Source organism: Parasteatoda tepidariorum, chromosome 2, assembly GCF_982258835.1.
Source record: "Parasteatoda tepidariorum strain Cologne lab strain chromosome 2, Ptep-v5.0, whole genome shotgun sequence".
Classification (NCBI taxonomy): Eukaryota; Metazoa; Arthropoda; class Arachnida; order Araneae; family Theridiidae; genus Parasteatoda; species Parasteatoda tepidariorum.
In genome coordinates, this window is record NC_141756.1 from 121,598,767 (window position 1) to 121,670,855 (window position 72,089).

Below are 72,089 nucleotides of genomic sequence, written 5' to 3' on the forward strand. Positions count from 1 at the left end.
AAATATTATAGGTCAATATTAAGGTCTGATATCGCGCCTTGCGTTAGTTAACCATTGAAAGATGTCTTTGAATTTTTAAAGCATTTTAGAAGTCTTATTTCTTCATTTTAAGCTTCTCAGAACACTTTATTTCACATAGGCATACATAGTAAACTTTAGGGTCACGCTGTGTGCCCCCTAATTGACCTATAATTATTTCCTGTAGAAGTGTACACTATTACCCTGCAATATAATACTAGGTGAATTAGGGGGTACACTATGTATATTTTAAATAGTGCATTAAAACAAGGAAATTCGAAGACACTTTTCAATGCTAACAAACGGCACGATATCTGACCTTAAAAATGACTTAATTCACTATTGCTCAAAACGAGGAAATTCGCCTTCTAAAACCCTTTAAAGATAGGAAGCGCGAAGTCACTTTTAAATGTTAACGTAAAGATCGATTTCAGATCTTAATATTGACCCATAATATTTTAATTGGACCAAGTATTATATTGCAGGGTAATAGAGTACCCTACCACAGGAAATAATTATAGGTGAATTAGGGGGTACACTATGTATATTTTAAATAGTGCATTAAAACAAGGAAATTCGAAGACACTTTTCAATGTTAACTAACGCCACGGTATCGGATCTTAATATTGGCCTGTAATATTTTAGTTGGTCCAGGTATTATATTACAGGGTAATAGTGTACACTTCTACAGGAAATAATTATAGGTCAATTAGGGGGCACACAGCGTGACCCTAAAGTTTACTATGTATGCATATGTGAAATAAAGTGTTCTGAGAAGCTTAAAATGAAGAAATAAGACTTCTAAAATGCTTTAAAAATTCAAAGACATCTTTCAATGGTTAACTAACGCAAGGCGCGATATCAGACCTTAATATTGACCTATAATATTTTAGTTGGACCAGGTATTATATTACAGGGTAATAGTGTACCCTACCACGGGAAATAATTATATGTCAATTTGAGGGAACACAATATGTTCCTGTATTTTACTATGTGTTCGTATCTAAAATAAGTGTTCGGAAGAGCTTAAAATGAGGAAATTCGCCTTCTAAAACCCTTTAAAGATAGGAAGCGCGAAATCTCTCTTCACTGTTAGCCCGATTTTGGACCTTAATATTGACCTATAATATTTTAATTGGACCAGGTATTATATTGCAGGGTAATAGTGTACCCAACCACAGGAAATAATTATAGGTGAATTAGGGGGTACACTATGTATATTTTAAATAGTGCATTAGAACAAGGAAATTCGAAGACACTTTTCAATGTTAACTAACGCCGCGGTATCGGATCTTAATATTGGCCTATAATATTTTAGTTGGTCCAGGTATTATATTACAGGGTAATAGTGTACTTTCTACAGGAAATAATTATAGGTCAATTAGGGGGCACACAGCGTGACCCTAAAGTTTACTATCTATGCCTATGTGAAATAAAGTGTTCTGAGAAGCTTAAAATGAAGAAATAAGACTTCTAAAATGCTTTAAAAATTCAAAGACAGCTTTCAATGGTTAACTAACGCAAGGCGCGATATCAGACCTTAATATTGACCGATAATGTTTTAGTTGGACCAGGTATTATATTACAGGGTAATAGTGTACCCTACCACGGGAAATAATTATATGTCAATTAGAGGGAACACAATGAGTTCCTGTATTTTACTATGTGTGTGTATCTAAAATAAGTGTTCGGAAGAGCTTAAAATGAGGAAATTCGCCTTCTAAAACCCTTTAAAGATAGGAAGCGCGAAGTCCCTCTTCACTGTTAGCCCGATTTCGGACCTTAATATTGACCTATAATAATTTAATTGGACCAGGAATTATATTGCAGGGTAATAGTGTACCCTACCACAGGAAATAATTATAGGTGAATTAGGGGGTACACTATGTATATTTTAAATAGTGCATTAAAACAAGGTAATTCGAAGACACTTTTCAATGCTAACAAACGGCACGATATCCGACCTTAAAAATGACTTAATTCACTATTGCTCAAAACGAGGAAATTCGCCTTCTAAAACCCTTTAAAGATAGGAAGCGCGAAGTCACTTTTCAATGTTAACGTAAAGATCGATTTCAGATCTTAATATTGATCCATAATATTTAAATTGGACCACATATTATATTACAGGGTGATAGTGTACCCTGCCACAGGAAATAATTAAAGGTAAATTAGGGGGTACACTATGTATATTTTAAACAGTGCATTAAAACAAGGAAATTCGAAGACACTTTTCAATGTTAACTAACGCCACGGTATCGGATCTTAATATTGGCCTATAATATTTTAGTTGGTCCAGGTATTATATTACAGGGTAATAGTGTACACTTCTACAGGAAATAATTATAGGTCAATTAGGGGGCACACAGCGTGACCCTAAAGTTTACTATGTATGCCTATGTGAAATAAAGTGTTCTGAGAAGCTTAAAATGAAGAAATAAGACTTCTTAATTGCTTTAAAAATTCAAAGACATCTTTCAATGGTTAACTAACGCAAGGCGCGATATCAGACCTTAATATTGAACTATAATATTTTAGTTGGACCAGGTATTATATTACAGGGTAATAGTGTACCCTACCACGGGAAATAATTATATGTCAATTAGAGGGAACACATTGAGTTCCTGTATTTTACTATGTGTGCGTATCTAAAATAAGTGATCGGAAGAGCTTAAGATGAGGAAATTCGCCTTCTAAAACCCTTTAAAGATAGGAAGCGCGAAGTCCCTCTTCACTGTTAGCCCGATTTCGGACCTTAATATTGACCTATAATATTTTAATTGGACCAGGTATTATATTGCATGGTAATAGTGTACCCTACCGCAGGAAATAATTTTTGGTGAATTAGGGGGTACACTATGTATATTTTAAATAGTGCATTAAAACAAGGAAATTCGAAGACACTTTTCAATGCTAACAAACGGCAAGATATCTGTCCTTAAAAATGACTTAATTCACTATTGCTCAAAACGAGGAAATTCGCCTTCTAAAACCCTTTAAAGATAGGAAGCGCGAAGTCACTTTTCAATGTTAACGTAAAGATCGATTTCAGATCTTAATATTGACCCATAATATTTAAATTGGCCCACATATTATATTACAGGGTGATAGTGTACCCTACCACAGGAAATAATTATAGGTGAATTAGGGGGTACACTATGTATGTTTTCAATAGTGCATTAAAACAAGGAAATTCGAAGACACTTTTCAATGCTAACAAACGCCACGGTATCTGATCTTAATATTGGCCTATAATATTTCAGTTGGACCAGGTATTATATTACAGGGTAATAGTGTACCCTACCACGGGAAATAATGATATGTCAATTAGAGGGAACACAATGAGTTCCCGTATTTTACTATGTGTGCGTATCTTAAATAAGTGTTCGGAAGAGCTTAAAATGAGGAAATTCGCCTTCTAAAACCCTTTAAAGATAGGAAGCGCGAAGTCCCTCTTCACCGTTAGCCCGATTTCGGACCTTAATATTGACATATAATATTTTAATTGGACCAGGTATTATATTGCAGGGTAATAGTGTACCCTACCACAGGAAATAATTATAAGTGAATTAGGGGGTACACTATGTATATTTTAAATAGTGCATTAAAACAAGGAAATTCGAAGACACTTTTCAATGCTAACAAACGCCACGGTATCTGATCTTAATATTCGCCTATAATATTTCAGTTGGACCAGGTATTATATTACAGGGTAATAGTGTACCCTACCACGGAAAATAATGATATGTCAATTAGAGGGAACACAATGAGTTCCCGTATTTTACTATGTGTGCGTATCTTAAATAAGTGTTCGGAAGAGCTTAAAATGAGGAAATTCGCCTTCTAAAACCCTTTAAAGATAGGAAGCGCGAAGTCCCTCTTCACTGTTAGCCCGATTTCGGACCTTAATATTGACCTATAATATTTCAATTGGACCAGGTATTATATTGCAGGGTAATAGTGTACCCTACCGCAGGAAATAATTATAGGTGAATTAGGGGGTACACTATGTATGTTTTCAATAGTGCATTAAAACAAGGAAATTCGAAGACACTTTTCAATGCTAACAAACGGCAAGATATCTGTCCTTAAAAATGACTTAATTCACTATTGCTCAAAACGAGGAAATTCGCCTTCTAAAACCCTTTAAAGATAGGAAGCGCGAAGTCACTTTTCAATGTTAACGTAAAGATCGATTTCAGATCTTAATATTGACCCATAATATTTAAATTGGCCCACATATTATATTACAGGGTGATAGTGTACACTACCACAGGAAATAATTATAGGTGAATTAGGGGGTACACTATGTAAGTTTTCAATAGTGCATTAAAACAAGGAAATTCGAAGACACTTTTCAATGCTAACAAACGTCACGGTATCTGATCTTAATATTGGCCTATAATATTTTAGTTGGTCCAGGTATTATATTACAGGGTAATAGTGTACAATTCTACAGGAAATAATTATAGGTCAATTAGGGAGCACACAGCGTGACCCTAAAGTTTACTATGTATGCCTATGTGAAATAAATTGTTCTGAGAAGCTTAAAATGAAGAAATAAGACTTCTAAAATGCTTTAAAAATTCAAAGACATCTTTCAATGGTTAACTAACGCAAGGCGCGATATCAGACCTTAATATTGACCTATAATATTTTAGTTGGACCAGGTATTATATTACAGGGTAATAGTGTACCCTACCACGGGAAATAATTATATGTCAATTTGAGGGAACACAATGAGTTCCTGTATTTTACTATGTGTTCGTATCTAAAATAAGTGTTCGGAAGAGCTTAAAATGAGGAAATTCGCCTTCTAAAACCCTTTAAAGATAGGAAGCGCAAGTCCCTCTTCACTGTTAGCCCGATTTCGGTCCTTAATATTGACCTATAATATTTTAATTGGACCAGGTATTATATTGCAGGGTAATAGTGTACACTTCAACAGGAAATAATTATATGTCAATTAGGGGGCACACAGCGTGACCCTAAAGTTTACTATGTATGCCTATGTGAAATAAAGTGTTATGAGAAGCTTAAAATGAAGAAATAAGACTTCTAAAATGCTTTAAAAATTCAAAGACAGCTTTCAATGGTTAACTAACGCAAGGCGCGATATCAGACCTTAATATTGACCTATAATATTTTAGTTGGACCAGGTATTATATTACAGGGTAATAGTGTACCCTACCACGGGAAATAATTATATGTCAATTAGAGGGAACACAATGAGTTCCAGTATTTTACTATGTGTGCGTATCTAAAATAAGTGTTCGGAAGAGCTTAAAATGAGGAAATTCGCCTTCTAAAACCCTTTAAAGATAGGAAGCGCGAAGTCCCTCTTCACTGTTAGCCCGATTTTGGACCTTAATATTGACCTATAATATTTTAATTGGACCAGGTATTATATTGCAGGGTAATAGTGTACCCAACCACAGGAAATAATTATAGGTGAATTAGGGGGTACACTATGTATATTTTAAATAGTGCATTAAAACAAGGAAATTCGAAGACACTTTTCAATGTTAACTAACGCCGCGGTATCGGATCTTAATATTGGCCTATAATATTTTAGTTTGTCCAGGTATTATATTACAGGGTAATAGTGTACTTTCTACAGGAAATAATTATAGGTCAATTAGGGGGCACACAGCGTGACCCTAAAGTTTACTATCTATGCCTATGTGAAATAAAGTGTTCTGAGAAGCTTAAAATGAAGAAATAAGACTTCTAAAATGCTTTAAAAATTCAAAGACAGCTTTCAATGGTTAACTAACGCAAGGCGCGATATCAGACATTAATATTGACCTATAATATTTTAGTTGGACCAGGTATTATATTACAGGGTAATAGTGTACCCTACCACGGGAAATAATTATATGTCAATTAGAGGGAACACAATGAGTTCCTGTATTTTACTATGTGTGTGTATCTAAAATAAGTGTCCGGAAGAGCTTAAAATGAGGAAATTCGCCTTCTAAAACCCTTTAAAGATAGGAAGCGCGAAATCTCTCTTCACTGTTAGCCCGATTTTGGACCTTAATATTGACCTATAATATTTTAATTGGACCAGGTATTATATTGCAGGGTAATAGTGTACCCAACCACAGGAAATAATTATAGGTGAATTAGGGGGTACACTATGTATATTTTAAATAGTGCATTAGAACAAGGAAATTCGAAGACACTTTTCAATGTTAACTAACGCCGCGGTATCGGATCTTAATATTGGCCTATAATATTTTAGTTGGTCCAGGTATTATATTACAGGGTAATAGTGTACTTTCTACAGGAAATAATTATAGGTCAATTAGGGGGCACACAGCGTGACCCTAAAGTTTACTATCTATGCCTATGTGAAATAAAGTGTTCTGAGAAGCTTAAAATGAAGAAATAAGACTTCTAAAATGCTTTAAAAATTCAAAGACAGCTTTCAATGGTTAACTAACGCAAGGCGCGATATCAGACCTTAATATTGACCGATAATGTTTTAGTTGGACCAGGTATTATATTACAGGGTAATAGTGTACCCTACCACGGGAAATAATTATATGTCAATTAGAGGGAACACAATGAGTTCCTGTATTTTACTATGTGTGTGTATCTAAAATAAGTGTTCGGAAGAGCTTAAAATGAGGAAATTCGCCTTCTAAAACCCTTTAAAGATAGGAAGCGCGAAGTCCCTCTTCACTGTTAGCCCGATTTCGGACCTTAATATTGACCTATAATAATTTAATTGGACCAGGAATTATATTGCAGGGTAATAGTGTACCCTACCACAGGAAATAATTATAGGTGAATTAGGGGGTACACTATGTATATTTTAAATAGTGCATTAAAACAAGGTAATTCGAAGACACTTTTCAATGCTAACAAACGGCACGATATCCGACCTTAAAAATGACTTAATTCACTATTGCTCAAAACGAGGAAATTCGCCTTCTAAAACCCTTTAAAGATAGGAAGCGCGAAGTCACTTTTCAATGTTAACGTAAAGATCGATTTCAGATCTTAATATTGATCCATAATATTTAAATTGGACCACATATTATATTACAGGGTGATAGTGTACCCTGCCACAGGAAATAATTAAAGGTAAATTAGGGGGTACACTATGTATATTTTAAACAGTGCATTAAAACAAGGAAATTCGAAGACACTTTTCAATGTTAACTAACGCCACGGTATCGGATCTTAATATTGGCCTATAATATTTTAGTTGGTCCAGGTATTATATTACAGGGTAATAGTGTACACTTCTACAGGAAATAATTATAGGTCAATTAGGGGGCACACAGCGTGACCCTAAAGTTTACTATGTATGCCTATGTGAAATAAAGTGTTCTGAGAAGCTTAAAATGAAGAAATAAGACTTCTTAATTGCTTTAAAAATTCAAAGACATCTTTCAATGGTTAACTAACGCAAGGCGCGATATCAGACCTTAATATTGAACTATAATATTTTAGTTGGACCAGGTATTATATTACAGGGTAATAGTGTACCCTACCACGGGAAATAATTATATGTCAATTAGAGGGAACACATTGAGTTCCTGTATTTTACTATGTGTGCGTATCTAAAATAAGTGATCGGAAGAGCTTAAGATGAGGAAATTCGCCTTCTAAAACCCTTTAAAGATAGGAAGCGCGAAGTCCCTCTTCACTGTTAGCCCGATTTCGGACCTTAATATTGACCTATAATATTTTAATTGGACCAGGTATTATATTGCATGGTAATAGTGTACCCTACCGCAGGAAATAATTTTTGGTGAATTAGGGGGTACACTATGTATATTTTAAATAGTGCATTAAAACAAGGAAATTCGAAGACACTTTTCAATGCTAACAAACGGCAAGATATCTGTCCTTAAAAATGACTTAATTCACTATTGCTCAAAACGAGGAAATTCGCCTTCTAAAACCCTTTAAAGATAGGAAGCGCGAAGTCACTTTTCAATGTTAACGTAAAGATCGATTTCAGATCTTAATATTGACCCATAATATTTAAATTGGCCCACATATTATATTACAGGGTGATAGTGTACCCTACCACAGGAAATAATTATAGGTGAATTAGGGGGTACACTATGTATGTTTTCAATAGTGCATTAAAACAAGGAAATTCGAAGACACTTTTCAATGCTAACAAACGCCACGGTATCTGATCTTAATATTGGCCTATAATATTTCAGTTGGACCAGGTATTATATTACAGGGTAATAGTGTACCCTACCACGGGAAATAATGATATGTCAATTAGAGGGAACACAATGAGTTCCCGTATTTTACTATGTGTGCGTATCTTAAATAAGTGTTCGGAAGAGCTTAAAATGAGGAAATTCGCCTTCTAAAACCCTTTAAAGATAGGAAGCGCGAAGTCCCTCTTCACCGTTAGCCCGATTTCGGACCTTAATATTGACATATAATATTTTAATTGGACCAGGTATTATATTGCAGGGTAATAGTGTACCCTACCACAGGAAATAATTATAAGTGAATTAGGGGGTACACTATGTATATTTTAAATAGTGCATTAAAACAAGGAAATTCGAAGACACTTTTCAATGCTAACAAACGCCACGGTATCTGATCTTAATATTCGCCTATAATATTTCAGTTGGACCAGGTATTATATTACAGGGTAATAGTGTACCCTACCACGGAAAATAATGATATGTCAATTAGAGGGAACACAATGAGTTCCCGTATTTTACTATGTGTGCGTATCTTAAATAAGTGTTCGGAAGAGCTTAAAATGAGGAAATTCGCCTTCTAAAACCCTTTAAAGATAGGAAGCGCGAAGTCCCTCTTCACTGTTAGCCCGATTTCGGACCTTAATATTGACCTATAATATTTCAATTGGACCAGGTATTATATTGCAGGGTAATAGTGTACCCTACCGCAGGAAATAATTATAGGTGAATTAGGGGGTACACTATGTATGTTTTCAATAGTGCATTAAAACAAGGAAATTCGAAGACACTTTTCAATGCTAACAAACGGCAAGATATCTGTCCTTAAAAATGACTTAATTCACTATTGCTCAAAACGAGGAAATTCGCCTTCTAAAACCCTTTAAAGATAGGAAGCGCGAAGTCACTTTTCAATGTTAACGTAAAGATCGATTTCAGATCTTAATATTGACCCATAATATTTAAATTGGCCCACATATTATATTACAGGGTGATAGTGTACACTACCACAGGAAATAATTATAGGTGAATTAGGGGGTACACTATGTAAGTTTTCAATAGTGCATTAAAACAAGGAAATTCGAAGACACTTTTCAATGCTAACAAACGTCACGGTATCTGATCTTAATATTGGCCTATAATATTTTAGTTGGTCCAGGTATTATATTACAGGGTAATAGTGTACAATTCTACAGGAAATAATTATAGGTCAATTAGGGAGCACACAGCGTGACCCTAAAGTTTACTATGTATGCCTATGTGAAATAAATTGTTCTGAGAAGCTTAAAATGAAGAAATAAGACTTCTAAAATGCTTTAAAAATTCAAAGACATCTTTCAATGGTTAACTAACGCAAGGCGCGATATCAGACCTTAATATTGACCTATAATATTTTAGTTGGACCAGGTATTATATTACAGGGTAATAGTGTACCCTACCACGGGAAATAATTATATGTCAATTTGAGGGAACACAATGAGTTCCTGTATTTTACTATGTGTTCGTATCTAAAATAAGTGTTCGGAAGAGCTTAAAATGAGGAAATTCGCCTTCTAAAACCCTTTAAAGATAGGAAGCGCAAGTCCCTCTTCACTGTTAGCCCGATTTCGGTCCTTAATATTGACCTATAATATTTTAATTGGACCAGGTATTATATTGCAGGGTAATAGTGTACACTTCAACAGGAAATAATTATATGTCAATTAGGGGGCACACAGCGTGACCCTAAAGTTTACTATGTATGCCTATGTGAAATAAAGTGTTATGAGAAGCTTAAAATGAAGAAATAAGACTTCTAAAATGCTTTAAAAATTCAAAGACAGCTTTCAATGGTTAACTAACGCAAGGCGCGATATCAGACCTTAATATTGACCTATAATATTTTAGTTGGACCAGGTATTATATTACAGGGTAATAGTGTACCCTACCACGGGAAATAATTATATGTCAATTAGAGGGAACACAATGAGTTCCAGTATTTTACTATGTGTGCGTATCTAAAATAAGTGTTCGGAAGAGCTTAAAATGAGGAAATTCGCCTTCTAAAACCCTTTAAAGATAGGAAGCGCGAAGTCCCTCTTCACTGTTAGCCCGATTTTGGACCTTAATATTGACCTATAATATTTTAATTGGACCAGGTATTATATTGCAGGGTAATAGTGTACCCAACCACAGGAAATAATTATAGGTGAATTAGGGGGTACACTATGTATATTTTAAATAGTGCATTAAAACAAGGAAATTCGAAGACACTTTTCAATGTTAACTAACGCCGCGGTATCGGATCTTAATATTGGCCTATAATATTTTAGTTTGTCCAGGTATTATATTACAGGGTAATAGTGTACTTTCTACAGGAAATAATTATAGGTCAATTAGGGGGCACACAGCGTGACCCTAAAGTTTACTATCTATGCCTATGTGAAATAAAGTGTTCTGAGAAGCTTAAAATGAAGAAATAAGACTTCTAAAATGCTTTAAAAATTCAAAGACAGCTTTCAATGGTTAACTAACGCAAGGCGCGATATCAGACATTAATATTGACCTATAATATTTTAGTTGGACCAGGTATTATATTACAGGGTAATAGTGTACCCTACCACGGGAAATAATTATATGTCAATTAGAGGGAACACAATGAGTTCCTGTATTTTACTATGTGTGTGTATCTAAAATAAGTGTTCGGAAGAGCTTAAAATGAGGAAATTCGCCTTCTAAAACACTTTAAAGATAGGAAGCGCGAAGTCCCTCTTCACTGTTAGCCCGATTTCGGACCTTAATATTGACCTATAATATTTTAATTGGACCAGGTATTATATTGCAGGGTAATAGTGTACCCTACCACAGGAAAAAATTATAGGTGAGTTAGGGGGTACACTATGTATATTTTAAATAGTGCATTAAAACAAGGAAATTCGAAGACACTTTTCAATGTTAACTAACGCCGCGGTATCGGATCTTAATATTGGCCTATAATACTTTAGTTGGTCCAGGTATTATATTACAGGGTAATAGTGTACCTTCAACAGGAAATAATTATAGGTCTATTAGGGGGCACACAGCGTGACCCTAAAGTTTACTATGTATGCCTATGTGAAATAAAGTGTTCTGAGAAGCTTAAAATGAAGAAATAAGACTTCTAAAATGCTTTACAAATTCAAAGACATCTTTCAATGGTTAACTAACGCAAGGCGCGATATCAGACCTTAATATTGACCTATAATATTTTAGTTGGACCAGGTATTATATTACAGGGTAATAGTGTACCCTACCACGAGAAATAATTATATGTCAATTAGAAGGAACACAATGAGTTCCTGTATTTTACTATGTGTGCGTATCTAAAATAAGAGTTCGGAAGAGCTTAAAATGAGGAAATTCGCCTTCTAAAACCCTTTAAAGATAGGAAGCGCGAAGTCCCTCTTCACTGTTAGCCCGATTTCGGACCTTAATATTGACCTATAATATTTTAATTTGACCAGGTATTATAATGCAGGGTAATAGTGTGCCCTACCGCAGGAAATAATTATAGGTGAATTAGGGGGTACACTATGTATATTTTAAATAGTGCATTAAAACAAGGAAATTCGAAGACACTTTTCAATGCTAACAAACGGCACGATATCTGACCTTAAAAATGACTTAATTCACTATTGCTCAAAACGAGGAAATTCGCCTTCTAAAACCCTTTAAGGATAGGAAGCGCGAAGTCACTTTTCAATGTTAACGTAAAGATCGATTTCAGATCTTAATATTGACCCATAATATTTAAATTGGACCACATATTATATTACAGGGTGATAGTGTACCCTGCCACAGGAAATAATTATAGGTGAATTAGGGGGTACACTATGTATATTTTAAACAGTGCATTAAAACAAGGAAATTCGAAGACACTTTTCAATGTTAACTAACGCCACGGTATCGGATCTTAATATTGGCCTATAATATTTTACTTGGTCCAGGTATTATATTACAGGGTAATAGTGTACACTTCTAAAGGAAATAATTATAGGTCAATTAGGGGGCACACAGTGTGACCCTAAAGTTTACTATGTATGCCTATGTGAAATAAAGTGTTCTGAGAAGCTTAAAATGAAGAAATAAGACTTCTAAAATGCTTTAAAAATTCAAAGACAGCTTTCAATGGTTAACTAACGCAAGGCGCGATATCAGACCTTAATATTGACCTATAATATTTTAGTTGGACCAGGTATTATATTACAGGGTAATAGTGTACCCTACCACGGGAAATAATTATATGTCAATTAGAGGGAACACAATGAGTTCCTGTATTTTACTATGTGTGTGTATCTAAAATAAGTGTTCGGAAGAGCTTAAAATGAGGAAATTCGCCTTCTAAAACACTTTAAAGATAGGAAGCGCGAAGTCCCTCTTCACTGTTAGCCCGATTTCGGACCTTAATATTGACCTATAATATTTTAATTGGACCAGGTATTATATTGCAGGGTAATAGTGTACCCTACCACAGGAAATAATTATAGGTGAGTTAGGGGGTACACTATGTATATTTTAAATAGTGCATTAAAACAAGGAAATTCGAAGGCACTTTTCAATGTTAACTAACGCCACGGTATCGGATCTTAATATTGGCCTATAATATTTTACTTGGTCCAGGTATTATATTACAGGGTAATAGTGTACACTTCTACAGGAAATAATTATAGGTCAATTAGGGGGCACACAGTGTGACCCTAAAGTTTACTATGTATGCCTATGTGAAATAAAGTGTTCTGAGAAGCTTAAAATGAAGAAATAAGACTTCTAAAATGCTTTAAAAATTCAAAGACATCTTTCAATGGTTAACTAACGCAAGGCGCGATATCAGACCTTAATATTGACCTATAATATTTTAGTTGGACCAGGTATTATATTACAGGGTAATAGTGTACCCTACCACGGGAAATAATTATATGTCAATTAGAGGGAACACAATGAGTTCCTGTATTTTACTATGTGTGCGTATCTAAAATAAGTGTTCGGACGAGCTTAAAATGAGGAAATTCGCCTTTTAAAACCCTTTAAAGATAGGAAGCGCGAAGTCCCTCTTCACTGTTAGCCCGATTTCGGACCTCAATATTGACCTATAATATTTTAATTTGACCAGGTATTATATTGCAGGGTAATAGTGTGCCCTACCGCAGGAAATAATTATAGGTGAATTAGGGGGTACACTATGTATATTTTAAATAGTGCATTAAAACAAGGAAATTCGAAGACACTTTTCAATGCTAACAAACGGCACGATATCTGACCTTAAAAATGACTTAATTCACTATTGCTCAAAACGAGGAAATTCGCCTTCTAAAACCCTTTAAAGATAGGAAGCGCGAAGTCACTTTTCAATGTTAACGTAAATATCGATTTCAGATCTTAATATTGACCCATAATATTTAAATTGGACCACATATTATATTACAGGGTGATAGTGTACCCTGCCACAGGAAATAATTATAGGTGAATTAGGGGGTACACTATGTATATTTTAAACAGTGCATTAAAACGAGGAAATTCGAAGACACTTTTCAATGTTAACTAACGCCACGGTATCGGATCTTAATATTGGCCTATAATATTTTAGTTGATCCAGGTATTATATTACAGGGTAATAGTGTACACTTCTACAGGAAATAATTATATGTCAATTAGAGGGAACACAATGAGTTCCTGTATTTTACTATGTGTGCGTATCTAAAATAAGTGTTCGGACGAGCTTAAAATGAGGAAATTCGCCTTTTAAAACCCTTTAAAGATAGTAAGCGCGAAGTCCCTCTTCACTGTTAGCCCGATTTTGGACCTTAATATTGACCTATAATATTTTAATTGGACCAGGTATTATATTGCAGGGTAATAGTGTACCCAACCACAGGAAATAATTATAGGTGAATTAGGGGGTACACTATGTATATTTTAAATAGTGCATTAAAACAAGGAAATTCGAAGACACTTTTCAATGTTAACAAACGCCGCGGTATCGGATCTTAATATTGGCCTATAATATTTTAGTTGGTCCAGGTATTATATTACAGGGTAATAGTGTACCTTCTACAGGAAATAATTATAGGTCAATTAGGGGGCACACAGCGTGACCCTAAAGTTTACTATGTATGCCTATGTGAAATAAAGTGTTCTGAGAAGCTTAAAATGAAGAAATAAGACTTCTAAAATGCTTTAAAAATTCAAAGACAGCTTTCAATGGTTAACTAACGCAAGGCGCGATATCAGACCTTAATATTGACCTATAATATTTTAGTTGGACCAGGTATTATATTACAGGATAATAGTGTACCCTACCACGGGAAATAATTATATGTCAATTAGAGGGAACACAATGAGTTCCTGTATTTTACTATGTGAGTGTATCTAAAATAAGTGTTCGGAAGAGCTTTAAATGAGGAAATTCGCCTTCTAAAACCCTTTCAAGATAGGAAGCGTGAAGTCCCTCTTCACTGTTAGCCCGATTTCGGACCTTAATATTGACCTATAATATTTTAATTGGACCAGGTATTATATTGCAGGGTAATAGTGTACCCTACCACAGGAATTAATTATAGGTGAATTAGGGGGTACACTATGTATATTTTAAATAGTGCATTAAAACAAGGAAATTCGATGACACTTTTCAATGTTAACTAACGCCGCGGTATCGGATCTTAATATTGGCCTATAATATTTTATTTGGTCCAGGTATTATATTACAGGGTAATAGTGTACCTTCAACAGGAAATAATTATAGGTCAATTAGGGGGTACACAGCGTGACCCTAAAGTTTACTATGTATGCCTATGTAAAATAAAGTGTTCTGAGAAGCTTAAAATGAAGAAATAAGACTTCTAAAATGCTTTACAAATTCAAAGACATCTATCAATGGTTAACTAACGCAAGGCGCGATATCAGACCTTAATATTGACCTATAATACTTTAGTTGGACCAGGTATTATATTACAGGGTAATAGTGTACCCTTCAACGGGAAATAATTATATGTCAATTAGAGGGAACAGAATGAGTTCTTGTATTTTACTATGTGTGCGTATCTAAAATAAGTGTTCGGAAGAGCTTAAAATGAGGAAATTCGCCTTCTAAAACCCTTTAAAGATTGGAAGCGCGAAGTCCCTCTTCACTGTTAGAGCGATTTCGGACCTTAATATTGACCTATAATATTTTAATTGGACCAGGTATTATATTGCAGGTTAATAGTGTACCCAACCACAGGAAATAATTATAGGTGAATTAGGGGGTACACTATGTATATTTTAAATAGTGCATTAAAACAAGGAAATTCGAAGACACTTTTCAATGTTAACTAACGCCGCGGTATCAGATCTTAATATTGGCCTATAATATTTTAGTTGGTCCAGGTATTATATTACAGGGTAATAGTGTACCTTCAACAGGAAATAATTATAGGTCAATTAGGGGGCACACAGCGTGACCCTAAAGTTTACTATGTATGCCTATGTGAAGTAAAGTGTTCTGAGAAGCTTAAAAAGAAGAAATAAGACTTCTAAAATGCTTTACAAATTCAAAGACATCTTTCAATGGTTAACTAACGCAAGGCGCGATATCAGACCTTAATATTGACCTATAATACTTTAGTTGGACCAGGTATTATATTACAGGGTAATAGTGTACCCTTCCACGGGAAATAATTATATGTCAATTAGAGGGAACACAATGAGTTCTTGTATTTTACTTTGTGTGCGTATCTAAAATAAGTGTTCGGAAGAGCTTAAAATGAGGAAATTCGCCTTCTAAAACCCTTTAAAGATTGGAAGCGCGAAGTCCCTCTTCACTGTTAGCCCGATTTCGGACCTTAATATTGACCTATAATATTTTAATTGGACCAGGTATTATATTGTAGGGTAATAGTGTACACTTCTACAGGAAATAATTATAGGTCAATTAGGGGGCACGCAGCGTGACCCTAAAGTTTACTATGTATGCCTATGCGAAATAAAGTGTTCTGAGAAGCTTAAAATGAAGAAATAAGACTTCTAAAATGCTTTAAAAATTCAAAGACATCTTTCAATGGTTAACTAACGCAAGGCGCGATATCAGACCTTAATTTTGACCTATAATATTTTAGTTGGACCAGGTATTATATTACAGGGTAATAGTGTACCCTTCCACGGGAAATAATTATATGTCAATTAGAGGGAACATAATGAGTTCCTGTATTTTACTATGTGTGCGTATCTAAAATAAGTGTTCGGAAGAGCTTAAAATGAGGAAATTCGCCTTCTAAAACCCTTTAAAGATAGGAAGCGCCAAGTCCCTCTTCACTGTTAGCCCTATTTCGGACCTTAACATTGACCTATAATATTTTAATTGGACCAGGTATTATATTGCAGGGTAATAGTGTACCCTACCACAGGAAATAATTATAGGTGAATTAGGGGGTACACTATGTATATTTTAAATAGTGCATTAAAACAAGGAAATTCGAAGACACTTTTCAATGTTAACTAACGCCACGGTATCGGATCTTAATATTGGCCTATAATATTTTTGTTGGTCCAGGTATTATATTACAGGGTAATAGTGTACACTTCTACAGGAAATAATTATAGGTCAATTAGGAGGCACACAGCGTGACCCAAAAGTTTACTATGTATGCCTATATGAAATAAAGTGTTCTGAGAAGCTTAAAATGAAGAAATAAGACTTCTAAAATGCTTTAAAAATTCAAAGACATCTTTCAATGGTTAACTAACGCAAGAAGCGATATCAGACCTTAATATTGACCTATAATATTTTAGTTGGACCAGGTATTATATTACAGGGTAATAGTGTACCCTTCCACGGGAAATAATTATATGTCAATTAGAGGGAACACAATGAGTTCCTGTATTTTACTATGTGTGCGTTTCTAAAATAAGTGTTCGGAAGAGCTTAAAATGAGGAAATTCGCCTTCTAAAACCCTTTAAAGATAGGAAGCGCGAAGTCCCTCTTCACTGTTAGCCCTATTTCGGACCTTAATATTGACCTATAATATTTTAATTGGACCAGGTATTATATTGCAGGGTAATAGTGTACCCTACCACAGGAAATAATTATAGGTGAATTAGGGGGTACACTATGTATATTTTAAATAGTGCATTAAAACAAGGAAATTCGAAGACACTTTTCAATGTTAACTAACGCCACGGTATCGGATCTTAATATTGGCCTATAATATTTTTGTTGGTCCAGGTATTATATTACAGGGTAATAGTGTACACTTCTACAGGAAATAATGATAGGTCAATTAGGGGGCACACAGCGTGACCCTAAAGTTTACTATGTATGCCTATGTGAAATAAAGTGTTCTGAGAAGCTTAAAATGAAGAAATAAGACTTCTAAAATGCTTTAAAAATTCAAATACATCTTTCAATGGTTAACTAACCCAAGGCGCGATATCAGACCTTAATATTGACCTATAATATTTTAGTTGGACCAGGTATTATATTACAGGGTAATAGTGTACCCTATCACTCGAAATAATTATATGTCAATTATAGGGAACACAATGAGTTCCTGTATTTTACTATGCGTGCGTATCTAAAATAAGTGTTCGGAAGAGCTTAAAATGAGGAAATTCGCCTTCTAAAACCCTTTAAAGAGAGGAAGCGCGAAGTCCCTCTTCACTGTTAGCCCGATTTCGGACCTTAATATTGACCTATAATATTTTAATTTGACCAGGTATTATATTGCAGGGTAATAGTGTACACTTCTACAGGAAATAATTATAGGTCAATTAGGGGGCACACAGCGTGACCGTAAAGTTTACTATGTATGCCTAAGTGAAATAAAGTGTTCTGAGAAGCTTAAAATGAGGAAATATGACTTCTAAAATGCTTTAAAAATTCAAAGACATCTTTCATTGGTTAACTAACGCAAGGCGCGATATCAGACCTTAATATTGACCTATAATATTTTAGTTGGACCAGGTATTATATTACAGGGTAATAGTGTACCCTACCACGGGAAATAATTATATGTCAATTAGAGGGAACACAATGAATTCCTGTATTTTACTATGTGTGCGTATCTAAAATAAGTGTTCGGAAGAGCTTAAAATGAGGAAATTCGCCTTCTAAAACCCTTTAAAGATAGGAAGCGCGAAGTCCCTCTTCGCTATTAGCCCGATTTCGGACCTTAATATTGACCTATAATATTTTAATTGGACCAGGTATTATATTGCAGGGTAATAGTGTACCCTACCACAGGAAATAGTTGTAGGTGAGTTAGGGGATACACTATGTATATTTTAAATAGTGCATTAAAACAAGGAAATTCGAAGACACTTTTCAATGTTAACTAACGCCACGGTATCGGATCTTAATATTGGCCTATAATATTTTAGTTGGTCCAGGTATTCTATTACAGGGTAATAGTGTACCCTACCACGGGAAATAATTATATGTCAATTAGAGGGAACACAATGAGTTCCTGTATTTTACTATGTGTGCGTATCTAAAATAAGTGTTCGGAAGAGCTTAAAATGAGGAAATTCGCCTTCTAAAACCCTTTTTTATACCCTTCTAACCCTTTAATGGCCCTCTAAAGTTGGCATACATAGGCTTATACATAGTAAACTTTAGGGTCACGCTGTGTGCCCCCTAATTGACCTATAATTATTTCCTGTAGAAGTGCACACTATTACCCTGTAATATGATACCTGGACCAACTAAAATATTATAGGCCAATATTAAGATCCGATACCGTGGCGTTAGTTAACATTGAAAAGTGTCTTCGAATTTCCTTGTTTTAATGCACTATTTAAAATATACATAGCGTACCCCCTAATTCACCTATAATTATTTCCTGTGTTAGGGTACACTATTACCCTGCAATATAATACCTGGTCCAATTAAAATATTATGGGTCAATATTAAGATCTGAAATCAATCTTTACGTTAACATTGAAAAGTGACTTCACGCTTCCTATCTTTAAAGGGTTTTAGAAGGCGAATTTCCTCGTTTTGAGCAATAGTGAATTAAGTCATTTTTAAGGTCAGACATCGTGCCGTTTGTTAGCATTGAAAAGTGTTTTCGGATTTCCTTGTTTTAGTGCACTTTTTAAAATATACATAGTGTACCCCCTATTTCACCTATAATTATTTCCTGTAGTAGGGTACACTATTACCCTGCAATATAATACCTGGTCCAATTAAAATATCATAGGTCAATATTAAGGTCCGAAATCGGGCTAACAGTGAAGAGGGACTTCGCGCTTCCTATCTTTAAAGGGTTTTAGAAGGCGAATTTCCTCATTTTAAGCTCTTCCGAACACTTATTTTAGATACGCACACATAGTAAAATACAGGAACTCATTGTGTTCCCTATAATTGACATATAATTATTTCCCGTGGTATGGAACACTATTACCCTGTAATATAATACCTGGTCCAACTAAAATATTGTAGGTCAATATTAAGGTCTGATATCGCGTCTTGCGTTAGTTAACCATTGAAAGATGTCTTTGAATTTTTAAAGCATTTTAGAAGTCTTATTTCTTCATTTTAAGCTTCTCAGAACACTTTATTTTACATAGGCATACATAGTAAACTTTAGGGTCACGCTGTGTGCCCCCTAATTGACCTATAATTATTTCCAGTAGAAGTGTACACTCTTACCCTGCAATATAATACCTGGTCCAATTAAAATATTATAGGTCAATATTAAGGTCCGAAATCGGGCTAACAGTGAAGAGGGACTTCGCGCTTCCTATCTTTAAAGGGTTTTAGAAGGCGAATTTCTTCATTTTAAGCTCTTCCGAACGCTTATTTTAGATACGCACACATAGTAAAATACAGGAACTCATTGTGTTACCTCTAATTGACATATAATTATTTCCCGTTGTAGGGTACACTATTACCCTGTAATATAATACCTGGTCCAACTAAAATATTATGGGCCAATATTAAGATCCGATACCGAGGAGTTTGTTAGCATTGAAAAGTGTCTTCGAATTTCCTTGTTTTAATGCACTATTTAAAATATACGTAGTGTACCCCCTAATTCACCTATAATTATTTCCTGTGGTAGGGTACACTATCACCCTGTAATATAATATGTAGTCCAATTTAAATATTATGGGTCAATATTAAGATCTGAAATCGATCTTTACGTTAACATTGAAAAGTGACTTCGAATTTCCTTGTTTTAATGCACTATTTAAAATATCCATAGAGTACCTGCTAATTCACCTGTAATTATTTCCTGTGGTAGGGTACACTATTACCCTGCAATATAATACCTGGTCCAATTAAAATATTATAGGTCAATATTAAGGTCCGAAATCGGGCTAACAGTGAATAGGGACTTCGCGCTTCCTATCTTTAAAGGGTTTTAGAAGGCGAATTTCCACATTTTTATCTCTTCCGAACACTTATTTTAGATACGCACACATAGTAAAATACAGGAACTCATTGCGTACCCTCTAATTGACATATAATTATTTCCCGTGGTACTGTACACTATTACCCTGTAATATAATACCTGGTCCAACTAAAATATGATAGGCCAATATTAAGATCCGATACCGTGGCGTTAGTTAACATTGAAAAGTGTCTTCGAATTTCCTTGTTTTAATGCACTATTTAAAATATACATAGTGCACCCCCTAATTCATCTATAATTATTTCCTGTGGTAGGGTACACTATCACCCTGTAATATAATATGTGATCCAATTTAAATATTATGGGTCAATATTAAGATCTGACATCGATCTTTAGGTTAACATTGAAAAGTGACTTCGCGCTTCCCATCTTTAAAGGGTTTTAGAAGGCGAATTTCCTCGTTTTGAGCAATAGTGAATTAAGTCATTTTTAATTTCAGATATCGTGCCGTTTGTTAGCATTGAAAAGTGTCTTCGAATTTCCTTGTTTTAATGCACTATTTAAAATATACATAGTGTACCCCCTAATTCACCTATAATTATTTCCTGTGGTAGGGTACACTATTACCCTGCAATATAATACCTGGTCCAATTAAAATATTATAGGTCAATATTGAGGTCCGAAATCGGGCTAACAGTGAAGAGGGACTTCGCGCTTCCTATCTTTAAAGGGTTTTAGAAGGCGAATTTCCTCTTTTTAAGCTCTTCCGAACACTTATTTTAGATACGCACACATAGTAAAATACAGGAACTCATTGTGTTCCCTCTAATTGTCATATAATTATTTCCCGTGGTAGGGTACACTATAACCCTGTAATATAATACCTGGTCCAACTAAAATATTATAGGTCAATATTAAGGTCTGATATCGCGCCTTGCGTTAATTAACCATTGAAAGATGTCTTTGAATTTTTAAAGCATTTTAGAAGTCTTATTTCTTCATTTTAAGCTTCTCAGAACACTTTATTTCACATAGGCATACATAGTAAACTTTAGGGTCACGCTGTGTGCCCCCTAATTGACCTAAAATTATTTCCTGTAGAAGTGTACACTATTACCCTGTAATATAATACCTGGACCAACTAAAATATTATAGGCCAATATTTAGATCCGATACCGTGGCGTTAGTTAACATTGAAAAGTGTCTTCGAATTTCCTTGTTTTAATGCACTATTTAAAATATACATAGTGTACCCCCTAATTCACCTGTAACTATTTCCTGTGGTAGGGTACACTATTACCCTGCAATATAATACCTGGTCCAATTAAAATATTATAGGTCAATATTAGGGTCCGAAATCGGGCTAACAGTGAAGAGGGACTTCGCGCTTCCTATCTTTAAAGGGTTTTAGAAGGCGAATTTCCTCATTTTAAGCTCTTCCGAACACTTATTTTAGATACGCACACATAGTAAAATACAGGAACTCATTGTGTTCCCTCTAATTGACATATAATTATTTCCCGTGGTAGGGTACACTATTACCCTGTAATATAATACCTGGTCCAACTAAAATATTATAGGTCAATATTAAGGTCTGATATTGCGCCATGCGTTAGTTAACCATTGAAAGATGTCTTTGAATTTTTAAAGCATTTTAGAAGTCTTATTTCTTCATTTTAAGCTTCTCAGAACACTTTATTTCACACAGGCATACATAGTAAACTTTAGGGTCACGCTGTGTGCCCCCTAATTGACCTATAATTATTTCCTGTAGAAGTGTACACTATTACCCTGCAATATAATACCTGGTCCAACTAAAATATTATAGCTCAATATTAAGGTCCGAAATCGGGCTAACAGTGAAGAGGGACTTCGCGCTTCCTATCTTTAAAGGGTTTTAGAAGGCGAATTTCCTCATTTTAAGCTCTTCCGAACACTTATTTCAGATACGCACACATAGTAAAATACAGGAACTCATTGTGTTCCCTCTAATTGTCATATAATTATTTCCCGTGGTAGGGTACACTATAACCCTGTAATATAATACCTGGTCCAACTAAAATATTATAGGTCAATATTAAGGTCTGATATCGCGCCTTGCGTTAATTAACCATTGAAAGATGTCTTTGAATTTTTAAAGCATTTTAGAAGTCTTATTTCTTCATTTTAAGCTTCTCAGAACACTTTATTTCACATAGGCATACATAGTAAACTTTAGGGTCACGCTGTGTGCCCTCTAATTGACCTATAATTATTTCCTGTAGAAGTGTACACTATTACCCTGCAATATAATTCCTGGTCCAATTAAAATATTATAGGTCAATATTAAGGTCCGAAATCGGGCTGACAGTGAAGAGGGACTTCGCGCTTCCTGTCTTTAAAGGGTTTTAGAAGGCGAATTTCCTCATTTTAAGCTCTTCCGAACACTTTTTTTAGATACGCACACATAGTAAAATACAGGAACTCATTGTGTTAACTCTAATTGACATATAATTATTTCCCGTGGTAGGGTACACTATTACCCTGTAATATAATACCGGGTCCAACTAAAATATTTTAGGTCAATATTAAGGTCTGATATCGCGCCTTGCGTTAGTTAACCATTGAAAGATGTCTTTGAATTTTTAAAGCATTTTAGAAGTCTTATTTCTTCATTTTAAGCTTCTCAGAACACTTTATTTCACATAGGCATACATAGTAAACTTTAGGGTCACGCTGTGTGCCCCCTAATTGACCTATAATTATTTCCTGTAGAAGTGTACACTATTACCCTGCAATATAATACCTGGTCCAACTAAAATATTATAGGTCAATATTAAGGTTCGAAATCGGGCTAACAGTGAAGAGGGACTTCGCGCTTCCTATCTTTAAAGGGTTTTAGAAGGCGAATTTCCTCATTTTAAGCTCCTCCGAACACTTATTTTAGATACGCACACATAGTAAAATACAGGAACTCATTGTGTTCCCTCTAATTGACATATAATTATTTCCCGTGGTAGGGTACACTATTAAACTGTAATATAATACCTGGTCCAACTAAAATATTATAGGTCAATATTAAGGTCTGATATCGCGCCTTGCGTTAGTTAACCATTGAAAGATGTCTTTGAATTTTTAAAGCATTTTAGAAGTCTTATTTCTTCATTTTAAGCTTCTCAGAACACTTTATTTCACATAGGCATACATAGTAAACTTTAGGGTCACGCTGTGTGCCCCCTTATTGACCTATAATTATTTCCTGTAGAAGTGTACACTATTACCCTGCAGTATAATTCCTGGTCCAATTAAAATTTTATAGGTCAATATTGAGGTCCGAAATCGGGCCAGCAATGAAGAGGGACTTCGCGCATCCTATCTTTAAAGGGTTTTAGAAGAATTTTTCCTCATTTTAAGCTTCTCAGAACACTTTATTTCACATAGGCATACATAGTAAACTTCACTGTCACGCTGTGTGCCCCCTAATTGACCTATAATTATTTCCTGTAGAAATGTACACTATTACCCTGTAATATAATACCTGGACCAACTAAAATATTATAGGCCAATATTAAGATCCGATACCGTGGCGTTAGTTAACATTGAAAAGTGTCTTCGAATTTCCTTGTTTTAATGCACTATTTAAAATATACATAGTGTACCCCCTAATTCACCTATAATTATTTCCTGTGGTAGGGTACACTATTACCCTGCAATATAATACCTGGTATAATTAAAATATTATAGGTCAATATTAAGGTCCGTAATCGGGCTAACAGTGAAGAGGGACTTCGCGCTTCCTATCTTTAAAGGGTTTTAGAAGGCGAATTTCCTCGTTTTAAGCTCTTCCGAACACTTATTTTAGATACGCACACATAGTAAAATACAGGAACTCATTGTGTTCCCTCTAATTGACATATAATTATTTCCCGTGGTAGGGTACACTATTACCCTGTAATATAATACCTGGTCCAACTAAAATATTATAGGTCAATATTAAGGTCTGATATCGCGCCTTGCGTTAGTTAACCATTGAAAGATGTCTTTGAATTTTTAAAGCATTTTAGAAGTCTTATTTCTTCATTTTAAGCTTCTCAGAGCACTTTATTTCACATAGGCATACATACTAAACTTTAGGGTCACGCTGTGTGCCCCCTAATTGACCTATAATTATTTCCTGTAGAAGTGTACACTATTACCCTGTAATATAATACCTGGACCAACTAAAATATTATAGGCCAATATTAAGATCCGATACCGTGGCGTTAATTAACATTGAAAAGGGTCTTCGAATTTCCTTGTTTTAATGCACTATTTAAAATATACATAGTGTACCCCCTAATTCACCTATAATTATTTCCTGTGGTAGGGTACACTATTACCCTGCAATATAATACCTGGTCCAATTAAAATATTATAGGTCAATATTAAGGTCCGAAATCGGGCTAACAGTGAAGAGGGACTTCGCGCTTCCTATCTTTAAAGGGTTTTAGAAGGCGAATTTCCTCATTTTAAGCTCTTCCGAACACTTATTTTAGATACGCACACATAGTAAAATACAGGAAATCATTGTGTTCCCTCTAATTGACATATAATTATTTCCCGTGGTGGGGTACACTATTACACTGTAATATAATACCTGGTCCAACTAAAATATTATAGGTCAATATTAAGGTCTGATATCGCGCCTTGCGTTAGTTAACCATTGAAAGATGTCTTTGAATTTTTAAAGCATTTTAGAAGTCTTATTTCTTCATTTTAAGCTTCTCAGAACACTTTATTTCACATAGGCATACATAGTAAACTTTAGGGTCACGCTGTGTGCCCCCTAATTGACCTATAATTATTTCCTGTAGAAGTGTACACTATTACCCTGCAATATAATACCTGGTCCAATTAAAATATTATAGCTCAATATTAAGGTCCGAAATCGGGCTAACAGTGAAGAGGGACTTCGCGCTTCCTATCTTTAAAGGGTTTTAGAAGGCGAATTTCCTCATTTTAAGCTCTTCCGAACACTTATTTTAGATACGCACACATAGTAAAATACCGGAACTCATTGTGTTCCCTCTAATTGACATATAATTATTTCCCGTGGTAGGGTACACTATTACCCTGTAATATAATACCTGGTCCAACTAAAATATTATAGGTCAATATTAAGGTCTGATATCGCGCCTTGCGTTAGTTAACCATTGAATGATGTCTTTGAATTTTTAAAGCATTTTAGAAGTCTTATTTCTTCATTTTAAGCTTCTCAGAACACTTTATTTCACATAGGCATACATAGTAAACTTTAGGGTCACGCTGTGTGCCCCCTAATTGATCTATAATTATTTCCTGTAGAAGTGTACACTATTACCGTGCAATATAATACCTGGACCAATTAAAATATTATAGGTCAATATTAAGGTCCGAAATCGGGCTAACAGTGAAGAGGGAATTCGCGCTTCCTATCTTTAAAGGGTTTTAGAAGGCGAATTTCCTCATTTTAAGCTCTTCCGAACACTTATTTTAGATACGCACACATAGTAAAATACAGGAACTCATTGTGTTCCCTCTAATTGACATATAATTAATTCCCGTGGTAGGGTACACTATTACCCTGTAATATAATACCTGGTCCAACTAAAATATTATAGGTCAATATTACGGTCTGATATCGCGCCTTGCGTTAGTTAACCATTGAAAGATGTCTTTGAATTTTTAAAGCATTTCAGAAGTCTTATTTCTTCATTTTAAGCTTCTCAGAACACTTTATTTCACATAGGCATACATAGTAAATTTTAGGGTCACGCTGTGTGCCCCCTAATTGACCTATAATTATTTCCTGCAGAAGTGTACTCTATTACCCTGTAATATATTACCTGGACCAACTAAAATATTATAGGCCAATATTAAGATCCGATACCGTGGCGTTAGTTAACATTGAAAAGTGTCTTCGAATTTCCTTGTTTTAATGCACTATTTAAAATATACATAGTGTACCCCCTAATTCACCTATAATTATTTCCTGTAGTAGGGTACACTATTACCCTGCAATATAATACCTAGCCCAATTAAAATATTATAGGTCAATATTAAGGTCCGAAATCGGGCTAACAGTGAAGAGGGACTTCGCGCTTCCTATTTTTAAAGGGTTTTAGAAGGCGAATTTCCTCGTTTTAAGCTCTTCCGAACACTTATTTTAGATACGCACACATAGTAAAATACAGGAACTCATTGTGTTCCCTCTAATTGACATATAATTATTTCCCGTGGTAGGGTACACTATTATCCTGTAATATAATACCTGGTCCAACTAAAATCTTATAGGTCAATATTAAGGTCTGATATCGCGCCTTGCGTTAGTTAACCATTGAAAGATGTCTTTGAATTTTTAAAGCATTTCAGAAGTCTTATTTCTTCATTTTAAGCTTCTCAGAACACTTTATTTCACATACCCATACATAGTAAACTTTAGGGTCACGCTGTGTGCCCCCTAACTGACCTATAATTATTTCCTGTAGAAGTGTACACTATTACCCTGTAATATAATACCTGGACCAACTAAAATATTATAGGCCCGTATTAAGATCCGATACCGTGGCGTTAGTTGACATTGAAAAGTGTCTTCGAATTTCCTTGTTTTAATGCACTATTTAAAATATACATAGTGTACCCCCTAATTCACCTATAATTATTTCCTGTGGTAGGGTACACTATTAACCTGCAATATAATACCTGGTCCAATTAAAATATTATAGGTCAATATTAAGGTCCGAAATCGGGCTAACAGTGAAGAGGGACTTCGCGCTTCCTATCTTTAAAGGGTTTTAGAAGGCGAATTTCCTCATTTTAAGCTCTTCCGAACACTTATTTTAGATACGCACACATAGTAAAATACAGGAACTCATTGTGTTCCCTCTAATTGACATATAATTATTTCCCGTGGTAGGGTACACTATTACCCTGTAATATAATACCTGATCCAACTAAAATATTATAGGCCAATATTAAGATCAGATACCGTGGCGTTTGTTAGCATTGACAAGTGTCTTCGAATTTCCTTGTTTTAATGCACTATTGAAAACATACATAGTGTACCCCCTAATTCACCTATAATTATTTCCTGTGGCAGGGTACACTATCTCCCTGTAATATAATATGTGGTCCAATTTAAATATTATGGGTCAATATTAAGATCTAAAATCGATCTTTGCGTTAACATTGAAAAGTGACTTCGCGCTTCCTATCTTTAAAGGGTTTTAGAAGGCGAATTTCCTCGTTTTTAACAACAGTGAATTAAGTCATTTTTAAGGTCAGATATCTTGCCGTTTGTTAGCATTGAAAAGTGTCATCGAATTTCCTTGTTTTAATGCACTATTTAAAATATACATAGTGTACCCCCTAATTCACCTATAATTATTTCCTGTGGTACGGTACACTATTACCCTGCAATATAATACCTGGTCCAATTAAAATATGATAGGTCAATATTAAGGTCCGAAATCGGGCTAACAGGGAAGAGGGACTTCGCGCTTTCTGTCTTTAAAGGGTTTTAGAAGGCGAATTTCCTCATTTTAAGCTCTTCCGAACACTTATTTTAGATACGCACACATAGTAAAATACAGGAACTCATTGTGTCCCCTCTAATTGACATATAATTATTTCCCGTGGTAGGGTACACTATTACCCTGTAATATAATACCTGGTCCAACTAAAATATTATAGGTCAATATTAAGGTCTGATATCGCGCCTTGCGTTAGTTAACCATAGAAAGTTGTCTTTGAATTTTTAAAGCATTTTAGAACTCTTATTTCTTCATTTTAAGCTTCTCAGAACACTTTATTTCACATAGGCTTACATAGTAAACTTTAGGGTCACGATGTGTGCCCCCTAATTGATCTATAATTATTTCCTGTAGATGTGTACACTATTACCCTGCAATATAATACCTGGTCCAATTAAAATATTATAGGTCAATATTAAGGTCCGAAATCGGGCTAACAGTGAAGAGGGACTTCGCGCTTCCTATCTTTAAAGGGTTTAGAAGGCGAATTTCCTCATTTTAAGCTCTTCCGAACACTTATTTTAGATACGCACACATAGTAAAATACAGGAACTCATTGTGTTCCCTCTAATTGACATATAATTATTTCCCGTGGTAGGGTACACTATTACCCTGTAATATAATACCTGGTCCAACTAAAATATTATAGGTCAATATTAAGGTCTGATATCGCGCCTTGCGTTAGTTAACCATTGAAAGATGTCTTTGAATTTTTAAAGCATTTTAGAAGTCTTATTTCTTCATTTTAAGCTTCTCAGAACACTTTATTTCATATAGGCATACATAGTAAACTTTAGGGTCACGCTGTGTGCCCCCTAATTGACCTATAATTATTTCCTGTAGAAGTGTACACTATTACCCTGTAATATAATACCTGGACCAACAAAAATATTATAGGCCAATATTAAGATCCGATACCGTGGCGTTAGTTAACATTGAAAAGTGTTTTCGAATTTCATTGTTTTAATGCACAATTTAAAATATACATAGTGTACCCCCTAATTCACCTATAATTATTTCCTGTGGTAGGGTACACTATTACCCTGCAATATAATACCTGGTCCAATTAAAATATTATGGGTCAATATTAAGGTCAGAAATCGGGCTAACAGTGAAGAGGGACTTCGCGCTTCCTATATTTAAAGGGTTTTAGAAGGCGAATTTCCTCATTTTAAGCTCTTCCGAACACTTATTTTAGATACGCACACATAGTAAAATACAGGAACTCATTGTGTTCCCTCTAATTGACATATAATTATTTCCCGTGGTAGGGTACACTATTACCCTGTAATATAATACCTGGTCCAACTAAAATATTATAGGCCAATATTAAGATCAGATACCGTGGCGTTTTTTAGCATTGAAAAGTGTCTTCGAATTTCCTTGTTTTAATGCACTATTGAAAACATACATAGTGTACCCCCTAATTCACCTATAATTATTTCCTGTGGCAGGGTACACTATCACCCTGTAATATAATATGTGGTCCAATTTAAATATTATGGGTCAATATTAAGATCTGAAATCGATCTTTACGTTAACATTGAAAAGTGACTTCGCGCTTCCTATCTTTAAAGGGTTTTAGAAGGCGAATTTCCTCGTTTTGAGCAATAGTGAATTAAGTCATTTTTAAGGTCAGATATCGTGCCGTTTGTTAGCATTGAAAAGTGTCTTCGAATTTCCTTGTTTTAATGCACTATTTAAAATATACATAGTGTACCCCCTAATTCACCTATAATTATTTCCTGAGGTAGGGTACACTATCACCCTGTAATATAATATGTGGTCCAATTTAAATATTATGGGTCAATATTAAGATCTGAAATCGATCTTTACGTTAACATTGAAAAGTGACTTCGCGCTTCCTATCTTAAAAGGGTTTTAGAAGGCGAAATTCCTCGTTTTGAGCATTAGTGAATTAAGTCATTTTTAAGGTCAGATATCGTGCCGTTTGTTAGCATTGAAAAGTGTCTTCGAATTTCCTTGTTTTAATGCACTATTTAAAATATGCATAGTGTACCCCCTAATTCACCTATAATTATTTCCTGTGGTAGGGTACACTATTACTCTGCAATATAATACCTGGTCCCATTAAAATATTATAGGTCAATATTAAGGTCCGAAATCGGGCTAACAGTGAAGAGGGACTTCGCGCTTTCTATCTTTAAAGGGTTTTAGAAGGCGAATTTCCTCATTTTAAGCTCTTCCGAACACTTATTTTAGATACACACACATAGTAAAATACAGGAACTCATTTTGTTCCCTCTAATTGACATATAATTATTTCCCGTGGTAGGGTACACTATTACCCTGTAGTATAATACCTGGTCCAACTAAAATATTATAGGTCAATATTAAGGTCTGATATCGCGCCTTGCGTTAGTTAACCATTGAAAGATGTCTTTGAATTTTTAAAGCATTTTAGAAGTCTTATTTCTTCATTTTAAGCTTCTCAGAACACTTTATTTCACATAGGCATACATAGTAAACTTTAGGGTCACGCTGTGTGCCCCCTAATTGACCTATAATTATTTCCTGTAGAAGTGTACACTATTACCCTGTAATATAATACCTGGACCAACAAAAATATTATAGGCCAATATTAAGATCCGATACCGTGGCGTTAGTTAACATTGAAAAGTGTTTTCGAATTTCATTGTTTTAATGCACAATTTAAAATATACATAGTGTACCCCCTAATTCACCTATAATTATTTCCTGTGGTAGGGTACACTATTACCCTGCAATATAATACCTGGTCCAATTAAAATATTATGGGTCAATATTAAGGTCCGAAATCGGGCTAACAGTGAAGAGGGACTTCGCGCTTCCTATATTTAAAGGGTTTTAGAAGGCGAATTTCCTCATTTTAAGCTCTTCCGAACACTTATTTTAGATACGCACACATAGTAAAATACAGGAACTCATTGTGTTCCCTCTAATTGACATATAATTATTTCCCGTGGTAGGGTACACTATTACCCTGTAATATAATACCTGGTCCAACTAAAATATCATAGGCCAATATTAAGATCAGATACCGTGGCGTTTTTTAGCATTGAAAAGTGTCTTCGAATTTCCTTGTTTTAATGCACTATTGAAAACATACATAGTGTACCCCCTAATTCACCTATAATTATTTCCTGTGGCAGGGTACACTATCACCCTGTGATATAATATGTGGTCCAATTTAAATATTATGGGTCAATATTAAGATCTGAAATCGATCTTTACGTTAACAATGAAAAGTGACTTCGCGCTTCCTATCTTTAAAGGGTTTTAGAAGGCGAATTTCCTCGTTTTGAGCAATAGTGAATTAAGTCATTTTTAAGGTCAGATATCTTGCCGTTTGTTAGCATTGAAAAGTGTCTTCGAATTTCCTTGTTTTTATGCACTATTTAAAATATACATAGTGTACCCCCTAATTCACCTATAATTATTTCCTGTGGTACGGTACACTATTACCCTGCAATATAATACCTGGTCCAATTAAAATATGATAGGTCAATATTAAGGTCCGAAATCGTTCTAGCAGGGAAGAGGGACTTCGCGCTTTCTATCTTTAAAGGGTTTTAGAAGGCGAATTTCCTCATTTTAAGCTCTTCCGAACACTTATTTTAGATACGCACACATAGTAAAATACAGGAACTCATTGTGTCCCCTCTAATTGACATATAATTATTGCCCGTGGTAGGGTACGCTATTACCCTGTAATATAATACCTGGTCCAACTAAAATATTATAGGTCAATATTAAGGTCTGATATCGCGCCTTGCGTTAGTTAACCATTGAAAGTTGTCTTTGAATTTTTAAAGCATTTTAGAACTCTTATTTCTTCATTTTAAGCTTCTCAGAACACTTTATTTCACATAGGCTTACATAGTAAACTTTAGGGTCACGCTGTGTGCCCCCTAATTGACCTATAATTATTTCCTGTAGAAGTGTACACTATTACCCTGCAATATAATACCTGGTCCAATTAAAATATTATAGGTCAATATTAAGGTCCGAAATCGGGCTAACAGTGAACAAGGACTTCGCGCTTCCTATCTTTAAAGGGTTTTAGAAGGCGAATTTCCTCATTTTAAGCTCGTCCGAGCACTTATTTTATATACGCACCCATAGTAAAATACAGGAACTCATTGTGTTCCCTCTAATTGACATATAACTATTTCCCGTGGTAGGGTACACTATTACCCTGTAATATAATACCTGGTCCAACTAAAATATTATAGGTCAATATTAAGGTCTGATATCGCGCCTTGCGTTAGTTAACCATTGAAAGATGTCTTTGAATTTTTAAAGCATTTTAGAAGTCTTATTTCTTCATTTTAAGCTTCTCAGAACACTTTATTTCACATAGGCATACATAGTAAACTTTAGGGTCTCGCTGTGTGCCCCCTAATTGACCTATAATTATTTCCTGTAGAAGTGTACACTATTACCCTGTAATATAATACCTGGACCAACAAAAATATTATAGGCCAATATTAAGATCCGATACCGTGGCGTTAGTTAACATTGAAAAGTGTTTTCGAATTTCATTGTTTTAATGCACAATTTAAAATATACATAGTGTACCCCCTAAATCACCTATAATTATTTCCTGTGGTAGGGTACACTATTACCCTGCAATATAATACGTGGTCCAATTAAAATATTATAGGTCAATATTAAGGTCCGAAATCGGGCTAACAGTTAAGAGGGACTTCGCGCTTCCTATCTTTAAAGGGTTTTAGAAGGCGAATTTCCTCATTTTAAGCTCTTCCGAACACTTATTTTAGATACACACACATAGTAAAATACAGGAACTCATTGTGTTCCCTCTAATTGACATATAATTATTTCCCGTAGTAGGGTACACTATTACCCTGTAATATAATACCTGGTCCAACTAAAATATTATAGGCCAATATTAAGATCAGATACCGTGGCGTTTGTTAGCATTGAAAAGTGTCTTCGAATTTCCTTGTTTTAATGCACTATTGAAAACATACATAGTGTACCCCCTAATTCACCTATAATTATTTCCTGTGGCAGGGTACACTATCACCCTGTAATATAATATGTGGTCCAATTTAAATATTATGGGTCAATATTAAGATCTGAAATCGATCTTTACGTTAACATTTAAAAGTGACTTCGCGCTTCCTATCTTTAAAGGATTTTAGAAGGCGAATTTCCTCGTTTTGAGCAATAGTGAATTAAGTCATTTTTAAGGTCAGATATCGTGCCGTTTGTTAGCATTGAAAAGTGTCTTCAAATTTCCTTGTTTTAATGCACTATTTAAAATATACATAGTGTACCCCCTAATTCACCTATAATTATTTCCTGAGGTAGGGTACACTATCACCCTGTAATATAATATGTGGTCCAATTTAAATATTATGGGTCAATATTAAGATCTGAAATCGATCTTTACGTTAACATTGAAAAGTGACTTCGCGCTTCCTATCTTTAAAGGGTTTTAGAAGGCGAAATTCCTCGTTTTGAGCATTAGTGAATTAAGTCATTTTTAAGGTCAGATATCGTGCCGTTTGTTAGCATTGAAAAGTGTCTTCGAATTTCCTTGTTTTAATGCACTATTTAAAATATGCATAGTGTACCCCCTAATTCACCTATAATTATTTCCTGTGGTAGGGTATACTATTACTCTGCAATATAATACCTGGTCCCATTAAAATATTATAGGTCAATATTAAGGTCCGAAATCGGGCAAACAGTGAAGAGGGACTTCGCGCTTTCTATCTTTAAAGGGTTTTAGAAGGCGAATTTCCTCATTTTAAGCTCTTCCGAACACTTATTTTAGATACGCACACATAGTAAAATACAGGAACTCATTTTGTTCCCTCTAATTGACATATAATTATTTCTCGTGGTAGGGTACACTATTACCCTGTAATATAATACCTGGTCCAACTAAAATATTATAGGTCAATATTAAGGTCTGATATCGCGCCTTGCGTTAGTTAACCATTGAAAGATGTCTTTGAATTTTTAAAGCATTTTAGAAGTCTTATTTCTTCATTTTAAGCTTCTCAGAACACTTTATTTCACATAGGCATACATAGTAAACTTTAGGGTCACGCTGTGTGCCCCCTAATTGACCTATAATTATTTCCTGTAGAAGGTACACTATTACCCTGTAATATAATACCTGGACCAACTAAAATATTATAGGCCAATATTAAGATCCGATACCGCGGCGTTAGTTAACATTGAAAAGTGTCTTCGAATTTCCTTGTTTTAATGCACTATTTAAAATATACATAGTGTACCCCCTAATTCACCTATAATTATTTCCTGTAGTAGGGTACACTATTACCCTGCAATATAATACCTGGTCCAATTAAAATATTATAGGTCAATATTAAGGTCCGAAATCGGGCTAACAGTGAAGAGGGACTTCGCGCTTCCTATCTTTAAAGGGTTTTAGAAGGCGAATTTCCTCATTTTAAGCTCTTCCGAACACTTATTTTAGATACGCACACATAGTAAAATACAGGAACTCATTGTGTTCCCTCTAATTGACATATAATTAATTCCCGTGGTAGGGTACACTATTACCCTGTAATATAATACCTGGTCCAACTAAAATATTATAGGTCAATATTAAGGTCTGATATCGCGCCTTGCGTTAGTTAACCATTGAAAGATGTCTTTGAATTTTTAAAGCATTTTAGAAGTCTTATTTCTTCATTTTAAGCTTCTCAGAACACTTTATTTCACATAGGCATACATAGTAAACTTTAGGGTCACGCTGTGTGCCCCCTAATTGACCTATAATTATTTCCTGTAGAAGGTACACTATTACCCTGTAATATAATACCTGGACCAACTAAAATATTATAGGCCAATATTAAGATCCGATACCGCGGCGTTAGTTAACATTGAAAAGTGTCTTCGAATTTCCTTGTTTTAATGCACTATTTAAAATATACATAGTGTACCCCCTAATTCACCTATAATTATTTCCTGTAGTAGGGTACACTATTACCCTGCAATATAATACCTGGTCCAATTAAAATATTATAGGTCAATATTAAGGTCCGAAATCGGGCTAACAGTGAAGAGGGACTTCGCGCTTCCTATCTTTAAAGGGTTTTAGAAGGCGAATTTCCTCATTTTAAGCTCTTCCGAACACTTATTTTAGATACGCACACATAGTAAAATACAGGAACTCATTGTGTTCCCTCTAATTGACATATAATTAATTCCCGTGGTAGGGTACACTATTACCCTGTAATATAATACCTGGTCCAACTAAAATATTATAGGTCAATATTAAGGTCTGATATCGCGCCTTGCGTTAGTTAACCATTGAAAGATGTCTTTGAATTTTTAAAGCATTTTAGAAGTCTTATTTCTTCATTTTAAGCTTCTCAGAGCACTTTATTTCACATAGGCATACATAGTAAACTTTAGGGTCACGCTGTGTGCCCCCTAATTGACCTATAATTATTTCCTGTAGAAGTGTACACTATTCCCCTGCAATATAATACCAGGACCAACTAAAATATTATAGGCCAATATTAAGATCCGACACCGTGGCGTTAGTTAACATTGAAAAGTGTCTTTGAATTTCCTTGTTTTAATGCACTATTTAAAATAGACATAGTGTACCCCCTAATTCACCTATAATTATTTCCTGTGGTAGGGTACACTATCACCCTGTAATATAATATGTGGACCAATTTAAATATTATGGGTCAATATTAAGATCTGAAATCGGGCTAACAGTGAAGAGGGACTTCGCGCTTCCTATCTTTAAAGGGTTTTAGAAGGCGAATTTCCTCATTTTAATCTCTTCCGAACACTTATTTTAGATACGCACACATAGTAAAATAAAAGAACTCATTGTGTTCCCTCTAATTGACATATAATTATTTCCCGTTGTAGGGTACACTATTACCCTGTAATATAATACCTGGTCCAACTAAAATATTATAGGTCAATATTAAGGTCTGATATCGCGCCTTGGGTTAGTTAACCATTGAAAGATGTATTTGAATTTTTAAAGCATTTTAGAAGTCTTATTTCTTCATTTTAAGCTTCTCAGAACACTTTATTTCACATAGGCATACATAGTAAACTTTAGGGTCACGCTGTGTGCCCCCTAATTGACCTATAATTATTTCCTGTAGAAGTGTACACTATTACCCTGTAATATAATACCTGGACCAACTAAAATATTATAGGCCAATATTAAGATCCGATACCGTGGCGTTAGTTAACATTGAAAAGTGTCTTTGAATTTCCTTGTTTTAATGCACTATTTAAAATATACATAGTGTACCCCCTAATTCACCTATAATTATTTCCTGTGGTAGGGTACACTAACTCCCTGTAATATAATATGTGGACCAATTTAAATATTATGGGTCAATATTAAGATCTGAAATCGATCTTTACGTTAACATTGAAAAGTGACTTCGCGCTTCCTATCTTTAAAGGGTTTTAGAAGGCGAATTTCCTCGTTTTGAGCAATAGTGAATTAAGTCATTTTTAAGGTCAGATATCGTGCCGTTTGTTAGCATTGAAAAGTGTCTTCGAATTTCCTTGTTTTAATGCACTATTTAAAATATACATAGTGTACCCCCTAATTCACCTATAATTATTTTCTGTGGTAGGGTACACTATTACCCTGCAATATAATACCTGGTCCAATTAAAATATTATAGGTCAATATTAAGGTCCGAAATCAGGCTAACAGTGAAGAGGGACTTCGCGCTTCCTATCGTTAAAGAGTTTAGGAAGGCGAATTTCCTCATTTTAAGCTCTTCCGAACACTTATTTTAGATACGCACACATAGTAAAATACAGGAACTCATTGTGTTCCCTCTAATTGACATATAATTATTTCCCGTGGAAGGGTACACTATTACCCTGTAATATAATACGTGGTCCAATTTAAAATTTATAGGTCAATATTAAGGTCCGATACCGTTTCGTTAGTTAACATAGAAAAATGTCTTTGAATTTTTAAAGCATTTTAGAACGCTTATTTCTTCATTTTAAGCTTCTCAGAACACTTTATTTCGCATAGGCAAACATAGTAAACTTTAGGGTCACGCTGTGTACCCCCTAATTGATCTATAATTATTTCCTGTTGTAGGGTACACTATAACCCTGTAATATAATACGTGGTCCAATTTAAAAATTATAGGTCAATATTAAGGTCCGATACCGTGCCGTTAGTTAACATAGAAAAATGTCTTCGTATTTCCTTGTTTTAATGCACTATTTAAAATATACATTGTGTACCCCCTAATTGACCTATAATTATTTCCTGTGGTAGGGTACACTATTACCCTGTAATATAATACCTGGTTCAATTTAAATATTATGGGTCCATATTAAGGTCTGATATCGTGCTCTGCGTTATTTAACCATTGAAAAGAGTCTTTGAATTTTTAAAGCATTTTAGAACGCTTATTTCTTCATTTTAAGCATCTCAGAACACTCTATTTCGCATAGGCATACATAATAAAATTTAGGGTCACGCTGTGTAACCCCTAAATGACCTATAATTATTTCCTGTGGTAGGGTACACTATTACCCTGTAATATAATACGTGGTCCAATTTAAAAATTATAGGTCAATATTAAGGTCCGATACCGTGCCGTTAGTAAACATAGAAAAATGTCTTTGAATTTTTAAAGCATTTTAGAACGCTTATTTCCTCATTTTAAGCTTCTCAGAACACTTTATTTCGCATAGGCATACATAGTAAACTTTAGGGTCACGCTGTGTACCCCCTAATAGACCTATAATTATTTTCTGTGGTAGGGCACACTATCACCCTGTAATATAATACGCGGCCCAATTTAAAAATTATAGGTCAATATTAAGGTCCGATACCGTGCCGTTAGTTAACATAGAAAGGAGTCTTCGAATTTCCTTGTTTTAATGCACTATTTAAAATATACATAGTGTACCCCCTAATTGACCTATAATTATTTCCTGTGGTAGGGTACACTAGTACCCTGTAATATAATACCTGGTCTAATTTAAATATTATGGTTCCATATTAAGGTCTGATATCGCGCCTTGCGTTAGTTTACCATTGAAAGATGTCTTTGAATTTTTAAAGCATTTTAGAACGCTTATTTCTTCATTTTAAGCTTCTCAGAACACTCTATTTCGCATAGGCATACATAGTAAACTTTAGGGTCACGCTGTGTACCCCCTAATTGACCTATAATTATTTCCTGTGGTAGGGTACACTATTACCCTGTTATATAGCACATGGTCCAATTTAAAAATTATAGGTCAATATTAAGGTCCGATACCGTGCCGTTAGTTAGCATAGAAAAGTGTCTTCGTATTTCCTTGTTTTAATGCACTATTTAAAATACACATAGTGTACCCCCTAATTGACCTATAATTATTTCCTAGGGTAGGGTTCACTATTACCCTGTAATATAATACCTGGTCCAATTTAAATATTATGGGTCAATATTAAGGTCTGATATTGCGCCTTGCGTTAGTTAACCATTAAAAGATGTCTTTGAATTTTTAAAGCATTTTAGAACGCTTATTTCTTCATTTTAAGCTTCTCAGAACACTTTATTTCGCATAGGTAAACATAGTAAACTTTAGGGTCACGCTGTGTACCCCCTAATTGATCTATAATTATTTCCTGTTGTAGGGTACACTATAACCCTGTAATATAATACGTGGTCCAATTTAAAAATTATAGGACAATATTAAGGTCCGATACCGTGCCGTTAGTTAACATAAAAAAATGTCTTCGTATTTCCTTGTTTTAATGCACTATTTAAAATATACATTGTGTACCCCCTAATTGACCTATAATTATTTCCTGTGGTAGGGTACACTATTACCCTGTAATATAATACCTGGTTCAATTTAAATATTATGGGTCCATATTAAGGTATGATATCGTGCTCTGCGTTATTTAACCATTGAAAAGAGTCTTTGAATTTTTAAAGCATTTTAGAACGCTTATTTCTTCATTTTAAGCATCTCACAACGCTCTATTTCGCATAGGCATACATAATAAAATTTAGGGTCACGCTGTGTAACCCCTAAATGACCTATAATTATTTCCTGTGGTAGGGTACACTATTACCCTGTAATATAATACGTGGTCCAATTTAAAAATTATAGGTCAATATTAAGGTCCGATACCGTGCCGTTAGTAAACATAGAAAAATGTCTTTGAATTTTTAAAGCATTTTAGAACGCTTATTTCCTCATTTTAAGCTTCTCAGAACACTTTATTTCGCATAGGCATACATAGTAAACTTTAGGGTCACGCTGTGTACCCCCTAATTGACCTATAATTATTTCCTGTCGTAGGGTACACTATAACCCTGTAATATAATACGTGGTCTAATTTAAAAATTATAGGTCAATATTAAGGTCCGATACCGTGCCGTTAGTTAACATAGAAAAGTGTCTTCGTATTTCCTTGTTTTAATGCACTATTTAAAATATACATAGTGCACCCCCTAATTGACCTATAATTATTTCCTGTGGTAGGGTACACTATTACCCTGTAATATAATACCTGGTCCAATTTAAATATTATGGGTTAATATTAAGGTCTGATATTGCGCCTTGCGTTAGTTAACCATTGAAAGATGTCTTTGAATTTTTAAAGAATTTTAGAACGCTTATTTCTTCATTTTAAGCTTCTCAGAACACTTTATTTCGCATAGGCATACGTAGTAAACTTTAGGGTCACGCTGTGTACCCCATAATTGACCTATAATTATTTTCTGTGGTAGGGTACACTATCACCCTGTAATATAATACGTGGCCCAATTTAAAAATTATAGGTCAATATTAAGGTCCAATACCATGCCGTTAGTTAACATAGAAAATAGTCTTCGAATTTCCTTGTTTTAATGCACTATTTAAAATATACATAGTGTACCCCCTAATTGACCTATAATTATTTCCTGTGGTAGGGTACACTATTACCCTGTAATATAACACCTGGTCCAATTAAAATATTATAGGTCAATATTAAGGTCCGAAATCGGGCTAACAGTGAAGAGGGACTTCGCGCTTCCATTCTTTAAAGGGTTTTAGAAGGCGAATTTCCTCATTTTAAGCTCTTCCGGACACTTATTTTAGATACGCACACATAGTAAAATACAGGAACTCATTGTGTTCCCTCTAATTGACATATAATTATTTCCCGTGGTAGGGTACACTATTACCCTGCAATATAATACCTGGTCCAACTAAAATATTATAGGTCAATATTAAGGTCTGATATCGCGCCTTGCGTTAGTTAACCATTGAAAGATGTCTTTGAATTTTTAAAGCATTTTAGAAGTCTTATTTCTTCATTTTAATCTTCTCAGAGCACTTTATTTCACATAGGCATACATAGTAAACTTTAGGGTCACGCTGTGTGCCCCCTAATTGACCTATAATTATTTCCTGTAGAAGTGTACACTAATACCCTGTAATATAATACCTGGACCAACTAAAATATTATAGGCCAATATTAAGATCCGATACCGTGGCGTTAGTTAACATCGAAAAGTGTCTTTGAATTTCCTTGTTTTAATGCACTATTTAAAATATACATAGTGTACCCCCTAATTCACCTATAATTATTTCCTGTGGTAGGGTACACTATCACCCTGTAATATAATATGTGGACCAATTTAAATATTATGGGTCAATATTAAGATCTGAAATCGATCTTTACGTTTACATTGAAAAGTGACTTCGCGCTTCCTATCTTTAAAGGGTTTTAAAAGGCGAATTTCCTCGTTTTGAGCAATAGTGAATTAAGTCATTTTTAAGGTCAGATATCGTGCCGTTTGTTAGCATTGAAAAGTGTCTTCGAATTTCCTTGTTTTAATGCACTATTTAAAATATACATAGTGTACCCCCTAATTCACCTATAATTATTTCCTGTGGTAGGGTACACTATTACCCTGTAATATAATACGTGGTCCAATTTAAAAATTATAGGTCAATATTAAGTTCCGATACCGTGCCGTTAGTTAACATTGAAAAATATCTTTGAATTTTTAAAGCATTTTAGAACGCTTATTTCCTCATTTTAAGCTTCTCAGAACACTTTATTTCGCATAGGCATACATAGTAAACTTTAGGGTCACGCTGTGTACCCCCTAATTGACGTATAATTATTTCCTGTAATAGGGTGCACTATAACCCTGTAATATAATACGTGGTCCAATTTAAAAATTATAGGTCAATATTAAGGTCCGATACCGGGCCGTTAGTTAACATAGAAAAGTGTCTTCGTATTTCCTTGTTTTAATGCACTATTTTAAATATACATAGTGTACCCCCTAATTGACCTATAATTATTTCCTGTGGTAGGGTACACTATTACCCTGTAATATAATATCTGGTACAATTTAAATATTATGGGTCAATATTAAGGTTTGATATTGCGCCTTGCGTTAGTTAACCATTGAAAGATGTCTTTGAATTTTTAAAGCATTTTAGAACGCTTATTTCTTCATTTTAAGCATCTCAGAACACTCTATTTCGCATAGGTTTACATAATAAAATTTAGGGTCACGCTGTGTAACCCCTAAATGACCTATAATTATTTCCTGTGGTAGGGTACACTATTACCCTGTAATATAATACGTGGTCCAATTTAAAAATTATAGGTCAATATTAAGGTCCGATACCGTGCCGTTAGTAAACATAGAAAAATGTCTTTGAATTTTTAAAGCATTTTAGAACGCTTATTTCCTCATTTTAAGCTTCTCAGAACACTTTATTTCGCATAGGCATACATAGTAAACTTTAGGGACACGCTGTGTACCCCCTAATTGACCTATAATTATTTCCTGTTGTAGGGTACACTATATCCCTGTAATATAATACGTGGTACAATTTAAAAATTATAGGTCAATATTAAGGTCCGATACCGTGCCGTTAGTTAACATAGAAAAGTGTCTTCGTATTTCCTTGTTTTAATGCACTATTTAAAATATACATAGTGTACCCCCTAATTGACCTATAATTATTTCCATTGGTAGGGTACACTATTACCCTGTAATATAATAACTGGTCCAATTTAAATATTATGGGTCAATATTAAGGTCTAATATTGCGCCTTGCGTTAGTTAACCATTGAAAGATGTCTTTGAATTTTTAAAGCATTTTAGAACGCTTATTTCTTCATTTTAAGCTTCTCAGAACACTCTATTTCGCATACGCATACATAGTAAAATTTAAGGTCACACTGTGTACCCCCTAAATGACCTATAATTATTTCCTGTGGTAGGGTACACTATTACCCTGTAATATAATACGTGGTCCAATTTAAAAATTATAGGTCAATATTAAGTTCCGATACCGTGCCGTTAGTTAACATTGAAAAATATCTTTGAATTTTTAAAGCATTTTAGAACGCTTATTTCCTCATTTTAAGCTTCTCAGAACACTTTATTTCGCATAGGCATACATAGTAAACTTTAGGGTCACGCTGCGTACCCCCTAAGAGACCTATAATTATTTCCCGAGGTAGGGAACACTATTACCCTGTAATATAATGCGCGGTCCAATTTAAAAATTATAGGTCAATATTAAGGTCCGATACCGTGCCGTTAGTTAACATTGAAAAATCTCTTTGAATTTTTAAAGCATTTTAGAACGCTTATTTCCTCATTTTAAGCTTCTCAGAACACTTGATTTCGCATAGGCATACATAGTAAACTTTAGGGTCACGCTGTGTACCCCCTAATTGACCTATAATTATTTCCTGTAATAGGGTACACTATAACCCTGTAATTTAATACGTGGTCCAATTTAAAAATTATAGGTCAATATTAAGGTCCGATACCGGGTCGTTAGTTAACATAGAAAAGTGTCTTCGTATTTCCTTGTTTTAATGCACTATTTAAAATATACATAGTGTACCCCCTAATTGACCTATAATTATTTCCTGTGGTAGGGTACACTATTACCCTGTAATATAATATCAGGTACAATTTAAATATTATGGGTCAATATTAAGGTTTGATATTGCGCCTTGCGTTAGTTAACCATTGAAAGATGTCTTTGAATTTTTAAAGCATTTTAGAACGCTTATTTCTTCATTTTAAGCTTCTCAGAACACTTTATTTCGCATAGGCATACATAGTAAACTTTAGGGTGACGCTGCGTACCCCCTAAGAGACCTATAATTATTTCCCGAGGTAGGGAACACTATTAACCTGTAATATAATGCGTGGTCCAATTTAAAAATTATAGGTCAATATTAAGGTCCGATACCGTGCCGTTAGTTAACATAGAAAAATGTCTTTGAATTTTTAAAGCATTTTAGAACGCTTATTTCCTCATTTTAAGCTTCTCAGAACACTTATTTTAGATACGCACACATAGTAAGATACAGGAACTCATTGTTTTCCCTCTTATTGACATATAATTATTTCCCGTGGTAGGGTACACTATTACCCTGTAATATAATACCTGGTCCAACTAAAATATTATAGGTCAATATTAAGGTCTGATATCGCGCCTTGTGTTAGTTAACCATTGAAAGATGTCTTTGAATTTTTAAAGCATTTCAGAAGTCTTATTTCTTCATTTTAAGCTTCTCAGAACACTTTATTTCACATAGGCATACATAGTAAACTTTAGAGTCACGCTGTGTGCCCCCTATTTGACCTATAATCATTTCCTGTAGAAGTGTACACTATTACCCTGTAATATAATATGTTTTCCAATTTAAATATTATGGGTCAATATTAAGATCTGAAATCGATCTTTACGTTAACATTGAAAAGTGACTTCGCGCTTCCTATCTTTAAAGGGTTTTAGAAGGCGAATTTCCACGTTTTGATCAATAGTGAATTAAGTCATTTTTAAGGTCAGATATCGTGCCGTTTGTTAGCACTGAAAAGTGTCTTCGAATTTCCTTGTTTTAATGCACTATTTAAAATATACATAGAGTACCCCCTAATTCACCTATAATTATTTCCTCTGGTAGGGTACACTATTAACCTGCAATATAACACCTGGTCCAATTAAAATATTATAGGTCAATATTAAGGTCCGAAATCGGGCTAACAGTGAAGAGGGACTTCGCGCTTCCATTCTTTAAAGGGTTTTAGAAGGCGAATTTCCTCATTTTAAGCTCTTCCGGACACTTATTTTAGATACGCACACATAGTAAAATACAGGAACTCATTGTGTTCCCTCTAATTGACATATAATTATTTCCCGTGGTAGGGTGCACTATTACCCTGCAATATAATACGTGGTCCAATTTAAAAATTATAGGTCAATATTAAGTTCCGATACCGTGCCGTTAGTTAACATTGAAAAATATCTTTGAATTTTTAAAGCATTTTAGAACGCTTATTTCCTCATTTTAAGCTTCTCAGAACACTTTATTTCGCATAGGCATACATAGTAAACTTTAGGGTCACGCTGTGTACCCCCTAATTGACCTATAATTATTTCCTGTAATAGGGTACACTATAACCCTGTAATATAATACGTGGTCCAATTTAAAAATTATAGGCCAATATTAAGATCCGATACCTTGGCGTTAGTTATTATTGAAAAGTGTCTTTGAATTTCCTTGTTTTAATGCACTATTTAAAATATACATAGTGTACCCCCTAATTCACCTATAATTATTTCCTGTGGTAGGGTACACTATCACCCTGTAATATAATATGTGGTCCAATTTAAATATTATGGGTCAATATTAAGATCTGAAATCGATCTTTACGTTAACATTGAAAAGTGACTTCGCGCTTCCTATCTTTAAAGGGTTTTAGAAGGCGAATTTCCTCGTTTTGAGCAATAGTGAATTAAGTCATTTTTAAGGTCAGATATCGTGCCGTTTGTTAGCATTGAAAAGTGTCTTCGAATTTCCTTGTTTTAATGCACTATTTAAAATATACATAGTGTACCCCCTAATTCACCTATAATTATTTCCTGTGGTAGGGTACACTATTACCCTGTAATATAATACGTGGTCCAATTTAAAAATTATAGGTCAATATTAAGTTCCGATACCGTGCCGTTAGTTAACATTGAAAAATATCTTTGAATTTTTAAAGCATTTTAGAACGCTTATTTCCTCATTTTAAGCTTCTCAGAACACTTTATTTCGCATAGGCATACATAGTAAACTTTAGGGTCACGCTGTGTACCCCCTAATTGACCTATAATTATTTCCTGTAATAGGGTACACTATAACCCTGTAATATAATACGTGGTCCAATTTAAAAATTATAGGTCAATATTAAGGTCCGATACCGGGCCGTTAGTTAACATAGAAAAGTGTCTTCGTATTTCCTTGTTTTAATGCACTATTTTAAATATACATAGTGTACCCCCTAATTGACCTATAATTATTTCCTGTGGTAGGGTACACTATTACCCTGTAATATAATATCTGGTACAATTTAAATATTATGGGTCAATATTAAGGTTTGATATTGCGCCTTGCGTTAGTTAACCATTGAAAGATGTCTTTGAATTTTTAAAGCATTTTAGAACGCTTATTTCTTCATTTTAAGCTTCTCAGAACACTTTATTTCGCATAGGCATACATAGTAAACTTTAGGGTCACGCTGCGTACCCCCTAAGAGACCTATAATTATTTCCCGAGGTAGGGAACACTATTACCCTGTAATATAATGCGCGGTCCAATTTAAAAATTATAGGTCAATATTAAGGTCCGATACCGTGCCGTTAGTTAACATTGAAAAATCTCTTTGAATTTTTAAAGCATTTTAGAACGCTTATTTCCTCATTTTAAGCTTCTCAGAACACTTGATTTCGCATAGGCATACATAGTAAACTTTAGGGTCACGCTGTGTACCCCCTAATTGACCTATAATTATTTCCTGTAATAGGGTACACTATAACCCTGTAATATAATACGTGGTCCAATTTAAAAATTATAGGTCAATATTAAGGTCCGATACCGGGTCGTTAGTTAACATAGAAAAGTGTCTTCGTATTTCCTTGTTTTAATGCACTATTTAAAATATACATAGTGTACCCCCTAATTGACCTATAATTATTTCCTGTGGTAGGGTACACTATTACCCTGTAATATAATATCAGGTACAATTTAAATATTATGGGTCAATATTAAGGTTTGATATTGCGCCTTGCGTTAGTTAACCATTGAAAGATGTCTTTGAATTTTTAAAGCATTTTAGAACGCTTATTTCTTCATTTTAAGCTTCTCAGAACACTTTATTTCGCATAGGCATACATAGTAAACTTTAGGGTCACGCTGCGTACCCCCTAAGAGACCTATAATTATTTCCCGAGGTAGGGAACACTATTACCCTGTAATATAATGCGTGGTCCAATTTAAAAATTATAGTTCAATATTTAGGTCCGATACCGTGCCGTTAGTTAACATAGAAAAATGTCTTTGAATTTTTAAAGCATTTTAGAACGCTTATTTCCTCATTTTAAGCTTCTCAGAACACTTATTTTAGATACGCACACATAGTAAGATACAGGAACTCATTGTTTTCCCTCTTATTGACATATAATTATTTCCCGTGGTAGGGTACACTATTACCCTGTAATATAATACCTGGTCCAACTAAAATATTATAGGTCAATATTAAGGTCTGATATCGCGCCTTGCGTTAGTTAACCATTGAAAGATGTCTTTGAATTTTTAAAGCATTTCAGAAGTCTTATTTCTTCATTTTAAGCTTCTCAGAACACTTTATTTCTCATAGGCATACATAGTAAACTTTAGAGTCACGCTGTGTGCCCCCTAATTGACCTATAATCATTTCCTGTAGAAGTGTACACTATTACCCTGTAATATAATATGTTTTCCAATTTAAATATTATGTGTCAATATTAAGATCTGAAATCGATCTTTACGTTAACATTGAAAAGTGACTTCGCGCTTCCTATCTTTAAAGGGTTTTAGAAGGCGAATTTCCGCGTTTTGATCAATAGTGAATTAAGTCATTTTTAAGGTCAGATATCGTGCCGTTTGTTAGCATTGAAAAGTGTCTTCGAATTTCCTTGTTTTAATGCACTATTTAAAATATACATAGTGTACCCCCTAATTCACCTATAATTATTTCCTCTGGTAGGGTACCCTATTAACCTGCAATATAACACCTGGTCCAATTAAAATATTATAGGTCAATATTAAGGTCCGAAATCGGGCTAACAGTGAAGAGGGACTTCGCGCTTCCATTCTTTAAAGGGTTTTAGAAGGCGAATTTCCTCATTTTAAGCTCTTCCGGACACTTATTTTAGATACGCACACATAGTAAAATACAGGAACTCATTGTGTTCCCTCTAATTGACAAATAATTATTTCCCGTGGTAGGGTACACTATTACCCTGCAATATAATACGTGGTCCAATTTAAAAATTATAGGTCAATATTAAGTTCCGATACCGTGCCGTTAGTTAACATTGAAAAATATCTTTGAATTTTTAAAGCATTTTAGAACGCTTATTTCCTCATTTTAAGCTTCTCAGAACACTTTATTTCGCATAGGCATACATAGTAAACTTTAGGGTCACGCTGTGTACCCCCTAATTGACCTATAATTATTTCCTGTAATAGGGTACACTATAACCCTGTAATATAATACGTGGTCCAATTTAAAAATTATAGGCCAATATTAAGATCCGATACCTTGGCGTTAGTTAACATTGAAAAGTGTCTTTGAATTTCCTTGTTTTAATGCACTATTTAAAATATACATAGTGTACCCCCTAATTCACCTATAATTATTTCCTGTGGTAGGGTACACTATCACCCTGTAATATAATATGTGGTCCAATTTAAATATTATGGGTCAATATTAAGATCTGAAATCGATCTTTACGTTAACATTGAAAAGTGACTTCGCGCTTCCTATCTTTAAAGGGTTTTAGAAGGCGAATTTCCTCGTTTTGAGCAATAGTGAATTAAGTCATTTTTAAGGTCAGATATCGTGCCGTTTGTTAGCATTGAAAAGTGTCTTTGAATTTCCTTGTTTTAATGCACTATTTAATATATACATAGTGTACCCCCTAATTCACCTATAATTATTTCCTGTGGTAGGGTACACTATTACCCTGCAATATAATAACTGGTCCAATTAAAATATTATAGGTCAATATTAAGGTCCGAAATCGGGCTAACAGTGAAGAGGGACTTCGCGCTTCCTATCTTTAAAGGGTTTTAGAAGGCGAATTTCCTCATTTTAAGCTCTTCCGAACACTTATTTTACATACGCACACATAGTAAAATACAGGAACTCATTGTGTTCCCTCTAATTGACATATAATTATTTCCCGTAGTAGGGTACACTATTACCCTGTAATAAAATACCTGGTCCAACTAAAATATTATAGGTCAATATTAAGGTCTGATATCGCGCCTTGCGTTAGTTAACCATTGAAAGATGTCTTTGAATTTTTAAAGCATTTTAGAAGTCTCATTTCTTCATTTTAAGCTTCTCAGAGCACTTTATTTCACATAGGCATACATAGTAAACTTTAGGGTCACGCTGTGTGCCCCCTAATTGACCTATAATTATTTCCTGTAGAAGTGTACACTATTACCCTGTAATATAATACCTGGACCAACTAAAATATTATTGGCCAATATTAAGTTCCGATACCGTGGCGTTAGTTAACATTGAAAAGTGTCTTTGAATTTCCTTGTTTTAATGCACTATTTAAAATATACATAGTGTACCCCCTAATTCTCCTATAATTATTTCCTGTGGTAGGGTACACTATCACCCTGTAATATAATATGTGGACCAATTTAAATATTATGGGTCAATATTAAGATCTAAAATCGATCTTTACGTTAACATTGAAAAGTGACTTCGCGCTTCCTATCTTTAAAGGGTTTTAAATGGCGAATTTCCTCGTTTTGAGCAATAGTGAATTAAGTCATTTTTAAAGTCAGATATCGTGCCGTTTGTTAGCATTGAAAAGTGTCTTCGAATTTCCTTGTTTTAATGCACTATTTAAAATATACATAGTGTACCCCCTAATTCACCTATAATTATTTCCTGTGGTAGGGTACACTATTACCCTGTAATATAATACGTGGTCCAATTTAAAAATTATCGGTCAATATTAAGTTCCGATACCGTGCCGTTAGTTAACATTGAAAAATATCTTTGAATTTTTAAAGCATTTTAGAACGCTTATTTCCTCATTTTAAGCTTCTCAGAACACTTTATTTCGCATAGGCATACATAGTAAACTTTAGGGTCACGCTGTGTACCCCCTAATTGACCTATAATTATTTCCTGTAATAGGGTACACTACAACCCTGTAATATAATACGTGGTCCAATTTAAAAAGTATAGGTCAATATTAAGGTCCGATACCGGGCCGTTAGTTAACTTAGAAAAGTGTCTTCGTATTTCCTTGTTTTAATGCACTATTTTAAATATACATAGTGTACCCCCTAATTGACCTATAATTATTTCCTGTGGTAGGGTACACTATTACCCTGTAATATAATATCTGGTACAATTTAAATATTATGGATCAATATTAAGGTTTGATATTGCGCCTTGCGTTAGTTAACCATTGAAAGATGTCTTTGAATTTTTAAAGCATTTTAGAACGCTTATTTCTTCATTTTAAGCTTCTCAGAACACTTTATTTCGCATAGGCATACATAGTAAACTTTAGGGTCACGCTGCGTACCCCCTAAGAGACCTATAATTATTTCCCGAGGTAGGGAACACTATTACCCTGTAATATAATGCGCGGTCCAATTTAAAAATTATAGGTCAATATTAAGGTCCGATACCGTGCCGTTAGTTAACATTGAAAAATCTCTTTGAATTTTTAAAGCATTTTAGAACGCTTATTTCCTCATTTTAAGCTTCTCAGAACACTTGATTTCGCATAGGCATACATAGTAAACTTTAGGGTCACGCTGTGTACCCCCTAATTGACCTATAATTATTTCCTGTAATAGGGTACACTATAACCCTGTAATATAATACGTGGTCCAATTTAAAAATTATAGGTCAATATTAAGGTCCGATACCGGGCCGTGAGTTAACATAGAAAAGTGTCTTCGTATTTCCTTGTTTTAATGCACTATTTAAAATATACATAGTGTACCCCCTAATTGACCTATAATTATTTCCTGTGGTAGGGTACACTATTACCCTGTAATATAATATCAGGTACAATTTAAATATTATGGGTCAATATTAAGGTTTGATATTGCGCCTTGCGTTAGTTAACCATTGAAAGATGTCTTTGAATTTTTAAAGCATTTTAGAACGCTTATTTCTTCATTTTAAGCTTCTCAGAACACTTTATTTCGCATAGGCATACATAGTAAACTTTAGGGTCACGCTGCGTACCCCCTAAGAGACCTATAATTATTTCCCGAGGTAGGGAACACTATTACCCTGTAATATAATGCGTGGTCCAATTTAAAAATTATAGGTCAATATTAAGGTCCGATACCGTGCCGTTAGTTAACATAGAAAAATGTCTTTGAATTTTTAAAGCATTTTAGAACGCTTATTTCCTCATTTTAAGCTTCTCAGAACACTTATTTTAGATACGCACACATAGTAAGATACAGGAACTCATTGTGTTCCCTCTTATTGACATATAATTATTTCCCGTGGTAGGGTACACTATTACCCTGTAATATAATACCTGGTCCAACTAAAATATTATAGGTCAATATTAAGGTCTGATATCGCGCCTTGCGTTAGTTAACCATTGAAAGATGTCTTTGAATTTTTAAAGCATTTCAGAAGTCTTATTTCTTCATTTTAAGCTTCTCAGAACACTTTATTTCACATAGGCATACATAGTAAACTTTAGAGTCACGCTGTGTGCCCCCTAATTGACCTATAATCATTTCCTGTAGAAGTGTACACTATTACCCTGTAATATAATATGTTTTCCAATTTAAATATTATGGGTCAATATTAAGATCTGAAATCGATCTTTACGTTAACATTGAAAAGTGACATCGCGCTTCCTATCTTTAAAGGGTTTTAGAAGGCGAATTTCCGCGTTTTGATCAATAGTGAATTAAGTCATTTTTAAGGTCAGATATCGTGCCGTTTGTTAGCATTGAAAAGTGTCTTCGAATTTCCTTGTTTTAATGCACTATTTAAAATATACATAGTGTACCCCCTAATTCACCTATAATTATTTCCTCTGGTAGGGTACACTATTAACCTGCAATATAACACCTGGTCCAATTAAAATATTATAGGTCAATATTAAGGTCCGAAATCGGGCTAACAGTGAAGAGGGACTTCGCGCTTCCATTCTTTAAAGGGTTTTAGAAGGCGAAATTCCTCATTTTAAGCTCTTCCGGACACTTATTTTAGATACGCACACATAGTAAAATACAGGAACTCATTGTGTTCCCTCTAATTGACATATAATTATTTCCCGTGGTAGGGTACACTATTACCCTGCAATATAATACGTGGTCCAATTTAAAAATTATAGGTCAATATTAAGTTCCGATACCGTGCCGTTAGTTAACATTGAAAAATATCTTTGAATTTTTAAAGCATTTTAGAACGCTTATTTCCTCATTTTAAGCTTCTCAGAACACTTTATTTCGCATAGGCATACATAGTAAACTTTAGGGTCACGCTGTGTACCCCCTAATTGACCTATAATTATTTCCTGTAATAGGGTACACTATAACCCTGTAATATAATACGTGGTCCAATTTAAAAATTATAGGCCAATATTAAGATCCGATACCTTGGCGTTAGTTATTATTGAAAAGTGTCTTTGAATTTCCTTGTTTTAATGCACTATTTAAAATATACATAGTGTACCCCCTAATTCACCTATAATTATTTCCTGTGGTAGGGTACACTATCACCCTGTAATATAATATGTGGTCCAATTTAAATATTATGGGTCAATATTAAGATCTGAAATCGATCTTTACGTTAACATTGAAAAGTGACTTCGCGCTTCCTATCTTTAAAGGGTTTTAGAAGGCGAATTTCCTCGTTTTGAGCAATAGTGAATTAAGTCATTTTTAAGGTCAGATATCGTGCCGTTTGTTAGCATTGAAAAGTGTCTTCGAATTTCCTTGTTTTAATGCACTATTTAAAATATACATAGTGTACCCCCTAATTCACCTATAATTATTTCCTGTGGTAGGGTACACTATTACCCTGTAATATAATACGTGGTCCAATTTAAAAATTATAGGTCAATATTAAGTTCCGATACCGTGCCGTTAGTTAACATTGAAAAATATCTTTGAATTTTTAAAGCATTTTAGAACGCTTATTTCCTCATTTTAAGCTTCTCAGAACACTTTATTTCGCATAGGCATACATAGTAAACTTTAGGGTCACGCTGTGTACCCCCTAATTGACCTATAATTATTTCCTGTAATAGGGTACACTATAACCCTGTAATATAATACGTGGTCCAATTTAAAAATTATAGGTCAATATTAAGGTCCGATACCGGGCCAATAGTTAACATAGAAAAGTGTCTTCGTATTTCCTTGTTTTAATGCACTATTTTAAATATACATAGTGTACCCCCTAATTGACCTATAATTATTTCCTGTGGTAGGGTACACTATTACCCTGTAATATAATATCTGGTACAATTTAAATATTATGGGTCAATATTAAGGTTTGATATTGCGCCTTGCGTTAGTTAACCATTGAAAGATGTCTTTGAATTTTTAAAGCATTTTAGAACGCTTATTTCTTCATTTTAAGCTTCGCAGAACACTTTATTTCGCATAGGCATACATAGTAAACTTTAGGGTCACGCTGCGTACCCCCTAAGAGACCTATAATTATTTCCCGAGGTAGGGAACACTATTACCCTGTAATATAATGCGCGGTCCAATTTAAAAATTATAGGTCAATATTAAGGTCCGATACCGTGCCGTTAGTTAACATTGAAAAATCTCTTTGAATTTTTAAAGCATTTTAGAACGCTTATTTCCTCATTTTAAGCTTCTCAGAACACTTGATTTCGCATAGGCATACATAGTAAACTTTAGGGTCACGCTGTGTACCCCCTAATTGACCTATAATTATTTCCTGTAATAGGGTACACTATAACCCTGTAATTTAATACGTGGTCCAATTTAAAAATTATAGGTCAATATTAAGGTCCGATACCGGGTCGTTAGTTAACATAGAAAAGTGTCTTCGTATTTCCTTGTTTTAATGCACTATTTAAAATATACATAGTGTACCCCCTAATTGACCTATAATTATTTCCTGTGGTAGGGTACACTATTACCCTGTAATATAATATCAGGTACAATTTAAATATTATGGGTCAATATTAAGGTTTGATATTGCGCCTTGCGTTAGTTAACCATTGAAAGATGTCTTTGAATTTTTAAAGCATTTTAGAACGCTTATTTCTTCATTTTAAGCTTCTCAGAACACTTTATTTCGCATAGGCATACATAGTAAACTTTAGGGTGACGCTGCGTACCCCCTAAGAGACCTATAATTATTTCCCGAGGTAGGGAACACTATTAACCTGTAATATAATGCGTGGTCCAATTTAAAAATTATAGGTCAATATTAAGGTCCGATACCGTGCCGTTAGTTAACATAGAAAAATGTCTTTGAATTTTTAAAGCATTTTAGAACGCTTATTTCCTCATTTTAAGCTTCTCAGAACACTTATTTTAGATACGCACACATAGTAAGATACAGGAACTCATTGTTTTCCCTCTTATTGACATATAATTATTTCCCGTGGTAGGGTACACTATTACCCTGTAATATAATACCTGGTCCAACTAAAATATTATAGGTCAATATTAAGGTCTGATATCGCGCCTTGCGTTAGTTAACCATTGAAAGATGTCTTTGAATTTTTAAAGCATTTCAGAAGTCTTATTTCTTCATTTTAAGCTTCTCAGAACACTTTATTTCACATAGGCATACATAGTAAACTTTAGAGTCACGCTGTGTGCCCCCTAATTGACCTATAATCATTTCCTGTAGAAGTGTACACTATTACCCTGTAATATAATATGTTTTCCAATTTAAATATTATGGGTCAATATTAAGATCTGAAATCGATCTTTACGTTAACATTGAAAAGTGACTTCGCGCTTCCTATCTTTAAAGGGTTTTAGAAGGCGAATTTCCGCGTTTTGATCAATAGTGAATTAAGTCATTTTTAAGGTCAGATATCGTGCCGTTTGTTAGCATTGAAAAGTGTCTTCGAATTTCCTTGTTTTAATGCACTATTTAAAATATACATAGAGTACCCCCTAATTCACCTATAATTATTTCCTCTGGTAGGGTACACTATTAACCTGCAATATAACACCTGGTCCAATTAAAATATTATAGGTCAATATTAAGGTCCGAAATCGGGCTAACAGTGAAGAGGGACTTCGCGCTTCCATTCTTTAAAGGGTTTTAGAAGGCGAATTTCCTCATTTTAAGCTCTTCCGGACACTTATTTTAGATACGCACACATAGTAAAATACAGGAACTCATTGTGTTCCCTCTAATTGACATATAATTATTTCCCGTGGTAGGGTGCACTATTACCCTGCAATATAATACGTGGTCCAATTTAAAAATTATAGGTCAATATTAAGTTCCGATACCGTGCCGTTAGTTAACATTGAAAAATATCTTTGAATTTTTAAAGCATTTTAGAACGCTTATTTCCTCATTTTAAGCTTCTCAGAACACTTTATTTCGCATAGGCATACATAGTAAACTTTAGGGTCACGCTGTGTACCCCCTAATTGACCTATAATTATTTCCTGTAATAGGGTACACTATAACCCTGTAATATAATACGTGGTCCAATTTAAAAATTATAGGCCAATATTAAGATCCGATACCTTGGCGTTAGTTATTATTGAAAAGTGTCTTTGAATTTCCTTGTTTTAATGCACTATTTAAAATATACATAGTGTACCCCCTAATTCACCTATAATTATTTCCTGTGGTAGGGTACACTATCACCCTGTAATATAATATGTGGTCCAATTTAAATATTATGGGTCAATATTAAGATCTGAAATCGATCTTTACGTTAACATTGAAAAGTGACTTCGCGCTTCCTATCTTTAAAGGGTATTAGAAGGCGAATTTCCTCGTTTTGAGCAATAGTGAATTAAGTCATTTTTAAGGTCAGATATCGTGCCGTTTGTTAGCATTGAAAAGTGTCTTCGAATTTCCTTGTTTTAATGCACTATTTAAAATATACATAGTGTACCCCCTAATTCACCTATAATTATTTCCTGTGGTAGGGTACACTATTACCCTGTAATATAATACGTGGTCCAATTTAAAAATTATAGGTCAATATTAAGTTCCGATACCGTGCCGTTAGTTAACATTGAAAAATATCTTTGAATTTTTAAAGCATTTTAGAACGCTTATTTCCTCATTTTAAGCTTCTCAGAACACTTTATTTCGCATAGGCATACATAGTAAACTTTAGGGTCACGCTGTGTACCCCCTAATTGACCTATAATTATTTCCTGTAATAGGGTACACTATAACCCTGTAATATAATACGTGGTCCAATTTAAAAATTATAGGTCAATATTAAGGTCCGATACCGGGCCGTTAGTTAACATAGAAAAGTGTCTTCGTATTTCCTTGTTTTAATGCACTATTTTAAATATACATAGTGTACCCCCTAATTGACCTATAATTATTTCCTGTGGTAGGGTACACTATTACCCTGTAATATAATATCTGGTACAATTTAAATATTATGGGTCAATATTAAGGTTTGATATTGCGCCTTGCGTTAGTTAACCATTGAAAGATGTCTTTGAATTTTTAAAGCATTTTAGAACGCTTATTTCTTCATTTTAAGCTTCTCAGAACACTTTATTTCGCATAGGCATACATAGTAAACTTTAGGGTCACGCTGCGTACCCCCTAAGAGACCTATAATTATTTCCCGAGGTAGGGAACACTATTACCCTGTAATATAATGCGCGGTCCAATTTAAAAATTATAGGTCAATATTAAGGTCCGATACCGTGCCGTTAGTTAACATTGAAAAATCTCTTTGAATTTTTAAAGCATTTTAGAACGCTTATTTCCTCATTTTAAGCTTCTCAGAACACTTGATTTCGCATAGGCATACATAGTAAACTTTAGGGTCACGCTGTGTACCCCCTAATTGACCTATAATTATTTCCTGTAATAGGGTACACTATAACCCTGTAATTTAATACGTGGTCCAATTTAAAAATTATAGGTCAATATTAAGGTCCGATACCGGGTCGTTAGTTAACATAGAAAAGTGTCTTCGTATTTCCTTGTTTTAATGCACTATTTAAAATATACATAGTGTACCCCCTAATTGACCTATAATTATTTCCTGTGGTAGGGTACACTATTACCCTGTAATATAATATCAGGTACAATTTAAATATTATGGGTCAATATTAAGGTTTGATATTGCGCCTTGCGTTAGTTAACCATTGAAAGATGTCTTTGAATTTTTAAAGCATTTTAGAACGCTTATTTCTTCATTTTAAGCTTCTCAGAACACTTTATTTCGCATAGGCATACATAGTAAACTTTAGGGTGACGCTGCGTACCCCCTAAGAGACCTATAATTATTTCCCGAGGTAGGGAACACTATTAACCTGTAATATAATGCGTGGTCCAATTTAAAAATTATAGGTCAATATTAAGGTCCGATACCGTGCCGTTAGTTAACATAGAAAAATGTCTTTGAATTTTTAAAGCATTTTAGAACGCTTATTTCCTCATTTTAAGCTTCTCAGAACACTTATTTTAGATACGCACACATAGTAAGATACAGGAACTCATTGTTTTCCCTCTTATTGACATATAATTATTTCCCGTGGTAGGGTACACTATTACCCTGTAATATAATACCTGGTCCAACTAAAATATTATAGGTCAATATTAAGGTCTGATATCGCGCCTTGCGTTAGTTAACCATTGAAAGATGTCTTTGAATTTTTAAAGCATTTCAGAAGTCTTATTTCTTCATTTTAAGCTTCTCAGAACACTTTATTTCACATAGGCATACATAGTAAACTTTAGAGTCACGCTGTGTGCCCCCTAATTGACCTATAATCATTTCCTGTAGAAGTGTACACTATTACCCTGTAATATAATATGTTTTCCAATTTAAATATTATGGGTCAATATTAAGATCTGAAATCGATCTTTACGTTAACATTGAAAAGTGACTTCGCGCTTCCTATCTTTAAAGGGTTTTAGAAGGCGAATTTCCGCGTTTTGATCAATAGTGAATTAAGTCATTTTTAAGGTCAGATATCGTGCCGTTTGTTAGCATTGAAAAGTGTCTTCGAATTTCCTTGTTTTAATGCACTATTTAAAATATACATAGAGTACCCCCTAATTCACCTATAATTATTTCCTCTGGTAGGGTACACTATTAACCTGCAATATAACACCTGGTCCAATTAAAATATTATAGGTCAATATTAAGGTCCGAAATCGGGCTAACAGTGAAGAGGGACTTCGCGCTTCCATTCTTTAAAGGGTTTTAGAAGGCGAATTTCCTCATTTTAAGCTCTTCCGGACACTTATTTTAGATACGCACACATAGTAAAATACAGGAACTCATTGTGTTCCCTCTAATTGACATATAATTATTTCCCGTGGTAGGGTGCACTATTACCCTGCAATATAATACGTGGTCCAATTTAAAAATTATAGGTCAATATTAAGTTCCGATACCGTGCCGTTAGTTAACATTGAAAAATATCTTTGAATTTTTAAAGCATTTTAGAACGCTTATTTCCTCATTTTAAGCTTCTCAGAACACTTTATTTCGCATAGGCATACATAGTAAACTTTAGGGTCACGCTGTGTACCCCCTAATTGACCTATAATTATTTCCTGTAATAGGGTACACTATAACCCTGTAATATAATACGTGGTCCAATTTAAAAATTATAGGCCAATATTAAGATCCGATACCTTGGCGTTAGTTATTATTGAAAAGTGTCTTTGAATTTCCTTGTTTTAATGCACTATTTAAAATATACATAGTGTACCCCCTAATTCACCTATAATTATTTCCTGTGGTAGGGTACACTATCACCCTGTAATATAATATGTGGTCCAATTTAAATATTATGGGTCAATATTAAGATCTGAAATCGATCTTTACGTTAACATTGAAAAGTGACTTCGCGCTTCCTATCTTTAAAGGGTATTAGAAGGCGAATTTCCTCGTTTTGAGCAATAGTGAATTAAGTCATTTTTAAGGTCAGATATCGTGCCGTTTGTTAGCATTGAAAAGTGTCTTCGAATTTCCTTGTTTTAATGCACTATTTAAAATATACATAGTGTACCCCCTAATTCACCTATAATTATTTCCTGTGGTAGGGTACACTATTACCCTGTAATATAATACGTGGTCCAATTTAAAAATTATAGGTCAATATTAAGTTCCGATACCGTGCCGTTAGTTAACATTGAAAAATATCTTTGAATTTTTAAAGCATTTTAGAACGCTTATTTCCTCATTTTAAGCTTCTCAGAACACTTTATTTCGCATAGGCATACATAGTAAACTTTAGGGTCACGCTGTGTACCCCCTAATTGACCTATAATTATTTCCTGTAATAGGGTACACTATAACCCTGTAATATAATACGTGGTCCAATTTAAAAATTATAGGTCAATATTAAGGTCCGATACCGGGCCGTTAGTTAACATAGAAAAGTGTCTTCGTATTTCCTTGTTTTAATGCACTATTTTAAATATACATAGTGTACCCCCTAATTGACCTATAATTATTTCCTGTGGTAGGGTACACTATTACCCTGTAATATAATATCTGGTACAATTTAAATATTATGGGTCAATATTAAGGTTTGATATTGCGCCTTGCGTTAGTTAACCATTGAAAGATGTCTTTGAATTTTTAAAGCATTTTAGAACGCTTATTTCTTCATTTTAAGCTTCTCAGAACACTTTATTTCGCATAGGCATACATAGTAAACTTTAGGGTCACGCTGCGTACCCCCTAAGAGACCTATAATTATTTCCCGAGGTAGGGAACACTATTACCCTGTAATATAATGCGCGGTCCAATTTAAAAATTATAGGTCAATATTAAGGTCCGATACCGTGCCGTTAGTTAACATTGAAAAATCTCTTTGAATTTTTAAAGCATTTTAGAACGCTTATTTCCTCATTTTAAGCTTCTCAGAACACTTGATTTCGCATAGGCATACATAGTAAACTTTAGGGTCACGCTGTGTACCCCCTAATTGACCTATAATTATTTCCTGTAATAGGGTACACTATAACCCTGTAATATAATACGTGGTCCAATTTAAAAATTATAGGTCAATATTAAGGTCCGATACCGGGTCGTTAGTTAACATAGAAAAGTGTCTTCGTATTTCCTTGTTTTAATGCACTATTTAAAATATACATAGTGTACCCCCTAATTGACCTATAGTTATTTCCTGTGGTAGGGTACACTATTACCCTGTAATATAATATCAGGTACAATTTAAATATTATGGGTCAATATTAAGGTTTGATATTGCGCCTTGCGTTAGTTAACCATTGAAAGATGTCTTTGAATTTTTAAAGCATTTTAGAACGCTTATTTCTTCATTTTAAGCTTCTCAGAACACTTTATTTCGCATAGGCATACATAGTAAACTTTAGGGTCACGCTGCGTACCCCCTAAGAGACCTATAATTATTTCCCGAGGTAGGGAACACTATTACCCTGTAATATAATGCGTGATCCAATTTAAAAATTATAGTTCAATATTTAGGTCCGATACCGTGCCGTTAGTTAACATAGAAAAATGTCTTTGAATTTTTAAAGCATTTTAGAACGCTTATTTCCTCATTTTAAGCTTCTCAGAACACTTATTTTAGATACGCACACATAGTAAGATACAGGAACTCATTGTTTTCCCTCTTATTGACATATAATTATTTCCCGTGATAGGGTACACTATTACCCTGTAATATAATACCTGGTCCAACTAAAATATTATAGGTCAATATTAAGGTCTGATATCGCGCCTTGCGTTAGTTAACCATTGAAAGATGTCTTTGAATTTTTAAAGCATTTCAGAAGTCTTATTTCTTCATTTTAAGCTTCTCAGAACACTTTATTTCACATAGGCATACATAGTAAACTTTAGAGTCACGCTGTGTGCCCCCTAATTGACCTATAATCATTTCCTGTAGAAGTGTACACTATTACCCTGTAATATAATATGTTTTCCAATTTAAATATTATGGGTCAATATTAAGATCTGAAATCGATCTTTACGTTAACATTGAAAAGTGACTTCGCGCTTCCTATCTTTAAAGGGTTTTAGAAGGCGAATTTCCGCGTTTTGATCAATAGTGAATTAAGTCATTTTTAAGGTCAGATATCGTGCCGTTTGTTAGCATTGAAAAGTGTCTTCGAATTTCCTTGTTTTAATGCACTATTTAAAATATACATAGTGTACCCCCTAATTCACCTATAATTATTTCCTCTGGTAGGGTACACTATTAACCTGCAATATAACACCTGGTCCAATTAAAATATTATAGGTCAATATTAAGGTCCGAAATCGGGCTAACAGTGAAGAGGGACTTCGCGCTTCCATTCTTTAAAGGGTTTTAGAAGGCGAATTTCCTCATTTTAAGCTCTTCCGGACACTTATTTTAGATACGCACACATAGTAAAATACAGGAACTCATTGTGTTCCCTCTAATTGACATATAATTATTTCCCGTGGTAGGGTACACTATTACCCTGCAATATAATACGTGGTCCAATTTAAAAATTATAGGTCAATATTAAGTTCCGATACCGTGCCGTTAGTTAACATTGAAAAATATCTTTGAATTTTTAAAGCATTTTAGAACGCTTATTTCCTCATTTTAAGCTTCTCAGAACACTTTATTTCGCATAGGCATACATAGTAAACTTTAGGGTCACGCTGTGTACCCCCTAATTGACCTGTAATTATTTCCTGTAATAGGGTACACTATAACCCTGTAATATAATACGTGGTCCAATTTAAAAATTATAGGCCAATATTAAGATCCGATACCTTGGCGTTAGTTAACATTGAAAAGTGTCTTTGAATTTCCTTGTTTTAATGCACTATTTAAAATATACATAGTGTACCCCCTAATTCACCTATAATTATTTCCTGTGGTAGGGTACACTATCACCCTGTAATATAATATGTGGTCCAATTTAAATATTATGGGTCAATATTAAGATCTGAAATCGATCTTTACGTTAACATTGAAAAGTGACTTCGCGCTTCCTATCTTTAAAGGGTTTTAGAAGGCGAATTTCCTCGTTTTGAGCAATAGTGAATTAAGTCATTTTTAAGGTCAGATATCGTGCCGTTTGTTAGCATTGAAAAGTGTCTTTGAATTTCCTTGTTTTAATGCACTATTTAATATATACATAGTGTACCCCCTAATTCACCTATAATTATTTCCTGTGGTAGGGTACACTATTACCCTGCAATATAATAACTGGTCCAATTAAAATATTATAGGTCAATATTAAGGTCCGAAATCGGGCTAACAGTGAAGAGGGACTTCGCGCTTCCTATCTTTAAAGGGTTTTAGAAGGCGAATTTCCTCATTTTAAGCTCTTCCGAACACTTATTTTACATACGCACACATAGTAAAATACAGGAACTCATTGTGTTCCCTCTAATTGACATATAATTATTTCCCGTAGTAGGGTACACTATTACCCTGTAATAAAATACCTGGTCCAACTAAAATATTATAGGTCAATATTAAGGTCTGATATCGCGCCTTGCGTTAGTTAACCATTGAAAGATGTCTTTGAATTTTTAAAGCATTTTAGAAGTCTTATTTCTTCATTTTAAGCTTCTCAGAGCACTTTATTTCACATAGGCATACATAGTAAACTTTAGGGTCACGCTGTGTGCCCCCTAATTGACCTATAATTATTTCCTGTAGAAGTGTACACTATTACCCTGTAATATAATACCTGGACCAACTAAAATATTATTGGCCAATATTAAGTTCCGATACCGTGGCGTTAGTTAACATTGAAAAGTGTCTTTGAATTTCCTTGTTTTAATGCACTATTTAAAATATACATAGTGTACCCCCTAATTCTCCTATAATTATTTCCTGTGGTAGGGTACACTATCACCCTGTAATATAATATGTGGACCAATTTAAATATTATGGGTCAATATTAAGATCTAAAATCGATCTTTACGTTAACATTGAAAAGTGACTTCGCGCTTCCTATCTTTAAAGGGTTTTAAATGGCGAATTTCCTCGTTTTGAGCAATAGTGAATTAAGTCATTTTTAAGGTCAGATATCGTGCCGTTTGTTAGCATTGAAAAGTGTCTTCGAATTTCCTTGTTTTAATGCACTATTTAAAATATACATAGTGTACCCCCTAATTCACCTATAATTATTTCCTGTGGTAGGGTACACTATTACCCTGTAATATAATACGTGGTCCAATTTAAAAATTATCGGTCAATATTAAGTTCCGATACCGTGCCGTTAGTTAACATTGAAAAATATCTTTGAATTTTTAAAGCATTTTAGAACGCTTATTTCCTCATTTTAAGCTTCTCAGAACACTTTATTTCGCATAGGCATACATAGTAAACTTTAGGGTCACGCTGTGTACCCCCTAATTGACCTATAATTATTTCCTGTAATAGGGTACACTACAACCCTGTAATATAATACGTGGTCCAATTTAAAAATTATAGGTCAATATTAAGGTCCGATACCGGGCCGTTAGTTAACTTAGAAAAGTGTCTTCGTATTTCCTTGTTTTAATGCACTATTTTAAATATACATAGTGTACCCCCTAATTGACCTATAATTATTTCCTGTGGTAGGGTACACTATTACCCTGTAATATAATATCTGGTACAATTTAAATATTATGGATCAATATTAAGGTTTGATATTGCGCCTTGCGTTAGTTAACCATTGAAAGATGTCTTTGAATTTTTAAAGCATTTTAGAACGCTTATTTCTTCATTTTAAGCTTCTCAGAACACTTTATTTCGCATAGGCATACATAGTAAACTTTAGGGTCACGCTGCGTACCCCCTAAGAGACCTATAATTATTTCCCGAGGTAGGGAACACTATTACCCTGTAATATAATGCGCGGTCCAATTTAAAAATTATATGTCAATATTAAGGTCCGATACCGTGCCGTTAGTTAACATTGAAAAATCTCTTTGAATTTTTAAAGCATTTTAGAACGCTTATTTCCTCATTTTAAGCTTCTCAGAACACTTATTTTAGATACGCACACATAGTAAGATACAGGAACTCATTGTGTTCCCTCTTATTGACATATAATTATTTCCCGTGGTAGGGTACACTATTACCCTGTAATATAATACCTGGTCCAACTAAAATATTATAGGTCAATATTAAGGTCTGATATCGCGCCTTGCGTTAGTTAACCATTGAAAGATGTCTTTGAATTTTTAAAGCATTTCAGAAGTCTTATTTCTTCATTTTAAGCTTCTCAGAACACTTTATTTCACATAGGCATACATAGTAAACTTTAGAGTCACGCTGTGTGCCCCCTAATTGACCTATAATCATTTCCTGTAGAAGTGTACACTATTACCCTGTAATATAATATGTTTTCCAATTTAAATATTATGGGTCAATATTAAGATCTGAAATCGATCTTTACGTTAACATTGAAAAGTGACTTCGCGCTTCCTATCTTTAAAGGGTTTTAGAAGGCGAATTTCCGCGTTTTGATCAATAGTGAATTAAGTCATTTTTAAGGTCAGATATCGTGCCGTTTGTTAGCATTGAAAAGTGTCTTCGAATTTCCTTGTTTTAATGCACTATTTAAAATATACATAGTGTACCCCCTAATTCACCTATAATTATTTCCTCTGGTAGGGTACACTATTAACCTGCAATATAACACTTGGTCCAATTAAAATATTATAGGTCAATATTAAGGTCCGAAATCGGGCTAACAGTGAAGAAGGACTTCGCGCTTCCATTCTTTAAAGGGTTTTAGAAGGCGAATTTCCTCATTTTAAGCTCTTCCGGACACTTATTTTAGATACGCACACATAGTAAAATACAGGAACTCATTGTGTTCCCTCTAATTGACATATAATTATTTCCCGTGGTAGGGTACACTATTACCCTGCAATATAATACCTGGTCCAACTAAAATATTATAGGTCAATATCGCGCCTTGCGTTAGTTAACCATTGAAAGATGTCTTTGAATTTTTAAAGCATTTTAGAAGTCTTATTTCTTCATTTTAAGCTTCTCAGAGCACTTTATTTCACATAGGCATACATAGTAAACTTTAGGGTCACGCTGTGTGCCCCCTAATTGACGTATAATTATTTCCTGTAGAAGTGTACACTATTACCCTGTAATATAATACCTGGACCAACTAAAATATTATAGGCCAATATTAAAATCCGATACCGTGGCGTTAGTTAACATTGAAAAGTGTCTTTGAATTTCCTTGTTTTAATGCACTATTTAAAATATACATAGTGTACCCCCTAATTCACCTATAATTATTTCCTGTGGTAGGGTACACTATCACCCTGTAATATAATATGTGGACCAATTTAAATATTATGGGTCAATATTAAGATCTGAAATCGATCTTTACGTTAACATTGAAAAGTGACTTCGCGCTTCCTATCTTCAAAGGGTTTTAAAAGGCGAATTTCCTCGTTTTGAGCAATAGTGAATTAAGTCATTTTTAAGGTCAGATATCGTGCCGTTTGTTAGCATTGAAAAGTGTCTTCGAATTTCCTTGTTTTAATGCACTATTTAAAATATACATAGTGTACCCCCTAATTCACCTATAATTATTTCCTGTGGTAGGGTACACTATTACCCTGTAATATAATACGTGGTCCAATTTAAAAATTATAGGTCAATATTAAGTTCCGATACCGTGCCGTTAGTTAACATTGAAAAATATCTTTGAATTTTTAAAGCATTTTAGAACGCTTATTTCCTCATTTTAAGCTTCTCAGAACACTTTATTTCGCATAGGCATACATAGTAAACTTTAGGGTCACGCTGTGTACCCCCTAATTGACCTATAATTATTTCCTGTAATAGGGTACACTATAACCCTGTAATATAATACGTGGTCCAATTTAAAAATTATAGGCCAATATTAAGATCCGATACCTTGGCGTTAGTTAACATTGAAAAGTGTCTTTGAATTTCCTTGTTTTAATGCACTATTTAAAATATACATAGTGTACCCCCTAATTCACCTATAATTATTTCCTGTGGTAGGGTACACTATCACCCTGTAATATAATATGTGGTCCAATTTAAATATTATGGGTCAATATTAAGATCTGAAATCGATCTTTACGTTAACATTGAAAAGTGACTTCGCGCTTCCTATCTTTAAAGGGTTTTAGAAGGCGAATTTCCTCGTTTTGAGCAATAGTGACTTAAGTCATTTTTAAGGTCAGATATCGTGCCGTTTGTTAGCATTGAAAAGTGTCTTTGAATTTCCTTGTTTTAATGCACTATTTAATATATACATAGTGTACCCCCTAATTCACCTATAATTATTTCCTGCTGTAGGGTACGCTATTACCCTGCAATATAATAACTGGTCCAATTAAAATATTATAGGTCAATATTAAGGTCCTAAATCGGGCTAACAGTGAAGAGGTACTTCGCGCTTCCTATCTTTAAAGGGTTTTAGAAGGCGAATTTCCTCATTTTAAGCTCTTCCGAACACTTATTTTACTTACGCACACATAGTAAAATACAGGAACTCATTGTGTTCCCTCTAATTGACATATAATTAATTCCCGTGGTAGGGTACACTATTACCCTGTAATATAATACCTGGTCCAATTAAAATATTATAGGTCAATATTAAGGTCCGAAATCGGGCTAACGGTGATGAGGGACTTCGCGCTTCCAATCTTTAAAGGGTTTTAGAAGGCGAATTTCCTCATTTTAAGCTCTTCCGAACACTTATTTTAGATACGCACACATAGTAAAATAAAGGAACTCATTGTGTTCCCTCTAATTGACATATAATTATTTCCCGTGGTAGGGTACACTATTACCCTGTAATATAATACCTGGTAAAACTAAAATATTATAGGTCAATATTAAGGTCTGATATCGCGCCTTGGGTTAGTTAACCATTGAAAGATGTCTTTGAATTTTTAAAGCATTTTAGAAGTCTTATTTCTTCATTTTAAGCTTCTCAGAACACTTTATTTCACATAGGCATACATAGTAAACTTTAGGGTCACGCTGTGTGCCCCCTAATTGACCTATAATTATTTCCTGTAGAAGTGTACACTATTCACCTGTAATATAATACCTGGACCAACTAAAATATTATAGGCCAATATTAAGATCCGATACCGTGGCGTTAGTTAACATTGAAAAGTGTCTTCGAATTTCCTTGTTTTAATGCACTATTTAAAATATACATAGTGTACCCCGTAATTCACCTATAATTATTTCCTGTGGTAGGGTACACTATCACCCTGTAATATAATATGTGGACCAATTTAAATATTATGGGTCAATATTAAGATCTGAAATCGATCTTTACGTTAACATTGAAAAGTGACTTCGCGCTTCCTATCTTTAAAGGGTTTTAGAAGGCGAATTTCCTCGTTTTGAGCAATAGTGAATTAAGTCATTTTTAAGGTCAGATATCGTGCCGTTTGTTAGCATTGAAAAGTGTCTTCGAATTTCCTTGTTTTAATGCACTATTTAAAATATACGTAGTGTACCCCCTAATTCACCTATAATTATTTCCTGTGGTAGGGTACACTATTACCCTGCAATATAATACCTGGTCCAATTAAAATATTATAGGTCAATATTAAGGTCCGAAATCGGGCTAACATTGAAGAGGGACTTCGCGCTTCCAATCTTTAAAGGGTTTTAGAAGGCGAATTTCCTCATTTTAAGCTCTTCCGAACACTTATTTTAGATACGCACACATAGTAAAATAAAGGAACTCATTGTGTTCCCTCTAATTGACATATAATTATTTCCCGTGGTAGGGTACACTATTATCCTGTAATATAATACCTGGTCCAACTAAAATATTATAGGTCAATATTAAGGTCTGATATCGCGCCTTGGGTTAGTTAACCATTGAAAGATGTCTTTGAATTTTTAAAGCATTTTAGAAGTCTTATTTCTTCATTTTAAGCTTCTCAGAACACTTTATTTCACATAGGCATACATAGTAAACTTTAGGGTCACGCTGTGTGTCCCATAATTGACCTATAATTATTTTCTGTAGAAGTGTACACTATTACCCTGTAATATAATACCTGGACCAACTAAAATATTATAGGCCAATATTAAGATCCGATACCGTGGCGTTAGTTAACATTGAAAAGTGTCTTCGAATTTCCTTGTTTTAATGCACTATTTAAAATATACATAGTGTACCCCCTAATTCACCTATAATTATTTCCTGTTTTAGGGTACACTATTTCCCTGCAATATAATACCTGGTCCAATTAAAATATTATAGGTCAATATTAAGGTCCGAAATCGGGCTAACAGTGAAGAGGGACTTCGCGCTTCCTATCTTTAAAGGGTTTTAGAAGGCGAATTTCCTCATTTTAAGCTCTTCCGAACACTTATTTTAGATACGCACACATAGTAAAATACAGGAACTCATTGTGTTCCCTCTAATTGACATATAATTATTTCCCGTGGTAGGGTACACTATTACCCTGTAATATAATACCTGGTTCAACTAAAATATTATAGGTCAATATTAAGTTCTGATATCGCGCCTTGCGTTAGTTAACCATTGAAAGATGTCTTTGAATTTTTAAAGCATTTTAGAAGTCATTTCTTCATTTTAAGCTTCTCAGAACACTTTATTTCGCATAGGCCTGCATAGTAAACTTTAGGGTCACGCTGTGTACCCCCTAATTGACCTATAATTATTTTCTGTGGTAGGGTACACTATCATCCTGTAATATAATACGTGGCCCAATTTAAAAATTATAGGTCAATATTAAGGTCCGATACCGTGCCGTTAGTTAGCATAGAAAAGTGTCTTCGTATTTCCTTGTTTTAATGCACTATTTAAAATACACATAGTGTACCCCCTAATTGACCTATAATTATTTCCTAGGGTAGGGTTCACTATTACCCTGTAATATAATACCTTGTCCAATTTAAATATTATGGGTCAATATTAAGGTCTGATATTGCGCCTTGCATTAGTTAACCATTGAAAGATGTCTTTGAATTTTTAAAGCATTTTAGAACGCTTATTTCTTCATTTTAAGCTTCTCAGAACACTTTATTTCGCATAGGCATACATAGTAAACTTTAGGGTCACGCTGTGTACCCCCTAAGAGACCTATAATTATTTTCCGTGGTAGAGAACACTATTACCCTGTAATATAATACGTGGTCCAATTTAAAAATTATAGGTCAATATTAAGATCCGATACCGTGTCGTTAGTTAACATAGAAAAATGTCTTTGAATTTTTAAAGCATTTTAGAACGCTTATTTCCTCATTTTAAGCTTCTCGGAACACTTTATTTCGCATAGGCATACATAGTAAACTTTAGGGTCACTCTGTGTACCCCCAAATTGACCTTTAATTATTTCCTTTGGTAGGGTATACTATAACCCTGTAATATAATACGTGGTCCAATTTAAAAATTATAGGTCAATATTAAGGTCCGATACCGTGCCGTTAGTTAACATAGAAAAGTGTCTTCGTATTTCCTTGTTTTAATGCACTATTTAAAATATACATTGTGTACCCCCTAATTGACCGATAATTATTTCCTGTGGTAGGGTACACTATTACCCTGTAATATAATACCTGGTTCAATTTAAATATTAGGGGTCCATATTAAGGTCTGATATCGTACTCTGCGTTATTTAACCATTGAAAGAAGTCTTTGAATTTTTAAAGCATTTTAGAACGCTTATTTCTTCATTTTAAGATTCTCAGAACACTCTACTTCGCATAGGCATACATAGTAAACTTTAGGGTCACGCTGTGTACCCACTAAATGACCTATAATTATTTCCTGCGGTAGGGTACACTATTACCCTGTAATATAATACGTGGTCCAATTTAAAAATTATAGGTCAATATTAAGGTCCGATACCGTTTCGTTAGTTAACATAGAAAAATGTCTTTGAATTTTTAAAGCATTTTAGAACGCTTATTTCCTCATTTTAAGCTTCTCAGAACACTTTATTTCGCATAGGCATACATAGTAAACTTTAGGGTCACTCTGTGAACCCCCTAATTGACCTATAATTATTTCCTGCGGTTGAGTACACTACAACCCTGTAATATAATACGTGGTCCAATTTAAAAATTATAGGTCAATATTAAGGTCCGATACCGTGCCGTTAGTTAACATAGAAAGGAGTCTTCGAATTTCCTTGTTTTAATGCACTATTTAAAATATACATAGTGTACCCCCTAATTGACCTATAATTATTTCCTGTGGTAGGGTACACTAGTACCCTGTAATATAATACCTGGTCTAATTTAAATATTATGGTTCCATATTAAGGTCTGATATCGTGCTCTGCGTTATTTAACCATTGAAAAGAGTCTTTGAATTTTTAAAGCATTTTAGAACGCTTATTTCTTCATTTTAAGCATCTCAGAACACTCTATTTCGCATAGGCATACATAATAAAATTTAGGGTCACGCTGTGTACCCCCTAAATGACCTATAATTATTTCCTGTGGTAGGGTACACTATTACCCTGTAATATAATACGTGGTCCAATTTAAAAATTATAGGTCAATATTAAGGTCCGATACCGTGCCGTTAGTAAACATAGAAAAATGTCTTTGAATTTTTAAAGCATTTTAGAACGCTTATTTCCTCATTTTAAGCTTCTCGGAACACTTTATTTCGCATAGGCATACATAGTAAACTTTAGGGTCACTCTGTGTACCCCCAAATTGACCTTTAATTATTTCCTTTGGTAGGGTATACTATAACCCTGTAATATAATACGTGGTCCAATTTAAAAATTATAGGTCAATATTAAGGTCCGATACCGTGCCGTTAGTTAACATAGAAAAGTGTCTTCGTATTTCCTTGTTTTAATGCACTATTTAAAATATACATTGTGTACCCCCTAATTGACCGATAATTATTTCCTGTGGTAGGGTACACTATTACCCTGTAATATAATACCTGGTTCAATTTAAATATTAGGGGTCCATATTAAGGTCTGATATCGTACTCTGCGTTATTTAACCATTGAAAGAAGTCTTTGAATTTTTAAAGCATTTTAGAACGCTTATTTCTTCATTTTAAGATTCTCAGAACACTCTACTTCGCATAGGCATACATAGTAAACTTTAGGGTCACGCTGTGTACCCACTAAATGACCTATAATTATTTCCTGCGGTAGGGTACACTATTACCCTGTAATATAATACGTGGTCCAATTTAAAAATTATAGGTCAATATTAAGGTCCGATACCGTTTCGTTAGTTAACATAGAAAAATGTCTTTGAATTTTTAAAGCATTTTAGAACGCTTATTTCCTCATTTTAAGCTTCTCAGAACACTTTATTTGGCATAGGCATACATAGTAAACTTTAGGGTCACTCTGTGTACCCCCTAATTGACCTATAATTATTTCCTGCGGTTGAGTACACTACAACCCTGTAATATAATACGTGGTCCAATTTAAAAATTATAGGTCTATATTAAGGTCCGATACCGTGCCGTTAGTTAACATAGAAAAGTGTCTTTGTATTTCCTTGTTTTAATGCACTATTTAAAATATACATAGTGTACCCCCTAATTGACCTATAATTATTTCCTGAGGTAGGGTACACTATTACCCTTTAATATAATACGTGGTCCAATTTAAAAATTATAGGTCAATATTAAGTTCCGATACCGTGCCGTTAGTTAACATTGAAGAATGTCTTTGAATTTTTAAAGCATTTTAGAACGCTTATTTCTTCATTTTAAACATTTTCAGAACACTTTATTTCGCATAGGCAAACATAGTAAACTTTAGGGTCACGCTGTGTACCCCCTAATTGACCTATAATTATTTTCTGTGGTAGGGTACACTATCACCCTGTAATATAATACGCGGCCCAATTTAAAAATTATAGGTCAATATTAAGGTCCGATACCGTGCCGTTAGTTAACATAGAAAGGAGTCTTCGAATTTCCTTGTTTTAATGCACTATTTAAAATATACATAGTGTACCCCCTAATTGACCTATAATTATTTCCTGTGGTAGGGTACACTAGTACCCTGTAATATAATACCTGGTCTAATTTAAATATTATGGTTCCATATTAAGGTCTGATATCGCGCCGTGCGTTAGTTTACCATTGAAAGATGTCTTTGAATTTTTAAAGCATTTTAGAACGCTTATTTCTTCATTTTAAGCTTCTCAGAACACTCTATTTCGCATAGGCATACATAGTAAACTTTAGGGTCACGCTGTGTACCCCCTAATTGACCTATAATTATTTCCTGTGGTAGGGTACACTATTACCCTGTTATATAGTACGTGGTACAATTTAAAAATTATAGGTCAATATTAAGGTCCGATACCGTGCCGTTAGTTAGCATAGAAAAGTGTCTTCGTATTTCCTTGTTTTAATGCACTATTTAAAATACACATAGTGTACCCCCTAATTGACGTATAATTATTTCCTAGGGTAGGGTTCACTATTACCCTGTAATATAATAATACCTGGTCCAATTTAAATATTATGGGTCCATATTAAGGTCTGATATCGTGCTCTGCGTTATTTAACCATTGAAAAGAGTCTTTGAATTTTTAAAGCATTTTAGAACGCTTATTTCTTCATTTTAAGCATCTCAGAACACTCTATTTCGCATAGGCATACATAATAAAATTTAGGGTCACGCTGTGTACCCCCTAAATGACCTATAATTATTTCCTGTGGTAGGGTACACTATTACCCTGTAATATAATACGTGGTCCAATTTAAAAATTATAGGTCAATATTAAGGTCCGATACCGTGC